Source organism: Adiantum capillus-veneris, chromosome 29, assembly GCF_014529385.1.
Source record: "Adiantum capillus-veneris isolate H3 chromosome 29, ASM1452938v2, whole genome shotgun sequence".
Taxonomy (NCBI): Eukaryota; Viridiplantae; Streptophyta; class Polypodiopsida; order Polypodiales; family Pteridaceae; genus Adiantum; species Adiantum capillus-veneris.
In genome coordinates this window covers 104,961,111-105,033,199 of record NC_140959.1, presented here as the reverse complement: position 1 = coordinate 105,033,199, position 72,089 = coordinate 104,961,111, and the positions used below count along the sequence as shown (strand labels likewise).

The following is a 72,089-nucleotide window of genomic DNA, read 5'->3' as shown; positions in this document are numbered from 1 at the left end:
GAAAAGGTAAATGGAATGGTTTCTAAAATTATTACCAAGCAGGTAAATAATAATGATGGGGGATTTTCACAAGCCAAGCTCCCATACCCCTCTTCTCTCGTACCCACCCCATGAAAACCCCATCTTATGGAGGGAGTGATAAAAAGCATTGCAAAAAGTAACAAAAAAATAAATTATGATTATGTAAATATATAAGAAAGGCAAAATAAGCCACCTCATGCCTGCAGGGTAGCCTATCCCCACCTTGCCTCCTTTTTCTTCACTGTTGCCCCGCCGGGTGTCCCTTTTCCTCTCCTCCACTCAAAAGGTCAACCCCCTCTCTCTTCCCCTTGTCCTTTCTTTTTTTTCTATCCCCTCAAGCTACCCCACCTCTCACCAATAATGCATTATAACTCACCAATAATGCACCCTAACTCACATGCAACTTACCCTATCTTCCAAAATAGTATACCCTACCCCCTCTTTCTCTCTCCTATCATATCCCATGACCCAAATACCCCCCTCTCTCTCTAAAGGGCTCCATGTGTCTTGTCTTGTAGCTAAATAACCTCCCACACACTCACACACACTCAGTTTCACTGAAAAAGGTACCCACAGACCCATCCCCACCCGGTGGTTACCTGATTTTTCTTGTGTTCACACACATTTGCACACAGATTCACCTCTGAACACACTCCCCTCTCTCCCCTCTTGTAATTACTTTATTCTCCATGTCACCTCTCACTTTTTTTCATCAACCCATCTCTCTCTCTTAGTCTCTCTCTCATGAGACTGCTGTTCTGGCACATATACACACAGCCAGACAAGTGGGGCCCACAGTCACATGGCCTATGTAGATAATGATTTCTTCATTTCTAAATTCTAGAATTCCTCCCCCCTCCTCCCCTATATAAAGAGGGGTCACCATCACACTAACGACACACACAACATCACCAAAGAACACACTATGCACTGTGTGTGCCTAGTGCACACACACACACACCCACACCATCAGCATCACCGCAATCACCATGCTTGTCTTGAGCATGATCTCTACACCCTTGGCTATGGAAGATGAAGGGCAACTAAATGAAGGATGATGGCCATAATCCTCGTGCGAGTCTTCGCCATCAACTCCCACCTATCCGCCATGTGCTCTACCACTCTCTCCCTTCTCATTCCCCTACCCTATGCTCCCCATTTCATCGCCTAATTCTCTAAATAAAGCTTGAGGTTTTGTGAGTATGTTTTCTTGCAATGTTTTGCCGACGTGAGGTGTGCGGAATCGCCACCTAGTCTTGTGTTTTGGACTGAGATTGTGTATGTGTGAAGGGTGTGCGGATTCGCCATCCTTTTGTGATGCCTAAGTACTAAGCCGCTATACCCCCTCCCTCACTCTCTCTCTCTCTCTCTCTCTCTCTCTCACTTGATCTCATTCCCTTTCCTTTTCATCATTACTCCCAAGCATCCATCTCTCTTGGATGAAAACTTTGTTATGGTGGTGTGTTGTTTGCGTCCTAGCCGCTGAAGCTAGGTGGTGCCCCCTGTTTGCTTTACCATGACAGGCTCGAGGCGCGCCATTCGGTCCCCGGTATTTTAGAGGCTGTTGGGGTTCGGGGTTCGCTTTGCTCCCGTCAAAAAAATTGCCAGCACGATGTATCAGGAGCAATTTTAGTGGCCAGAAATTTTTGGATACTTAGAATGACTTGTTAAGGTACAAGTACTGCTAAACAACATTATAGATGGTTGTTTTACATATAGAAAGGCTATGAGTTGTTAATGAAAAACTTTCATTGGTTGTACCTAGAAATGATCATTGTCTCACCTTCTATTATGGTTCAGACGTTTCAGAAAAGCTTGCAAATGATTGCAACTGAAAGTATTTAGTTTCTTTTTAGAACTATTTACATTCCTCTTTAATGTGTGCTAGGCGCATCACATTTTTCATAATTATTGGCAAGGATGATCATGGATATACAGGTTCGGATCTGTTTTTTGCTAAATGCATGCACACTATGTGTTATATATGGGCCCTAGTGTTTAGCAAAAATGATTTGGAATGGCATGCGTATTCTTCCAGTTGTTTCGTATGAAGCATTTTTCACTCTATGTGCAGTATCTCTATGAGATTACTTTTGAGTCTACCAATCACCAACAGTGGCTCGGTTTGGGTGCTTGTGGATTTTTCAAGTTAACCACGATGGTACATTGTTGATTCTCAATCATTTGGGATGACTGTCTGTAGATCATGGCGGAAACACACCTCAGTATTGTCAGTTATCCAAGGGGATAGGAAAATTACAAAATGTAATCTTGTGCTAAAGGAGAAACAAAGTGCGTACATTAGCACCACACAATCCAATTAATAAGCATTTATTTCTCTACTTGGAGTTTTCTTACCATCAGATAAAGCATGTTTGAGATTAGGTTTAGTCTCTTCATGTTTAAATCAGGTTCTCAACCTTGAACACTAGTTATGGTGGGGTTGTTTACTGATGAAATTTGAGAACAAGTCAAGGACTTATACTTGGCTGATGAGTTATGTCAGCAAGTTACTTTCACGGAAAGTGAAAAGCGGTACTCTTTTAGGTACATCTTTGTTGTGATAACTCGTTTAAGCATGCTCATGTGCATTCTAAATGGAGTCTACACACTAGATAGTTCCAAAAGGACAACAATGTGCAAAATCATGATGCTATTCTTGATTTCATTGAATCTCCTATTGTAGCGTGTTTTGATTAAACAAACAGCTAGATCCATGATGGATACCACTTTGGAAAACATTAGTGTTCTTATGAAGATCCTACCACTTTTGTTTTCGCGGACGAAAACGCTTCTCCAATGGAGGAGTAATGTCATGCCAAGAGTAGGACTATAAGAGGGCACGGCACTGGCCAAGGGCTAATGGACACACATGTGATACAGGGGCGGTATATAGGAGGGCCTAGAGCCCATATATAGGTATGGTTGGGTGGTTATTGGCATGCCTATCTCCCTATGTCCTTTCAAGAAAGACCTTTTGTGATGTATTATTTTTGGTCCCATATGTCATATATGACCTCCGTGGATGATATTTCAACCTCTCTCTCTCTCTCTCTCCCTCTCTCTCTCTCTCTCTCTCTCTCTCTCTCTCTCTCTCTCTCTCTCTACCTCCACAGACACAATGCACTCTTCAAAAAAGACCCTTCTTGGACCTTTTTTATCATCTCACGTTTTACTAGTCCATTTGTCCACTCGACTTAGCAATTTTTGAAGGTCGTTCCTCTTAGTGCACCATGCATCACACATGAGGCTTCCATATTATACTCAATGGCGGCCGACACTAATGCTCCACTACTTGGGTGCTTTCCCCTCAATAAAAAGGGAAGGGGGCCTTGCAAGAATCCCTTGTGTGAACACCATCAAGCAAGGTGCCACCAAACCACCATCCAGCACCCAACAACACCCATGGTCACCTACGTAGCACCCACACATGTCTGTGTAATGCACACGAGAGGGGGAGGTGAGGGAGCTCCATAGACTCTCTCTCACTCTCTCTCTCTCTCTCTCTCTCTCTCTCTCTCTCTCTCTCTCTCTCTCTCTCTCTCTCTCTCTCTCTCTCTCCCCCTCCCTCCCTCCCTTCTCCTTGTTAGCAATGACAATGCATCATTGTATTATACATATAGTGAGCCCCTGGATCCATGCTTCCCATGTGGGGGTTTTTTCTAGTTCCACGTGGTGGATTCTTGGGAGCTCTCCTCCATGAACTTAAAAAAGAGCCCATCTACTCATAAAAAATATTCTCTTGTGTGCCTCTTTGACCTTCCCTAGTTTCATGCTCAATCATCAAATGGAGCGCTTGTGAAATTCCACTAGACATCCTGATTATCGGCTTTAATTCCCATCATTTTCTTCATAGTCATACCTTTTTATGGCCTCAAATGGTGGGCCCAAACTTTGCAAAAAAATGTATGCTCCTATCTCCCCGCAAATTGCTCCCAACTTCATCTAGGCATATCTTGGTGCCAACGATCCCGATTGATGAGATGTCACTTCCTCCCAATTTGACATGCTAAATAAAACCTTGAAGAACCTTGGAAAGCCCAAAAACACTCCTCATGGAAGACCTAGGTGGTCAAATCATCTAAGAGCTACCCCCCTACAAAAATTTATCGGCTGATAACTTGGTCATCTGGTGTCCAATTGGTGATCTAAAGGACCGGCATGCACCATAATGCGAGCTCTTTAAATCTACTAACATACCCTATATCTAACTATCTATCTACACTTGCCCAATCGAACAAGGATCCGCAAAGCATGCAACCTTCAACTTGGAACATCCTGCATTCCATAGCTATATTTGAGGAGTTTTCTAGACTAGTTTGGAGAACACCTTGAACACCACATCTTTCTATATATTTCCAACTCTTGGGACATCTTGAGAAACCATACTATTAAGATTCATATAGAGGGCCCTTGGTCTATAAAACCACCATAAACATACACTTTTAGATACCCTTAGCTAACATGAACCCTCATACATGCTCTAGCATCATGGCTTGCACCTATAAATATACATAATCATGCATGTGTCCACTTCTAGCCTTGGACATCTTTGCCTGCACCAACGTTCTTCAATTTTTATTCTAAGTGCTTTTGAGCACCTCCATGTTTTGTTAAGTGATTCTCATTGAGTCTTAGTTAAAATGTTCCAAAGGCTTCAAGTACTTGGAAGTTATTCTGAATACTTTTGATTTTTTTCAAGTGCTTGTTCCTAAGTGCTTCCAAGGTCTTTTTAGTGCTTTTGAGTGCTTCCAAATACTTCAAGGTGCTTTGAAGAGCTCATGAAAAACTTAAAGTCATTTGAGTGATGTCTTGTGCTTCCATGTGCTATTGAACTCTTTTTAGTGCTTCCTAGTGTCCTTTGATGCTTTTGAGTGCTTCCAAGTGCTTCCAAATACTTCAAAGTGATTTAAAGAGCTCATGAAAGACTCCAAGTGCTTCAAAGTGAGTTCAACGTGTTGTTGAAGATAGTCTTTTCAGTGTTGGCATGTGCTTGCGAGTGCTTCTCAATGCTTTCAAGTGCTTCAATTGTTTAAAGCTCTCCTTTGATAACTTTCTTTATACTAAAGGTTTGACTTCCTTAAACTACCAAATAAAGAGGCCCTCCTAGACCCCATTCAAGAATTGTTACATTCCTCAATGCAATGCCTAGGAAACAATGTCCACAAACATGCAAGAAATTTGATTGTTTATTCTAGGTGGCCAAGCTTGGTGATGTTGACAAAGACACTAAGTGGGATTGAGGGTCTCTATCCTTTCATTGTGTCAATGGCTACAGTCAAACAAACATGCATAGCTAAGGCACATACTATTATCTTGCTTTTACTATGTGTTCATCAAAGTTCAATGGAGGAGATGTGCAAACAAAGACCACGTGGATGGGAGGAGTACTTGCAAATACAACCCATGGTTAGGGATAAAAGCGATGGACAAGCATTGAGCAAGAATGAGGGTGAATGTACCCCCATATACATTGGCCACCATGATGACTTGAGCGATGCCTTGATGGTTGGACAAATCTATAATGTGAATACAAAAGATTCAAGTGTAGACTTCTACATTCTCAAATTCGCTAAGGAAAATCACTTGACCATAAAACCCAAAAGGGATGAATGGCACAACCGTATTAAGAAAAATTTATTTGTCCTTGAGGGACTATTTTACAACAAGGTAAATGGGCAAGAGATGATACCTATGTCCTTTCAAACAACATGCCATTGCTCTTATCTACACCCACTTGGTGCAATGCATCGATTTCCAATGTGCTTGAGGGAAGGTAAGCATAATCTTTAAAGTGACTACAAAGGAGTCACGTGTAGACTTCTACATCCTCAAATGCACTAAGGTAGAGCACTTGACCATAAACTCCAAAAGGCATGAATGGCACAACCATATTAAGAAAAATTCATTTGTTCTTGTGGAACAATTTTACAAAAGGTAAATGGGTAAGAGATAATATCTTGGTCCTTTTAAACAACAAGGCCACTGCTCTTATCTACTCCCACCTAGTGCAATGCATCAGATTTCCAATGTGCCTGAGGGAAGGTGAGCCTAATCTACATGATATGTCAAATGATGTATCTGAAAAAATCTTTAATAGCTTGCCTCTAAAGAAGAGCTTGTAAGTTCTATCTATGTGACAATTCATAGCCAGTCAACAATTTACTAGTCTAGACAACTCCTCGAATGTAGCTATGGAGTGCAAGATATTCCAATTTCAAGGTTGCATGCTTTGCAGATCCTTTTCAAATTGGGCAAGTGAAAATAGATAATTAGAGCTAGGGTGTGCTAGTAGATTTGAAGTGCTTTCTTATGGTGCCTGCTGGTCCTTTCAGATCACCAATTGGAGGCCAGCTGGCCAAGTTATGAGCCGATGAAGTTCTGTAGGGAGCCAGGTCGATGTGCCATGAGGAGTCTTTTTGGGCTTTCTAAGGTTTTTAAGGGTTGTATGTAGCATTTCAGATTGGGAGGAAGTGACAAATCATCAATCAAGATTGTTGGCACCAAGATACACCCAAATGAAGTTCGGAGCAATTGCAAGGGAGATAGGAGCAGACGTTTTTTTGCAAAGTTGGGGCCAATCATTTTAGGACAAAAAAAGGTAAGACTATGGAGCAAATGATGGGAATTAAAGCCACTAACCAAACTGTCTAGTGGAATTTCACTAGCGCTCCATCGGATGACTCATCAAGAAATTGGGGAAGGTCAAAGAGGCACACAAGAGAATATTTTTTATGAGTAGATGGGATTTTCTTTTAAGTTCATGGAGGAGATCTCCTCAAAAGCCACCACGTGGAATTAAGGATAACACCACATGGGAAGCATGGATCCATGGGTTCAATATTTAAATAATACAACGATGCATTGTCATTGCTAACCAAGAGAAGGGGGGGGGGGGGATAGAGAGAGAGAGAGAGAGAGAGAGAGAGAGAGAGAGAGAGAGAGAGAGAGTCTATGGAAATCCCTCACATCCCCCTCTCATGTGCAGTATACGAACATGTGTAAGTGCTACGTAGTTGACCATGGTTGGTGTTGGGTGCTCGATGGTGGTTTGGTGGCACCTTGCTTGCTGGTGTTCACACAAGGGAAAGCCCCAAGTTGGGGGCATTAGCATCGGGTGCCATTTGGTACAATGTCGAAGACTCATGTGTGATGCATGGTGCACTAAGAGGCACATCCTTCAAAAATTGCTGAGTCGAGTGGACAAATGGACTAGTAAAACACAAAATGAAAAAAAAAGGCACCTCTATAAGAGGTTTTAGGGTCTTTTGGAAGGGCCAACGAGGGTCTTTTTTGAAGAGTGCGTTGTGCCTGTGGGGGGGAGAGAGAGAGAGAGAGAGAGAGAGAGAGAGAGAGAGAGAGAGAGAGAGAGAGAGAGAGAGAGAGAGAGAGAGAGAGAGAGAGAGAGAGAGAGAGAGATGCACCAATATCAAGTGTAGGGGGGGAGGGGGGTTGAATTATCATCCATGGAGGTCATATATGACCTATGGGACCAAAAACAAAACATCACAAAAGGCCTTTCCAAGCAAAGGGGCTTTGAGACACATCTCAGTTAAGGACTAAGGGTCCAACGAGGGGTTAAAAGAAAGGGAGAGATAAGATGAACAGAACCTATGAAAGAGGAGCTGAGGAGGGAGCCATTTTGGAAGTTTGAAACTACTGGATAATAGCTTTACCTCCTTAATAGACTGCCCATTTCCTTGTTTTGCATGCTTCTTGCATCATTTTCACTTCTTCTTTATTTTGTTTGAGCTGAGTGGACGTAAGGTCCTTTGCAAACCACATTTAGTGTCCTTGAGAAGCCTTGATTGCTAAAGGAGTTTGATTCGGTCCGCCTTGGTCTTGAAAGTGAGGATTGCATGGTTGGTGCGATGTTCTAGTGTAAGAGAGGTAATTGTTTCTAGATCCCATTGTACCATGGGAGTGTTGTTTGAATGCGGGCCAGGGACTCATGAAAATTGAGGTCCCCTTTCACCTTTCTAGTCACTTGGGAGCCCACCAATGTGAACATTGAGGGTGATATCTTCTTGTCGTTGTCGTTTGCGTAGTGTGGATGCCACACGTTGTCAGGAGTCTTTTGGAGCAAGGGATTGTGCATATGTACATACACATGCATGGTGCATCGAATAAAGAATTGCCCAATTTCCATAGCCAGGTGGTTACGTGGGGCCCACATGTGTACAGGTAGGACAACATGTACATAGTGCATCGATTTTCACTATCACCAGTACCAGTATGTTTTTTCTACAATAATGAGGAGTTTATAGCACGTAAAAATTCTCGAGGAAGCTATCCGCGGGCCGACGACATGAGGTAAGCAGGTGCGTCAGATGGCATCTAGTGGCGTCAGGAGGGCGAACGGGGTCAATATTTGCACGTGGATGAATACGGACACAAAGTGGTGTTTTCTTGTGAGAGTTATGCAGAAAGGTCATCATTAGGACCACTTTTTGGGGCCACTTCACATGGTTGCGAGATGCATTATTGAAAATAAATGAGTGCCAGGTGTGCGGATGATGTAAAAAAGGTGACAACTATGCACTGCGAGGTCAGTTTTTGGCCTGTTCGAGGTCCGTTTGAGGTCATCTAAAAGGCCAAGGGTGCCCAAGTAATAAAGCTAAGTGTGGGAACTAAAAAAACAAAGAGAAGACCAGAAAAAACGTGGAGAAGAGAGGAGGAACAGCCGCAACTGTGTTTTTGCTCATTTTGGAGCCTGTTTTGGCCGTAAACTGCTCATCCGAGGTCGGATTTGAGCACTTTGACATTGTAGACTGGGGTTTTGGGCTGTTCCGGACGCGGTGGCGCTGTCCATTTTGCCAAATTCCTCCCTCTTTTTCTGCTGTTTTGGCTGTGTAAGTTTCTCCTATGAGCGAAGTTTCTGCTCCAGTTTGTGATTGTATCTGGTATCTTTTACCCATATTGTGTGAGCTGTTTGCCCCATTGGTGTTGGCCCAAGCTCAATTGTATCTAAACATTAGAAATTATCCTCTTTTGAGCTACGTTTTTTGGGTGTGTGTGTGTGTGTGTGGAGTGGGCAAGTGGATAGTCTCTCTCCTCTCACTCCAGAGGTGTGTTCCCTATCTCAGCCAGGTGTGTTGTGTAAGCCGAGTGGTGCCCCATAGTGTGTGTGTGTGTGTGTATCTTCCCAAGAGTGTGTGTCGGGTCGTTATAGAGGCGCTGTGTGTGTTTTCATCCCGCTCACATTCTTTTGGCGTCCCCAAAAGAGGATCTTCTTCGAGTACCTTCTGCTTCGAGCTTCAAGCTTCGAGATTCGGGATTACAGGTTGTAGATTACAGGTTACAGGTTACAGGTTACAGGTTACAGGTTACAGGTTACAGGGACAGGTACAGGTACAGGTACAGGTGATTCACACAGGTACAGATATCTGGAATACAGTGATATACTAGCAGTGGTGTCACTTGCAGTTGTTTTGGGTATGCATCACTTGGCGCCTATTTGAGCGCATTGTCTGCTGGATTGTACGTTACTTGTGGAAAATTCCATTGTACGCATTTGTGGAGCCATACTTGGTTGTATTTGGCAGTCCCAGCCATTTCTGAGACTTGGTCTGGAAGATAGTCATTTCTGAGACTTGACTATACGCGATTTGCATTAGCTTTCGTGTGAGGGTCGATAGCGTGAGGTTTTTATTGAGCTGGGGGATTCTCAAATGTAGAGATCCTTTCGGTGATACAGGTAGCTGGAGCACCCTTTTTTGTGACCTCGCCATAGGCTATGTACTAGTGAGTCCTTCTTGATGCTCGGGTTCTATTGTTGACAGTTTATGCATACATATACAGTCTATATTTTGGGTTCCTACTGCTCTATTTTTGGGGAAACTCTGTCAAAATTTTTCCAAGTTATGATGCCTGGTTTTTTGGTCTTTTGAGCCATTTATGTTGTTATGCTGCTGAAATTTTGGCAAAATCAGAGGATAAGACAGGTGTGCTTTCTTGGGAGCTTCATGGTTGGCTTTAATGGATGATCAAAATGGCCCTCAGTTCACTCCTTTTCATTTAACTCAAAGAATCCAGATTAATGTTCATGTGTCCAGGAAGATCTTTTTCCAGCAGCGCATAGTCTTTATGTTTGGGCCAAGAAGATTGAGAGAGATCCTGGAATGTCCTTTGCCTGTTGTCATTCCGAGGATTAACTATGAAAACTCATTTGATGTGCATGTTTTTGTCCTTATCTAAAGCTGAGCTCCATTGAAGTTTCAGGGGATTGGGTAGTGAAAAGTTTTGGGTTCTTGCACGTGTGTTCGAAGGGGTTCTCAAAGCATCGTAATTTGGGTAGCCATGGCTTTCTCTTATCCGGAGTTTCATGGAAGAAGTGTGAAGATGTGATTTTTGGAAAAGATGGAGGTTGGCCTGATTAGAACCAGATTCATTGCAAATTAGATTTGCCTCCAAATTTTTTTGAAGAGTGATGCAATTTGGTTTAAGATTTGAAGAGGAGTTGCATGTGGCTGATCCACCTGTAAGGTTGAGTTGGGACAATCTACGACATGGGTTGGAAGTCGAGTTTCTGAAGATAGAAGATCCTAACAAAGTGTGGCAAGAAGTACAGGCTTTGGTGCAAAAGGAAGGTGAGCCAGTAGATGCGTACATACGTAATTTTTCATTGGCATGGGAGCGCGCGAATGTGCAAGGCCTTAGCACCACAGGTACCCCCGCCTGACATGATGAAGAAGAACAGGTTCTTGGCTGGTCTTTGGGAGAATATACGTTGGAGAGTGGAGCTAAAGAAGCCTAGGACATATGAAGATGCACTAGAGGTAGCAAGGAACGAAGAGTGGAAGTTGAGGAAAATGAGCCAGTTAGGGGTGGAGTCTTTGCCCATGAGGTCTGAATTTCATCCTATAGAGTCTTTACAAGGTTGCATGTCAGGGTTCATCATGAACCAGTGGTTCCTGTTACTACTCAGGTTATGCCAGCAGTGGTCACTACATCGGTGCAAGATGATGGGCTAAGGCAAGACATGAGGCAAATGGTAGATTTGATGAAGAATCTCAGCCTAAACATGCTAGGTCAAGTGGGAAATAATCGAGGTCGAGGGAGGTTTGCAAATCAGCCAGGAGGTGAAGAAAGGCCTAGGAATGGTGTTGGACAAAGCAATGGTAGGTTTTGGAGGCAGACGCCCGCATGTTATAATTGTGGAGAGTTGGGTCACATCAGCCCGCAATGTGATAAGCCACCAAGGATGGGGGGAGACATGTATCCATTGCCAAGACAGGTGCTAACTAGGTCAAATGATTATGGCATCGAAATTAAGGGAGACGAAGGAACCAGTGGACTGACCCAGGAGGAAAAGGGAAAGACAAAAGTGCTAAGTGTTGTCACTTTGGAGAAGGCATCAAAGCTAGAGGATACATTAGTGATGCCTATTGGGAAGAGGACCACAGAGGATAAGGAAGGAACAAGTGCCCCAGGTCCTAGTAAGAAGAAAGGAAAGAGCCATGAAGGCGAGGATGTCAAGGCCAAGAGGAAAAGGAGAGCTCGTCGAAAGTTTCATGTTTCAGATTTTCCACTAGGGGATGGGCAATTAAGCTATGACTTGAAGGAGGATCTGATGAGCAGGAAGGTAGATGTTACTTTTGGGCAGCTTATAGAGATGGTGCCTAAGCTAAAGCGACAATGGAAGAGGATGGTTAACCCAATGGAGAAAGAGCCAAAGAGAGGTTCAATAAAGGTGTTGGCAATGGATGAGCTACCAAACATTTGTCCAATAGTAGATGTGTGGCATAAAAGGAAAAATTTGGGACAAGGTTATGTGGATGGCGGAGCCCAAATATGCGTCATAACACACTCATGCGTTGAGAAGATGGGTCTCAAGTGGCTGGGGTGTCAGGTTTTCGGATCAGATTGGCAAACCATCAAAAAGTAAAATGCTTGGGTGTTGTAAAGAGCTTAGAAGTGGAGGCATATGATGCAAATGTAGTGGTTGATTTTCATGTGATGCCAGCAGGGTTGGGAGCATATCCTATTATACTGGGCAGACCATGGTTACGTGGAGTGGGAGCAGTTCAAGATTGGCGACATGGTACGATTAGCCTCTACGGAAAGACAGGTACCAAGAAGCTTTATAATATGGACACAAGGAAACGATTAGAGGAGCTTTATGAAGATGAGGAAGAGTGTAGTGATGAAGACTCTTCCACGGTGACAGATGAGGACAGTGATAGCACTACGAGCAGTGATGAGGATGCTGATGTTGCATTTCTTTTGATGGACAAAGAAATCTAGGAGTTTGGTTTAGTTGCATTTGCGAATGAGGTTGAAGATGAAAGTGAAGGGCCTTATGAAGTGATTGAAGGGATGATGAAAACCAAGGTTGAGTTGTCAAAGAAGCAGGAATTGATGACACAAATGATCAGTGGAGACCTCTCAGCTATGGAGAAGGATATATATTTGCACATGCTGGCTAGTTTTTCTGATTTGTTCATTACTTCATATGAAGAGATCAGAGGGTTCAAGGGTGAAGAGATGCATATAGAGCTGAAAGAAGGTGCTAAGCCAGTGCAGCAAAGGCTAAGAAGGATGGGTCAAGAGCAAATGGAAGCCTTGCGAGAAGAGGTGGACAAGTTATTGAAGGCAGGGTTCATAGTCCCTGTGGAGACCACAGAATGGGTGAGTCCAGTTGTAGTCAGTCCAAAGAAGGATCGGAAGTGGAGAATTTGTGTAGATTTTAAACCCTTAAACGCAGCCACTAAGAAGAACCCATATCCTCTTCCATTCATTGATCAAATGTTGGATTCAGTGGCAGGTTATGAGAGGTACAGTGTGTGTGATGGTTTTTCAAGCTATTTTCAATTGAAGATTGCTCTTAAAGACCGCACAAAGACAACTTTTATTACGCCATGGGGCTGCTATTGCTACACAGTATTGCCATTTGGGTTGTCAAATGGACCTTACTTCTATCAAGAGAGAGCAAATTGGGTGTTGGAACCATTCATTGGTAGTTGTGTGAAAGCTTTTATGGATGACTTCTGTGTTTATAGCAGTAGGGCTGAACACCATGAGAAGCTGCAGATGGTATTGGCTCGATATGATGAATGTGGAGGACAACTAAATCCAAAGAAATGTCATCTAGCACAGGCAAGGGTGAATTTATTGGGCCACATGGTGTCAGAAAATGGCATTGAGGCTGATCCAGACAAGGTTAAGTCTATTATTCTTCTTCCATCACCTACGAGTACGAAGCAATTGGCAACCTTTATACACAAAGTGAAGTACATGGCAAGGTTTATTCCATTGTCTTCTCAGATTCTTTATCCATTACAACAAGTGGCAAAGCATGATCCATTGCAATGGGATGACAAGTGGGAAGAAGTGTTTCAAGAGGTGTTAGGGGGTTTGTCAGCCATGCAGGCTCCTGATTGGGAGAAAGTTTTTTATGTAAATCCCTCAGTAGGGGATGATGCCATTGGAGCCATGCTATTGCAAAAGGGGAAGGTCAGTCATTATATGAGGCCAGTGTATTGTGCAAGCCGAGTGAAGTTGGTAGCGGAGAGAAAGTTCTCGGAAGTAGAGCTAGTGATGGCCAGTGTAATATTTGCTTGTCGACGATTTCGTCATTACTTGCTACCACGGCCTTTTGTTTTCTTGACGAGTTATGCCTTTTTGCCACAGTTAATTAATGGTACTAACATGTCAAATGTGGTGAAGAAATGGGTAATTGAGCTGCAAGAGTTTGAGTTCTCTTTTCTAGTGGAAGATAGTACAAGGGCTACCCTAGCTGATTTGTTGACCTACAAGGAGAATCCCCTTATTGTTAAGGAAGAGGTGGTGAGAAAGGTAGTTGAAGAAGTGCCACAGATCAGCAATGCACATGTGTTGTTCTTTGATGGTTCATACAGAAAGAGCCACGATGCAGCTTCAGGGGGTATCGCACTTTATGATCCAGAGGGGAAGCTAGTATGCAAGAGAGGGTTCAAATTGGATGCTCATAGTAACAATGAGGCTGAATATGCTACTCTGGAAGCCGGATTACACATTTAATTGAAGCATGGGGTTCGAAGGTTGAGCATAAAAGGTGATGCCTTGTTAGTGGTGAAGCAAGTGTTGGGTGTGTGGAAGAGCAAGAACACCTCATTGAAGGAAATGTGCTTCAGAATTAAAGGCCTGTTAAAAAAGTTTGAAGCATGGAGCATCAAACACATTGAACGTGCTCTAAATGGAGAGGCACATGAAGCAGCTTAAGGCATGATTGGGTAGCTATTTGTGTTGAGGACCACTTTACCTCTTTATCATGGCCGGGAAAGTTTGGCTCAAGAAGAGGAGTTTTTGCTAACAGGAATCATTTCAAAGGAGATTCAGAAGTCTAAGAAGTATGGCTTTGTGCGTAGAGCATACAAGTACAAATTGATTGGTGATGTCTTATACATGAAAGGGGCTGATCTCGTGTTGAGACATGTACCTTGGCGGGAGGAGCTTTACAGAGTGTTGGAAGAGAATCATGAAGGCGCATGTGGTGGCCATTTTTCTCTAAAGATCACCTTGCATAAGATTTTGCAAGAGGGGTATGTATGGCCTAGTTTTCACAAGGATGTTCACCATTGGTGTAGGTCTTGCAATAGGTGTCAAGCATTTGGGAAGAGAGTGTTGAAGCCAGAGCTACGAAAAACCATTATGGCGTTTGATGTGTTTGAAAAGTGGGGGATTGATGCAATAGGCCCGTTACCTATCACAAGCAGGGGCAAAAGCTATATCTTGACGACAGTGGACTATCTCTCTAGATGGGTAGAGGCTATAGTAGTAAAACAGATCACTGCAAAGGATGTGGCAAAATTTGTGTATGATGAAATATGTGGCAAGTTTGGGGTGCCATTAGAGCTACTTTCAGATAAGGGGCCAGGATTTAGAGCTAAACTGCTAGACTTCTTGTGCACAAAGATGAAGATTAGGCACCAGCATACCACTCCTTATTACCCGCAGTGTAATGGCTTAAATGAAAGATTCAATGGTGAGTTGGTACAAATTCTTTCTAAAGTGACAGAGCACCAAGGAAAGAATTGGGATTTGGAATTGCCTAGTGCATTATGGGCTTACCGTACTTCGGTGAAGATAGGTACAAGGTTTACTCCATTTCATTTGGTGTATGGAAAGGAAGCACTATTGCCTGTGGAGGTAGAGTTGCCTGCGGTCAAGATGTTAGAGAAGTTGCTTGGGCCGCCTAGTGATGCATTCAAAGAGAGGCTCTTGCAGTTACAAGAGGTCCAGTTGGATAGGATGAGCGCATTGGAGCATTATGGGCAGATGCAGGATAAGTCTTTGGCAAAGATAAATGAAAAGGTCAAAAGTAAGGGTATCAAGAAACATGACTTGGTTTTGCGCTACAACAGTAAGCTAGACAACACCTTCCAAAAGAAGTTTCAAATCAAGTGGGAAGGCCCTTTCAAGGTGGTGGAGTGTTTTCCAAATGGCACATATCAGCTGGCTAATCTGGATGGTGTTCTACATAAGTCGAGGGTAAATGGATTGCGTCTTAAATTGTATCATGCTAGATTGATGATGGTGGAGCAAGATGAGCTGTCTGTGGATAAAGCAGTGTTGGTTAGGGATGAGGAGACCTGTGATGCGGCGAGTCTCATATCTCTCTTTGCTGCTGCTGATCATGAATGATCTAGCAGGCTAGGGGAGGGAAAAATTATGTCAGGAGTTTTTTGGAGCAAGGGATTGTGCATATGTACATACACATGCATGGTGTATCGAATAAAGGATTGCCCAATTTCCATAGTCAGGTGGTTACGTGGGGCCCACATGTGTACAGGTAGGACAACATGTACATAGTGCATCGATTTTCACTATCACCAGTACCAATATGTTTTTTCTACAATAATGAGGAGTTTATAGCGCATAAAACTTCTCGAGGAAGCTATCCACGGGCCGACGACATGAGGTAAGCAGGTGCGTCAGATGGCATCTAGTGGCGTCAGGAGGGCGAACGGGGTCAATATTTGCACGTGGATGAATACGGACACAAAGTGGTGTTTTCTTGTGAGAGTTATGCAGAAAGGTCATCATTAGGACCACTTTCTGGGGCCACTTCACGTGGTTGCGAGACGCATTATTGAAAATAAATGAGTGCCAGGTGTGCGGATGATGCAAAAAAGGTGACAACTATGCACTGCGAGGTCAGTTTTTGGCCTGTTCGGGGTCCGTTTGAGGTCATCTAAAAGGCCAAGGGTGCCCAAGTAATAAAGCTAAGTGTGGGAACTAAAAAAACAAAGAGAAGACAAGAAAAAACGTGGAGAAGAGAGGAGGAACAGCCGCAACTGTGTTTTTGCTCATTTTGGAGCCTGTTTTGGCCGTAAACTGCTCATCCGAGGTCGGATTTGAGCACTTTGACATTGTAGACTGGGGTTTTGGGCTGTTCCGGACGCGGTGGCGCTGTCCATTTTGCCAAATTCCTCCCTCTTTTTCTGCTGTTTTGGTTGTGTAAGTTTCTCCTATGAGCGAAGTTTCTGCTTCATTTTGTGATTGTATCTAGTATCTTTTACCCATAATATTGTGTGAGCTGTTTGCCCCATTGGTGTTGGCCCAAGCTCAATTGTATCTAAACATCAGAAATTCTCCTCTTTTGAGCCGAGTTTTTTGGGTGTGTGTGTGTGTGTGTGTGTGTGTGTCTGTGTGGAGTGGGCAAGTGGATAGTCTCTCTCCTCTCACTCCAGAGGTGTGTTCCCTGTCTCGGCCAGGTGTGTTGTGTAAGCCGCGTGGTGCCCCATAGTGTGTGTGTGTGTATCTTCCCAAGAGTGTGTGTCGGGTCGTTATAGAGGCGCTGTGTGTGTTTTCATCCCGCTCACAACGCTTTTCAACCTTCTGAGGGATCACCTCTTGCATCTTACACAGTACACAGTACGCAGGGAATTTCTGTTTGAAAGGTTATCTCCCAAAACCTTATTATGCACAAAACTATATGTGAGTATATACAAAGAGTTAGTGATAAGTGAGTTAGGCGAGCGGCCGGCCATATCCATATAAGAGGCCACTTGGGCTTTAATCCCAACAAAAGGGCCATAAGGGTAAGGGTGAAAAAGCTACATTTAACTTTGCGAAAGGTGTACCCACTACCCAAACAGTGGGTAAAGCACTACAACAATGGTTTCAAGGTATCCTCAGTTGTAACCAGAGTGTTCCCCCCTAATTGATACGTGGACGATCCAAATTGGGATCCTATCCTATCGATTGCTCTGATAAATGTGGATGTATGTACTCTTCATCCCCGTCGACGAATTCTTGACAAGTTGCTTATGCTCCATATTAACTATTCTTGGAATATGGAGCCGGCAAAAAGAAGGAAAGAGTGTATCAAAGAACTCAAATCTATTCTATCAAGTGTTGGCCTACATGGGGGTGCAGTAGAGTTATTAAAGGCCAAGAAGGAGTTTAGAAGTACAAGGATCGTCCTAATAAAATATGTATGGGTGGTAGTAAAGCTAGGCATATGCTTTGAGACTATTTTGACTCCCAAAGACCTAATGAGTTTCTGTGAAGCCCTGGGACTACCTTGCCTTGATCCTCCGCCCAACCTCCCTTTATAGACCTCGCCCCTAGGATCCCATCTCCATTAGCAATCAGTCCTTGGCCCGGTCCTTGACCTCCAGGGTGTCCCTTGGCCTGACATTACTTCCCCCATGGAGAAGAGTTTTCATTCTCGAAAACAAGAGTGATGATACACTAATGTTTTCCACAGTGGCATCCTTCATGGATCCAACTGTTTGCTTGATCGGAATACAGTTCAGTACAAGGTTCAATGAAACCAAGAGTAACATCTTGATTTTCGACATTGTCGTCCATTTGCAACCATCTTATGTTATCGGTTCATATCCAATCATAGTGTGTAGACTCCAATAAGCATGCTAAACGAGTTATCACAACAAAGATGTACCCAAAAGAGTACCTCTTTTCACTTTCCATGAAGTTACTTACTGACAGAACTCATCATCCAGGTTTAAGTCCTTGACTTGTTCTCAAATTTCATCAGTAAACAACCCCACCATAACTAGTGTTCAAGGTTGAGAACCTCACTAAACTGAGTCACAAGCATGCTTTACCTTATTGTAAGCAACGCCAACTAGAGTGATACAATCTTGCTGATTGAATTTCTTGGTGCTAACGTATTCATTTTTTATATTCTTCAGCACAAGAGTACACTTGTAACTTGTAATTTGCCTATCCTCTTTGGATTCATGTAGTATTGAGATGTGTTTTTCTCTACAGTTTACAGTTGTCCTAGATGATTGGTAAACGGGGATCACAACATCATACAACATTTTTGAGCAAACAACAATGCCTTTAATAACCATCTTGGTCAACTTGAAAGATCCACAAGCATCCAAACCGAGCCATGACCTCTATTGGTGATTAGTAGACTTAAAGTAATCTCATAGAGATACTACACATAGAGTGCAAAATGCTTCATAGCACTAATGTGTAAATATGCATGCCACTCCAAATTATCCATTGCTAAACACATAGGACCCATAACACCTAGTGTGCATGTATTTAGCAAAAATAGATCTGAACATGTATATCCATTATCAGCTTTTCCATTACTTATGGCGAATGTGATGCTCCTAGCACACATTAAAGAGGAATGTAAATAGTTCTGAAAAGAAACTAAATATTTTATGTTGCAATCATTTGGAAGACTTGTTGAAACGTCTGAACCATAATAGAAGGTGAAACATTAGCACTTCTAGGGACAAACAATGAAACTTTGTCATTAACAACTCATAGCCTTGCTATATATATAAACAACCATCTGTAATGTTGTTTAAAAGCACTTGTACCTTAACAAGTCATTCTAACTATCCGATAATTTTTGGCAACCAAAACCTAAGGAATTTGTTGTGACACACACTTGAAATAGTGGGCGCCAGTGTCAGTCCCAGAGACTCATATTCTCCACATGTGGAATATGCCTCATGTAAGGATGTATAAAAAAAGAACATCCTTGAAGTACAAGATGTACTTGTGCGTGGAGGTAACTGCAAACGCTCTACGACGAGAGTAAGAGGGACCCTCATTAGCCTTGCTCCACACTGGATAAACCAAACTCTGTGAGTTTTTAGACCATGTTACATCCCATCTGACAACATGTACCAAATAAACCCTACAAGTGGGTCTATAGCTGCATAATGTAGAAACTGATTTTGGACACCACAACCCAAAATGCTTGGCTCTTACATGACCTAGTCATTTCTTGGGAGAGCAAACATAGTGTATGCATCCTAAGTAAAAAAACAAAACCAAAATAGATGCGTACCCATAGGTTAAACAGTGTCCACTTATCCAGAGTGAAAATCACCTACCCAAATTTCCCGCCGCCAAAGGCCTAGGAACACTAGTTGAAAATTAGTGAAATGCAAGTAGTATTGCACATTTAACCTTGGGTGTTGCCTTTGCAAACCAGACTCCTTGGGTAAAATAAGCATTGTCAAACCCTTGGTTAAAATTTGCAAGAAAACTGTTTAACTAGTAGCCGATAGTATCTTAATTCAACTTTGGAAGTTGAAATTATCCACAAGCCCTTGGAAGCGTATGGACTTCTTCCTTGAAAGTGCAAGTGTGAAGAATTGACCATCCATTAGGAGATTTCGGAGGTCTTTTGGAGGGCCTTTTAGAAGAGAGAGGAAAAAGCGCTCCGGTTACGTAGAAAAATAGATTGATATTAAGAAAAATATAAAAAAGGTGTTAGTGGTCCTTGAAAACGTGCGCCTTTTCATTCAATGCGAATGTCTTTTTCATGAGGTAGGTGACGCTCATTTGATATGGCTTTCCTCATCATTGAAATTTAAAAAGATTCGCAAAATTATCAATTGATGTTGGAATTTGAAGCTTTTGACACTGTTAATGCGTCCAAAACATCCAAAAACCTAAAAAATGCCTATCTACTTGCCTCAATCTGACACTCGGAGAGAGAAATCGCCAAAAAAATCCTAAAAAGGGGATTTTTGGATCATGGCGTGCGAGGGACCGTCTGGAGAATTGTAGATGACTCTCTACGCGCCGTGATCCAACTTTTTTATTATTTGCCTCACGACGCATAGAGGGCCATTTGGAATTTTCCAGATGGTCCCCGCGCGTCGTGAGGCAAAATCTCCTTTTTAGGGATATTTTGACAATTTCTCTCTCTCTAGCTGTCAGATTGAGGCAAGTAAATAAACGTTTTTTAAGTTTTTGGCCATTTTGGACGCATTGGCGGTATCAAAAACTTTAAATTCTAACACCAACTGATAATTTTGTCATTTTTGTAATTCCAAAGATGACGAAAACTATATTGAATGAGCGTCGTGTACTTCATGAAAACAACACACGCATTGAATGAAAAAGTGACCGTTCACTTTTCAAAGTGTTCAGTTGTCCTTTTAGACGTACGCAACAAGTGCAAGTATATTTTAAGGACATTTTCTAGAGAGAGAAATAGAATTTCTTAGAAGGCCCTCCATATGACCTCCGAAATCTCCTAATGACAGTTAATAAGTGATTTAGTAATTACGAACTGGGTCTTACCCCAAAACTGGACTCATATAGACACTCGTGCTAGAGATAAGATACGAGATCCACTAAAGTTGGAATCGTCTTTATAACTATATCTTTTCCGGACCCAAATATCCATAATCTTGGGTTCTTGTGAACAACCCTGCTATCTAAAATGTTGGCACCATCTATACACCTTCGTAGAGATAAGCCCTTACGAGTTTAAGACGTTCAAAAACTCAACTTGATTTTCAAACTCAAAGTGTGTAGTGCTAAAATAACACCCAAAAAAATCGCTAATGGTGGCAAGACTCTTGCTTGTCCATTAGAAATAAGGGGTACTCAATTGAATAGAATTGTTTGACCTTGAAAGCAATCACAGATGGATTACAAATTGATGTCTCTAAGCCGTTCCAAAATAGGTGGCAATAGATGGCACTTATCCCTTCCTATTGACTCGTAGCCCTTCATGTTACTATATGGACATAGAAAGATTTCAATAAAATAAAACAATGCCTAGTTTTACCTTTCCCGCATAGAAGTTGGAAAGAGAGCGAGAGAGAGTGCTCAGTTGAGGAAAAACCCTTAGTCAAATGTGTTGTATGTCCCTTTCATATTATCCCGTGCAGGCCACGTCTGTGTCTTAGCTTATCCTATAAGCATACAACTACACGCCCTCGTAGAAAGAGGGTTAGCTTATCCTATAAGCGTACAACTGTGTAAGTGTACCACACCCTAGTATAGAGAGGTACCAAAAGTCACATCGTGACCCACTTACCTTGTATGTGATCATGATTGTATCATGGTGCAAACGTATGGCATGTTGCCTATGAATAAACCTAAAAACAAAATGTTTGAAAACATCAATAATTGAGCTCGTCCTTGACAGAGAAGGTAGTGCTATAGAGGAAGCGTATGCAGTAATGGGTGTTGTACGGCCACCATACTAGTATGCCATGCATACCAAGAAAAAAATAGAAGAATAATCCCTTGCTTCAATGACAGTCTCGACCATGTAAGCCTTTGGTATACGTGCCTTCCACGATTACACAGGCATGATACACCACAGTGCATATGAAGCTTCACATAAAGTCCGTCAAAGCACTTTGCTTTGTACAACGGCTTCTTATGGAGTCTGCCCAAGCACTTTGCTTTGCACAATAGAGAGAGATTTTCCAAAATGAAAAGTAAAACATAGATAAGAACAAACATAACTTTAAATGTACTAACCTTGTGGCCCACTTGATGAGGTTTATGGTAGTTTGCTCGAATCCGGCTCATAGCCATATGTACTCCATGAGTGAGGTAGCATATGTATCATATACAAGCTCTCATGTGAGTTAAAAAACCTACAGACAACGTGGCAAGTTTTCCCAAGCTCGTATGCTATTAGCATATTCCAAACGTTGGAAACCGCTATGCCAAATGTGGTAAGGAAATCCATTCTCCACATAAGTATGCGTGCACTGTATGATGCTCATAGCTAACACATATTCTTGCCAATTTACAATGGTATAACAAGAGAAAGTCGACCTGCCTGACTTGATTATGTAGACAAAGCCTTGCTCCACTAATGTCTTGAAAAACTCATCGGATCACTCTTGCCAACTATAGGTGGATCCTGTCGTTGTCTGATTGCTTTAATGGCATACAAGTGGCCTACAAGGAAAACCCAAGAAACTTGCTTGATAGCTTCTTGGACTTGCAGTTAATGATCAGCCTTGCCAAGTACTTTGACCATACACGCATAGGGTTAACGTTGAAGCCACACCCCTTGCCTCTACATGCATGCACTGTTAAACAACATTGTTTGCACTTAGTGTTGGTCATACTTACACCTTAATTTTTGTCCTTGATAAACATCTCTTGGAGCAAGCTCCCCGTCCACCATAACCAATGGTCTCGAAGCTTGTGTTGCCAAATGCAGAAACTTCTACAAAATTGAAATGAATAAAAAACATCACCTTCAAGTTTATTGTACCTATCAACCATCGAAAACGTCTATATCATCATATCTATCAGAAGCAGTCATTAAATTGATAACGGCTACATACATCATATGCATGAAAGGTTTGCAATTGCAAATGTGTTTCTACAATTTGCGGCATGCCTTGCATGTGACACACTTGCCAAAAATTTATTGCCCTTCATAGTCTCTTTTGATGCCTTTCTCCCTTGGATTGATGTTTCATGGGTTTCAATGGCATCAAGCCTAGCTGCTGTGAAGAATTTATGCATGCTACTGTAAAAGTGTTGAATGCGAATTCTGATGGTCGTTGACACCATGCACCCTACATGTGTTCCATGTCGGCACCTTGCAAGTGTTCCATGTTCGACTGCTATGGCTGTTGGATAGGCCCCTTAAGGCCTTTGAATAGTGGCCACCTTTTGACTGTGAGCGGCCCTCAAAATGTAAAACAAAAAAAACACTCAACAGCGTAGCGATGGCTGGTAGCAAGATCTGTGTGAGGGGAGAAGGTGTACGAGCCTCGCACTCTATTGCAAATTGAGGCTTGTCCCTGTGTCAAGAAAACACCAACGGTGCCCTATAACCCTAACAAGCCACTCTGCAAGTGATATAGAGATGGGCAACCTTGCCTCGCCTTCCCCTCCCAGGGGAGATTGCCCACGGTCCTCATCCTTTGACCTTCGACCTCGTTTGCTAAAGCGGCCATGCCCACGCAATCAAGTTGTGGTTTCTTCTTCTCCCCCATGCAAGGAATGCAAAAGCCCCCCAAGCTTGAGGACCACGCCCTCCATAACGAGAGAGAGAGAGAGAGAGAGAGAGAGAGAGAGAGAGAGAGAGAGAGAGAGAGAGAGAGAGGTGTGCAAGAATCCATCTTCCTCTTTCCTCCATAGTTCCCTTCTCCACCGAGCTCTGATACCAATGTAAAGCCCTGGGACTACCTTCCCTTAATCCTCTGTCCAAGCCAGATCCCATCTCCATTAGCAGCCAGCCCGTAGCCCGCGGTCCTTGACCTTCAGGGTGGCCCTTAGCGTGACAGTTTTAATTGTGGAGAAAGGTGTGTGGCATTACCACCCACAGAGGTAATGAAGCAACCCTAAGAATTAAGAGTGCACGTGTGTGACAGTTTATAGATGATATTTTTCGTTTGCTTGAAAAGGCAAAGCTAAATTGTGCAAAGATATCCAACTTAAGGTTTGTAATCAATAGTTTCACAGCACAAATAGTGGATGACTGGGGGGGGATGCACATAACACATTACATGATGAGTTGAACACTTTGTCTTTGCAATAAAAAAAATCATTGTTTGAACTAAAGTTTTATTATTTTTGTAGCACATTGTTTTTGTTCATAGCTCATTTTTTCTCAACACATTCTGTTCATTGGGCATCTGGAGTAGCCAAGGAATGGAGCGCTCACACTATCAAGCAAAGGCAGTGTATTTTAAAAAAAGAGGGCATGAGGTGGGAGGAAAAATAGCAATGCCCTGCACGAAATGTTCAATTGGCTCTACAGAGTTTTAGCGGGGAGAGAAAGGAAGAAAACTAGAGTGCAAAGAAGTTTGAGATCGGCAAAAGATCGATGCCAATGATGGTTGGAGACAAGGCGACGAAATGGTAGGGGTTGGGTGGAAAACCAATAAATTTTGGCACTAACCACTTATATCGTAAACATACATTGTAATGTCACGTGATTTATTGACGCCCTAATCAATGGTTCCATGGATCAAATTTCACCAATTTTGGAGTTTCTTTTATTTTTATTAGTATTATTGAGTTCTTAAGTTTTTTTTTTTTAAAATATTAGTACTATATAAGTCAACACTCACAGCTTGAAGTTCATTTCTTGTTTGCACATTCTAGAAGATCCTCTCGAGCACAAACGTGCATGCACTCATATCTTGCATCACATGGACGATTCACATGAGCAGATTGTCACTACGCACAATAATACACCACAACGACTCACACCACAGAAAATCTGCATCCAGAAACCTATGAAGAATCTACGGCTTCAAATCCACATTCCCAACCACAAGTGGATAACCTAGCACCCCAACCCGCTCCAGACACCCAAAAGCCTCCCCAACCATTGAATCCAGATGATTTAACCACCATGCAAAATATGTTTGGAGATCTCGAAGAATTAAACCATGCCAATCGCATACCTCTTCTAGATCCCAGAGTAATTTCATCTCTACACAAAGTCGTGCAAGAAACAAGAGCAATAGAAGAAGAATACCGAGGTCTGTTTCAAAATCCGGCGCCCTCGCCTGCTGCTATCACAGCAACTAGTGCCCAGGCCATCGTGGAAACCATGTTGCAAAAGTTTTCACAGCAAATCAAACAAAGAGTAATCAAGGTAATACAAGGCGACCCGGGTTCTAAATCACGAGAGGCCAAGAGGAGGAAAATAATGAGGGAGATGGAAAAGAAAGAGGCAGCTAAGAAGGAATCACAAAGTGTGCAAGAAGAGAAAAGAAGACAGAGAGATCAAGAGGAATGGTAGAGAGTCGAGGCCGAGAGAGCTCATTTGCAAACTTACAAGTACGAGTAGAGGAAGAGAGAAAGACGACAGAGGATAGAGCTCAAGCCACCTAACAAGCAAAGGGTGGGAGCTAAAGGCCTTCAAAAATACCTGAAGAACAAACAAGCCCAAGAGGAGAGGAGGAAAAAGTATAAAGATGGGTGTCTAGTGTGTAAGATGTAAAACCCTGGGACTACGCGCCTAGCCTTGATCCTCTATCGAACCATTTTTTATAGGCCTTGCCCCTAGGATCCCGTCTCCTTTAGCAGTGGGCCCTTGGCCCTGGTCCTTGGCTTCTAGGGTGACCCTTGGCTTGACATTACTTCCCCCTTGGAGAAGCGTTTTCATTCTCGAAAACAAGAGTGATGATACACTAATGTTTTCCAAGTGGCCTGATCCTTCATGGATTCAATTGTTTGCTTGACCAAACATGGTTCAGTAGGAGGTTCAATGAAACCAAGAGTAACATCTTGATTTTCCAATTGTTTTCCATTTGCAACTATCTGATTGTATTGGTTCCTATCTAATCATAGTGTGTAGACTCCATAGTGTGTAGACTCCATATAGAACGCACATGAGCATGCTAAACGAGTTATCACAACAAAGATGTACCCAAAAGAGTACCACTTTCCATGAAAAGTAACTTGTCGACATAACTCATCAACCAAGTTTAAGTCCTTGACTTGTCCTCAAATTTTATCAGTAAACAACCCCACCATAACTAGTATTCAAGGTTGAGAACCAAACTTAAAAATGAAGGGACTAAACTGAGTCGCAAACATGCTTTACATTATTGTAAGCAACACCAACTAGAGCGATACATTCTTGCTAATTGGATTGCTTGGTGCTAACGTACGCGCTTTGCATATTCTTCAGCACAAGAGTACACTTGTAAGTTGTAATCTCCCTATCGTCTTTGGATTCTGACAGTACTGAAATGTGTTTTCCCCCACGGTTTACAGACAGTCATCCCAGAGGACTGGTAAACGGGGGTCACAATATCACACAACATTGCTGAGGAATCAGCAATGTCCTGAATAACCATTGTAGTTAACTAGGAAGATCCACAACACCCAAACCAAGTCATGACCTCTATTGTTGATTGGTAGATCCCAAAGTAAGCTCATAGAGATTTTGCACATAGAGTGCAAAATGCTTCATAAGCAACAACTTGATGAATACACATGCCGTTCCACATCAGCCTTTGCTAAACACTAGGGCCCATAACACCTAGTGTGCATGCATTTAGCAAAAATCAGATCCGAACCTGTCTATCCATAATCGTTCTTACCAATACTAATGGCGGATGTGATGCTCCAAGCACACATTGAAGAAGAGTGTAATTAATTGCAAAAAGAAACTAAATACTTTATAGTGCAATCGTTTGCAAGCCTTGCTCAAACGTTTGAACCATAATAGAAGGTGAAATCGTAATCACTTCTAGGTACAAACAATGAAACCTTTTCATTAATAACTCATAGCCTTGCTATATGCATAAACAACCATCTGTAATGTTCTTTAGCTGCACTTGTACCACAACAAGTCATTCTAAGTATCCGAAAATTTTTGGCCATTGAAATTTCTCTTGATACGTCGTGTTGAAAATGGTCTAGAAAATAGATTTGACCAGCACCTAGGGACTTTGTCGTTACACATACTTGAAATAGTGGGCACCAGTGTCAGTTCCAGAGACTCATATTCGCCACATGTCGAATATGTCTCAACTAAGGATGTCTGAAAAAAGAACATCCTACAAGTATAAGATGTACTTGTGTGTGGAGGTAATTGCAAACACTCTACGAGACGGGAGTGAGAGGGACCCTCATTAGCCTTGCTCCAGACTGGCTAAACCAAACTCCTTGAGTCCCTAGACCATGTTTTATCCGATGTGACAACATGTGCCAAATAAAACCCTACAAATAGGTCTATAACTGCATAGTGCAAAAACTTAATTTGGACACTACAGCCCAAATTTCTTGGCTCCTCGTACATGACGTTGTAATTTCTCTTAAGAGCAAAAATGGATGAAAACATAGTTCATGCATTCTATATAGAAAAGCAATAAAAAAGAAACAAAATTATATCAGGTGCGTATCTGGAGGTTGAACATAGTGTTCACTTATCCGTAGCGAAAAGCACCTGCCCAAATTTTCTACCTACCAAGGCCTGGGAGTGCTAACAGAAAATTAATGGGGTGCAAGTAGTATTGCACATGTAACCGTGGGTGTTGCATTTGCCATCCTAACCTCTCGGTTAAAATCCACATTGTCAAACCACGTGGTTAGACTTTTGTAGGGAAACTGCCCAATAGTATCTGGATCCAATTATGGAAGTTGAAATTATCCACTACCCGTGGCATCTTATGGACTTCTTTTTCTTAAAAGTGCAAGTGTGATGGGTCCAAGAATTGATAATCAACGCTTTAGTAACTGATTGAGTGATCACAAGATGGGTCTTACTGCAAAACGGTATTCATATAGACACTCTTAGTGCTATAGAAGATCCACTCGAGTTAGAATCGTACTCACAACTAGATCTTATCCGGATCCAAGCGTGGGGTTTTATGAACAGTCGTGCTGTCTGAATGCTGGCTTCATCTATACACCTTGGTAGAGATAAGCCATGACGAGTTTAGGACGTTCAAAAACACAACTTGATTTTCACATTCAAAGTGTGGAGTGCTAAAAGAACACCCAAAAAATCGCTAATGGCAAGACTCTTGCTTGTCCATTAGAATTGAAAGGTGCTCAGTTGAATAGAATTGTTCGATCTTAAAAGCAATCACTAATGGATTACAAACTGATGGCTCTTAGCCATTTCAAAATAGGTGGCAATAGATGGCTCTTAGCCCTTCCTGTATAAAATCATGCTTAATTTCACCTTTCCCTTATAGAAGTTGGAAAGAGAGAGAGAGAGAATGTTGGGCTGAGGAAATCCCCTTATTTGAATGTCTCATGCATACCATGTCTGTGTCGTAGCTTATCCTATAAGCGTACAACGACACGCCCTTATAGAGAGAGGTGTAGTGTATCCTATAAGCGTATACATGTGTACTTGTACCGCGCCCTCGTAGAGAGAGGTACCAAAAGTCACATAACATAAAAACTTTTTGAAGATACCAGTTACTTACCTTGTCCTTGATAGAGTAGTTAGTGTTATAGCGGAAGCGTATGCAATGATGGATGTTGTACAGTCATGCATACATAGCAAAAAATAGAATAAGATACCCTTGACTTCCATGATACCCTCAACCATGTGAGTTGTTGTGATATGTGCCGTGCACAATGACATTGGAATGGATACATCACAGTGCAGCGTTGCCTGTGAGCTTATATCCACAGAGTGCTAAAGATGTGTGACATTATCATTGACCTATAGTCAACCGATTATACCAAGCACGTTGCTGCACAAAAGCTTCGTATGGAGTCTGCACAAACACTTTGCTTTGCAGAGCAGAGAGATCTTTTCAAAAATGAAAAGTAAAACATAGACAAAAACAAACATAACTTGAAATGGACTAACCTTGTCGCCCACTTGTGGGCAGGTTTCTGGTAATGCGAATCCGGCTCATAGCCATATATGCGAATAACTTGAGAGATGTCGGATGTGCCAGACATGTCGTCTTGACTCCTAAGTTTGTATGCTGATAGCGTATTTCGACGGCAAAAATTGCTATGCCGTATGTCTTAGAGTGAAGCCTTGCTTCCTAGAAGTATAGGAGTAAGATGACACAGAACTGATACTGAATGCTCATAGCAAATAGATACTCTTGCCAATGTACAATTCATAGCAAAAGAAAGGCGACCTTGTCAAGCATTGAGAGAAAAGCAGCCTTGCTAAAGCGTACAGCTTATTGAAACTCCAGAGAGTACCCAATACTAAAAGAGACAGCTAAAGAAGGGTAGTTATCGTATTGCACCAAAGCGACCGCTGCTAAGCAAGTTGGCATGATGAAAACTTCTGCAAGATTAGTTCAAAATTGTAAATTATAACGTGATTACTGATGGACTGAATTAACCTGTGAGAGAGCCATGCTTTTTGCAGATTGTGGTAGAAATGCCCAATTGGAATTCATCTGACTCATAGCCATGGATTCCACAAGCAATGAAACCCCTTGGTCGATGCTCATGACTCAATGCAAGACTTGCTTTCCATAAATGTTCTGCAAATGGAAAAAAAAACAATGCATTTGTGCATGTAGAACCCCAAATTTGCCAATCTATGCAAAGTGAAGCCTTGCTTGACTAGTCGTTGTAAACACTTAAATTGCACAATCAGATAAGAAACTGGTATGGCATGCTATAGAGAACAAGCACATGCTTAACATGAAGGAAACTTCATACCTCATTCAGTACTTCTGTCAAATGCCCTGCTTTCCGCTCGCATGCCTTGCATGGTGTGGTATATATTCGACTGTTTGTATGGCTGACAGCGCAAGTGCATGTGGCCTTACTGTTTGTATGACTGACATGACAAGTGCATGTGGCCTTGATGGTCATCGTACTTGGACTCGAATGGTGGGTCCCAACCACGATGGCTGCTAACCAGCGAGGTGTAGCCATACCATCCCAAAAACCTTAAGAGTGCAGTTTTCGGCAATCCAAAACCGCCACTTGAATTTCCCAAGTTCCCATGTGCCTGTGGGAATTTATGAACCTGATCGCTGAAAATCGATATTGTTTGCAGATTTTCTCTACGTGCTTTGTCGATCAATCAAGAAGAGGGTAGGGGCCGATTGTAGGCACTGCCTCTTAACGGTAAGGTAGTCTAACTGTGTGATGTGCAGCCGAAGTGGGAAAACAAGGAAAAGAAAATAAAAAATAAAAACCTTGAGTTGAAGCGATGGCAGCGAGCAGCAGTTATCGCAAGGGAAGGGGGCTCCGACTCCGGCTTTGAGGTGCTCACACGCTTTGGTAGCAGAAACGGGAAACGTCCTCCGTGCTTGCGCGCTTCGCTGGAGCCAATCCATACTGAGTTCTGTGCAGGTCGACATTCTTGCTTTTGTTATGCAGGAGGTCGCTCCCACGGGCATACCCAGCCGGCTCGATTATGCAGGAGGTCGCGTTCTCCCTTTAGGGTTGCTTGCACACAAGTAGAGCTCCGCCTTGATCTCCCCGCATAGCAAGAGATCTTCTCCACCCACGGCTCTCCATGAACTACCAAGAGAGAGAGAGAGAGAGAGAGAGAGAGAGAGAGAGAGATTCACAAGCCATGCAAGGCCCCCTTCCTCCATATCTCTCCCCCTGCGCTCTGATACCAGTGTAAAACCCTGGGACTGCCTAGCCTTGATCCTCCGCCCAACCTCCCTTTATAGGCCTTGCCCCTATGATCCCATCTCCTTTAGCAAGGGCCGCGGCACTTGACCTCCAGGGTGGCCCTTGGCCTGACATAAGACCCCCTGCCCATACAAAAAGGGCATGAGTAGCCACAAGGGCATTCTATAAACACCCTTTGATTGAGAGGAGAGGGGGTTCAAGGGTTTCTTGGTTGCTCTATGTCTCGCATGTTAGCTCACCCTCTCCCTCACAAATAGGGGGGCTCATAAGAGGAGACATGTGCGAGAGAAATTGAGATCACCAATGGTAGGTCTTCCAGGCGTGGTGGGTGATGAGTCGCTAGCCCTCGGTGTGGGATCCCGATTGCCCCGACCTCCACCCTTGGGATTCCTCTTTGCCAGGTACTCATTTTTTGGACACGATGGAGGGCTCTCCTCTCGCTTTGTCAAAACGATACCGAGATACTCCTTGGGGGTTGCAATCTTGATTAGACTTTCTATTGTGTAGATGGATTTCACTACTGGTTCATTGTGCTTATGCGAAAGATCTTGGGCTACTATGTGGGGATGGTGGACAAACTAGGGACATGTGGGAGTTGCCCACCAGCTTTGATGGTAGTAGCCATCTTCCTCCTCCTTTGTCCATTGGGATTGTTGTCTAGTCTCATACTCGTCTCCTTTTTGGCTTTCTAAGGTTTATGCTATTGGTCTGGATGAACACAGTTCTCCTATGTGCGTGGGTCATCTATGATGGCACCATGTCTAGCTCGTTTGTGTTTAGTCGATGTTGTGGGTTATAGGCTTTCTTGTAAATAGTCTACCTTTATGGACTACCTAATGGCTTCAAAATAAATAAAAGGTGCTCCTAATTCAAAGATTCCACTCAAAAACAAGAAAAAAGATGCTTTAATCTATAGCATGTAATGACAGGCAATGACGAAGCACATAGATTTGCAACAATATTACCTAAGAAAGATGAATACAACATTGCCATCGGCTCCTGTCAAGCATGGCTTGCTATGTAACTTTTTGTTTTTAATACAATCCACTCACATATTGTGAGTTTTGTAAAAAAAAAGATGTTTTAAAAGGCTTGAAGTGGGAGATTTATCAAGCAAGGATGCCCCCTGGACCCTCTTCTCTTTTTCATTGGGTCTCATCCACTAATAAATATGCTCAAAGCTGTTGTTGCGCAAGGTGAAATTCAAGGTTTAACTTTGCTCGGCAACGACCAGCTCCTGGCCAAGATGTTGGAAGATGACTCCCTCCTCTTCTTGAAAGCCTTCCCTCAGGTACTTAGGAAGTCACAAGAGATTGTGCGGACATTTTCTATGGCTTTGGGGTCAAAGTGCAATATTGAGAAGTCTAGACTGATCTCCCTCATGAAAAACAACATCTAGGCGTCCCCTTGGGGGTGAACATTACACGTAAGCAAGGGTTCCAACGGGTCCTGGAGAAGATCCATAGAAAAATGAGAAGGTGGGAGTATGTGTTGTTTCCCTTATGGAGGCAGGTCAAAGTGATCAATTCATTTATACTCTACGTCTCGCATGTTAGCTCACCCTCTCCCTCACAGATAGGGGGGCTCATAAGAGGAGACATGTGCCACCAGCCCGCTCCTCAAAATAGACAAATGTAAGTGGAAGGAGTTTTTGAAACCTGTTAAAAGATTCTTACGGAGGAACAACACTAAAGCCTTGTCACCATGGCAATGGGCCAAGTGGGAAGTTATTGCTTGATCGGTGGTCCAAGGTGGCCTCGAAATTCTCAACCTTGTTATTCATGTTGAGGCCCTATGTGCCAAGTTTGTGGTCTCAATTGCAAAACAAGACTAGTCTTTGGCAATCACTACCAAGGATTTGATGGACAAGGCAAAACTTTGCTCTGAAGGTGGTCACTGGTCAGTGGAAAGGGATCGAGTTGCATGATAAACTATTAGCCCCAAGGTGGTCCTAGCTTGAGATTGGGTGGCATCACGGGAGAGCTGGTGCAAAAGTGCAATAGAGCAACATGGGTACTGGAATGAGAGGAATTGACCACATACTTTCATAACTCCATCTCGCAATGGTCCCCTTGCTTGTCTAAAGCTGCTAGTGAAATTATGAACCCTTATTAAGGAGAAATTCCAAGAAGGATAAACAATAAAGGATGAATCCAGCAGTTGATCCACTTCTGAGATGGAAACAAATGTGGAAAAGCCTTTGATTAGTTGGCTGCCCAGTTTCAACTCAATGGCTGAGAAACTACTTGTGAACAGAGCTGTAGAAGACCCGGACAATTTTCTTATGCGGATTTGGGAGGAAAGCTTGGAAATGGCTCATGAGTAGCCAATTCTTTAAACCTCATACCAAGGGCATCTACCAAGCATTAATGCATGAGGATGATTGGTTTGCCCATTTGAACAAACAATGGAAGAAACAATTGTCGGAAGCTCGATGGGTTGAGGTCACAAAGAATAGTTGGAATCCACAGTGGCCTCATTTTATGAAGGTATTTCTGTGGAAGGTGCTGTGGGGGGCTTTGCCGACATGCGTCAAGATTCAGACATGTGGTATCGGGTCCGATAGATGTTCAGGGTGCATATTGGCTAGCGAAGACATCACCCACCTTTTCATGGAATGCTCGACTATTAGAGGCGTGGGAGGAGAGGTGTGCGAATGGATACAAAGAATGTGGAAGACTAGGTTTTTCAAGGAGGATCGGTGCCTTGGTGGGAAACAGTTTCAAAGTTATGCACTTATAATCTGTACTCAAATTGTCAAATATTGTTTCTTCAGTAATATCTAGAGCTTTGCTTGTAATTCTTTTTGGGTGTTAATATAATCTCACTCACTTTTTGTGAGTATTTCTATTAAAAAAAAAAACATGCCAACAAGGTGAAGACTCATGCTCTCATTCTAAAAGATAAAAATGAAAAGGAAATGTCAGTTTTTTATTTACGAGGACCCACTTTGCAGTGCGCATGTACAAGCAGGTCCACAAGAATAAAAATAATTAAGCAATTAAATTTTCGACAAGTGGAGTTTTAGAAAGCCAATTAAGTTTTGACAAGAGGAGTTTGAGGATAAAGGAACTAGTAGAAGATAACTTCATCCACCTGAAATACATCTCTACCAGAGAGAATGTCGCAAATTTCCTTACAAAGGTAGTTCCTCCTTAGAAACATATTCTTTGCTCAGCAAAAGCCGGTTTGGAAGCTCTATAGCTTCATCTTCAACAACATTGCTTGTATTTTAGCATGGTTTTATTTTTGTATTCGCATTTGAGGGGGTTTTTTTTTGTAAATGCTCTATGATGTCTGTTATGGTTTCGATTTGAGGGGGGATGTGGAAAGTGCATTGCACTTTACACCTAAGCAATGGAGTTCAAACCTCACCAATGAAACCTTATCCCTACAACGGCTATATGCCTTATCCATGCCTATAAAAGGGATTCCCATTGTATTGTAAGTGCAATTGAGTGTGTAATTCAAATTCAAATTTCCCCCCTCTACTTGGTGTCAGCTCCCCCTTCCCTTCTCTTATACACTTCTCTCCCTTCTCTATCTCCATCTCTCTCTCTCTACTACTCTCTCTTCCGCTCATTCCTCACTCTATCTTCACTATAGCACTCAAGTTCACAACTCATCCCAAGATGGAGCATAAATCCAAGTATGACAAGGCCCCAATATGGCAGGTGAGTGCTTGCCACATCATTCTTGTCCTTCTCCTTGCTGTGAAGCTGCCACTCGCATTGGCCGGCATCTTCCTTGAATGGTTCCTCAACTTCTACCACGCCAACGATGGAGTCATTGGTCTTTTCTCAAAGCTTATTACTCTCAATCTAAAAGGTAATCAAGAAGCTTGCAAATGCATTAATCCAAATAAGGTATCATTAATAAAGCACTAAAGCACTAATCCACATTAAGCATCATCAATAAAGCACTAAAGCACTAATCCACATTAAGCATCATTACAGATGCATTAATCCACATTACGCATCATTACAAATGCAGTAATCTACATTAGGCACTCATAATTAGGAATCATATCAAATGCATTTATCCACATTAAGGCTCGTTACAAATAAACTAATCCACATTAGGCATCATTAGTTTATTAAGAATTAGATCAACCAACATTAGGCATTATTAATACTACTCATTCAAAGGGCTAAATATAATGCAGAAAGACTTTGTAGAAGTAATTTCCTCTGCTTTGTATCCAAATTATACAGCGAGTCAGCTATCTCAACTCATAAGTAATCATGATTTGTGATTTCCCATATACTTAATCCTTTGTCCATTCCAAATTATCTCTGGTGCTTGATTAAAACATCTAGCTTTCAGTTTTTTCTACATGCCAAATAACTTGCAGTATCTTATTCTTGATTGAAGGCATTACTTTCTTTCCAAGGGAAAAAGATCCATCAGCGTACTATTCCGTGGTAGGATGGTTGGATCGAAGGATGGACTTGATCTATCCGTATTCCTCGTAGCTGAAGATTGATCCAAACATAGGAAAGTTTCATTACAGTTCCAAGATTTTTGCAGACCTATGTATGATGGCATCCAAGCTTGCGTACGAGTCACGCCATGTACAAGAACCTATGGTGAACAAGCAATGGAATGTGAGAAATATAACTCTCTCTACTTCTGTGAATTTTTACTTGAGTGCGTGCATAGTAAAGGTCTGCATACATTGGGAGATAGCTTTAATTAATATATGTGAGAATATGAGAGCTCAACAATAGTAGGTCATACTTAAACTATCATCTTGTATGCTCTGCATTTATGTCTTCGTACACTACGCTAGGCACCCAAAATATTTTGGTCACCGAGCTGTGATACCGATGCTTATATTGCTTGTGATAATGACATGTACACCGATGTTTTGGTGCTGACACTAGTACTGAAGCTTCCATAGGAGTATAAATAGCAGTTCAACCACGTCGGTAAAAGTGTCTATACTTACAAGGATCCCTTCTAGTGGTAGTTAGTTGGAAATTGAGTCACTCCTGACATTGTCATATCTTTCTCATCTTTGTTGACCAGTTTCATTGCATTTGCAGATGCGTTTTCAACAATTCTACGAGTTTTAAAATGGTAGGTCAGATCTCTCGGCCATATGGTTGCATATCTTTCAAGTATATTGCATAATGATTCATATCTCTAAAATAAAGTGGCCTTGCATTTCTAGTGGTAATGAGCTGTGATTCTTTACACATTTGCAGCTCATGATAAGCCCATGGGCATTCTGCAGAGCTTAATACATGGGACTATTGTATTAGCTGAGACCTGTTCCTTGGACCTGTTCTTGATACTTTAAAGTCATCAACAATACTCCGTCCCACTACACAGGCCTTCACATTCACTGACACTATAAGAGACTACAAACCTGATGGTACTTGCATTCCTAGGAATAGAGCCATTCGATGCCGATGACTGGTCGACAGACCTTGACTTCTCATTTGTGGATCTAGATGATGTGACTGGTAGGCTCCATCTTAGATTTTTAGAGGCGCTTGGCCTTGTCAATAGAGACGATCTTGAAGACTCCGGAAGAAGGCTCAAAGAGAACTTGAACGATCCTAACAAAGAGCTCACAACAGGACTCTCTCTACATACAATACAATCCATGGCAGCGAAAAGTTCGGGAACGAAGTCGATGGATTTTCACAAGCATTCAGATATGATGCAGACAGATGACATTGAGAGAATAAAAAACGAGCTCGCTTACAGAGTTCTAGGATTTGAAAGGATCAGTGCCGACCTAATCCAACTTTTGAAAGAGAACCCAAAGGCTCAACTCGTATCACCGGGCATAGCTTGGGAGGAGCCCTAGCCGTATTGTTTGCAGCCCTTGTCTTGTACAACAATGTGGAGGGGAATGAAAAGAAGCTGCTTGTGGAGCACCTGGCGGCGGTTTTCACAATGCTACAAGGCTTAAATATCTTAACAATCACCTCCTTGACGTCTGTTGCAATCTTAGTCTAGACAAAATGACAACTTTCTTACACCACATCTAGGGTACTCTCCAAGCAAGCAAGCATCTCTTTGCATGATATTCATGATCCTTACAAAAAGGGCACAATATGGAATTTAGCAAGTTACTTCTGTGCTAAAAAATTACCTGGTTTGTAGAACATTGACATGTTTCACTATGTGTACCACAAATGGAGCATGTACATGGATGTTCTTTTGTGTGATGCCCAAACTTGTTCTAGTGCATTTGATTGAAAGCATCACGCATTTGATTGAAAGAATCCTTGAAGTATACCATCTGGATATCACTACAACAAAAAAGGGGACCTTCGACGCAGGTATCGACGCATTCCGTCAAAAAGCCTGTCGATATACGCGTCCCTACGAAACCGTCGCTATACGCGTCGATATACACGTGGAAAGGTAACATTATCAACGCGTATTTCGATGCGCTTAGCGACGCACATAGCGACGACCATAACAGAAAAAAAATTCTTGGGCAGAGGACAGGTAGCTTGGCCTGTGCCCAATGAAAAGATGGCCACAGGCACAGCCAGACTGCCTGTCCTCTGCCTAAGAAAGCGAGCAGCACCAAAATCAACCGTGCTCCCGCAAAAATTTCGGCAGAGTTCCCTTCGTTTTTACATAAACTTTTCAAAAAAAACCATATCATGTATACGCCTCCTACATGCTATCCATGTAGGATCTCACATAGATTTAAAGCCAATGAAAGAAATGAAATGAACTTTGTGCAAAACGATAACCGTACCAACTTAAAAGCATAACCATAACGAACTTAATTTGTACAAATCCATAACCAAATTAAAACCATAACCGGCCATAACAACTTTGATCAAAACCATAATGCAGATAACCATAACCATAAACAAAATTAACAATAACCATAAGCATAACCAAAAAGTTAAACATAACCATAAACAAAACAGTGTCGGGTCGTTATAGAGGCGCTGTGTGTGTTTTCATCCCGCTCACAACGTGAGTGTCCACAAGCGGTTTTTGTTTCATGCTTGGCAATTCATGTATATCATGGTTGAGCAAGAAGCAACCTACTGTGGCCACTTCGTGTTGTGAGGCTGAGTACAGGGCAGTCTTCACAGCTACGGTTGAGTGTGTATGGCTCAGACGTCTTATGGCTAATTTGGGTGTTGGACAAGACATTGCCAACACTATCTACACTGACAGTCAGAGTGCATTGGCAGTTGCGAGGAACCCATTTTTTCATGCTCGCACAAAGCACATTGAGGTGCAGTACCACTATGTCAGGGAGAGGCTCTCACTAGGAGAGATCAGCTTGGCTTATGTGCCAACATAGGACAACCATGCAGACCTTTTCACAAAGGCATTGTCTCGTGAGAAGCTGGAAGCTTTCCGCAAAGCTTTGGGCTTAATCCCCTTTGTGGAATGATCATGTCCTTAGGTCATGGCACTTCCCTTTACTCATGTGCCAGCTCTTGTTCACCGCATTACTCTAGGGGGGGTTTGTTACCATATACATGTGGTAGTGATGTGTGTGAACACACTAGGACCGTTGGGGCGTTTTCTCTTTAGGAGGTTTTCCCCCCCGTGCATTATATATACACCCATCACTCTAGGGATATCCATCTTTCCATCGCATACCAAGTAACACACTCTCTATTGTGTGCCTTGAGATTCCTTCTTTTTCTCCAAGCTGTGTGTGTTTCTCTACAACCCTAATTCCAACAAACTCTAGTTCGGCAATGTCAAAATTGATATGGGTCTTTGAAATGATGAAAATCTAGGCTCTGAATAGTCTAATCTGCAATCCACCGTGATTTGTGCCCTTGTTCCTAGAAGCTTAATTTGCAATGCAATTATTGCACTAGCCAATTTTAGCACAATAACTTTAGTCCCTGGCGTTCTTTGTCTGGACTGTGTTTGACTGTGCAGAACTCGGCTAGAACTGTGATGAGCTCGGCTCGTATGATCACCAACTCTTTTCGGACTTCTCAATTTTCTTTTGGTGATTTTCTGTTGTTTCTGGCTCGCTTTGCGGTGTGTAATTTTTCTGGCTTTTCTTTTTTTTCGACTTGCTCGCTCTTGTGTTGTTTGCTCCGCGTGTGGCTCTTTCAGTTTTTTTTTTGCTTTTTTGCCTCTTTCTGGCTCTTTCGACGATTTCCTTTTTAATTTTATTAAATTTTTTGTGAAATTTTGAATTTTTTGTTTTTTTGATATTTTTATGATTTTTCTTTGGGAAAGTTTTGATTTTACTGATTTTTTTTTGGTAATCTTCTAATTGTTTTGTGAATTTTTGAAATTTTTTGAAATTTTTAAAGGTTTTACAAAAAAATTTATGATTTTTTCGATCACTTTTTGATTTTTTATGGATTTGATTTGAGTTTTAATGAAATTTTTACAAAATTTTCCTATTTATCAATGATTTTATATATTTATATATATATATTTTTGTAATGTTTTAATCTCAGTTTTTAATTTTTATGAGTTTTTTATTCTTTATAAATTTTTTGGCGTATTTTTCTTTCTTTCTTTTTTTAAAAATTTTCTAAACTTTTTGTGTTTTTTTTAAATTTTTGTATTTTTAATTGTTTTTATGTTTTTTGTTTATTTTTTTGATTTTTTCTAATAAATTGATTAAAAAAGAAAAAAGCTTACCTTCTTACCTGGCAGCAGCGTTGACCTCTACCTCTGACAGCAGCATGCATTGTGCGGTGTTGACAGCGAGCAAGCAGCGAACTCAGCGAAGGCGATGGCAGGATTCAAGGCTTGCATGCAGCACGACAGAGGGAGGGAGTGCATTGGTGGGCTGACGTGGAGGCCGAGACAGAGGGTGTGTGTGTGTGTGTGTGCGCGCGCACGCGTGGGCTACAGATAAAGACAAAGGGGATTGTCCCGGACCAACGTAGGATAGAGAGAGAAAGAGAGAGACGTTGATGGCGGGCCTGGAGGGAGTACGAGAAGAGAGAGAGGGTGAGAGAGAGTAAGCTTGAGCGCGTAAGGGACCTGAGCGCGCAGTAGAGAGAAACGAGAAAGACGAAAGGGGCGTCGTCAGTGCTGATGTGGCAGTTGAGAGAGAGAGAGAGAGAGAGAGAGAGAGAGAGAGAGAGAGAGAGAGAGAGAGAGCGGGTGAGTGGGAGTGAGTTAGAGAGAGAGTTAGGGGGACTTAGAGAGAGAGAGTTAGGGGGACTTAGAGAGAGAGAGTGAGATGGGAAGGTGAGAGAATGTAAATGAGCGTGCTTTTAGTGAGAGAAAGAGAAAGTTAGAGAAGAGAGAGTGATAGGGGGAGGTGAGAAAATGTAAATGATCGTGAGTTGGGAGGGGGGAGGAGAGAGAGTGGAAGTGTGTGTTGGGGTCGGTCCACACGGAGAGAGAGAAGAAGAGTATTTTAATGGCGACGAAAACTATCCCAACATACCGTAAAGATCTATCCACCGACGAGGAATTTTTATGCGCCGCAAGTGGCAAGGGTGTTGAGCTCAAAAATTATTTACCTTTATTTTCAATTGTCCAAAAATGCCAAAAATAGATCGAAAATTAGCCAAATCCAAAAAATGGCCAGAAAAATCCCAAAAAATCCCAAAAAATCCAAAAAATTCTAGAAATATTAGAATATTACTGAAAATCACAATCAAACACTTTTGACAGTCAAAAGCACACCAAAAATAGTAGTTTTTACCAAAAATGCTAGGTTCGATAAAATCATCAACCGGACCCTCGGACAACCGGACCCTCGGAAGCTCAAAATTTGACGAATGAAAACACAAATGCCCTCGAAATCGAGCCATAAATACACATTCAAAACATCTCGTAAAGATCACAAGTTATCAAATTTTTATGGGAATTAAGCAAAAATTAATGTAGAAATTAGCAAAAAATTACCAAATTTACAAAAATTATCCGAAAAATACCCTTTTTTAAAAAAATTCTCCACACATAGGGGATTAGTGCAGTCAAATAAAATCACAAATAGAACATCAATTCAATTTCCAAATGATTTCATGAATAAAATCCAAACTAGGCAATTAAATCAATAAAATTAACCACAAGATTAGGTCAAAATTTGACGCGTTTGGAGTGTAAATCCCTGTTTTGAGCTAAAAATCATAGCAATTAACCATTAAACACATCAAATATGCAATCAAAAATTGAATCAATCATGCACATTAAGCCCTTTTTAGGCGCACACATACTAATAATTGGCAGTTTTTACCCAATCTTTAGGTGCGCACAAAAAAGGGTAAACTTTATCAAAATTGCAATGGGATTTCATAGATCTCTAGTTGGGCATGATCACGACACAAATCAATCATCACAATTGAAAAATCATTAAGCACACATTGTTTTTTAGGTGCACAATCAAGGGCAAAATAGTACACATACACCTAAAATTAGGCATACACACACTCAATTAGAACGCGCACACACTTGATTTTAGTGCACATACACTTGCAATTGACCATTCAAGTATGCAATTAACTCAATAAGGCACCCAATTAGCAATCTACAATCAGCAATTAATAATTTAACTTGTCAAATTCGTACGCCACCAAATCTGGAAAAATTTGGCATTACGACGGCATGAAAACAAACAATACAAAAATTTCATAGCATCATAGCATCACCATTGCATTGCAACAACATGGCATTGACATTACATTGCATCATGGTTGAGTTTCTACACAATTCTATACATGTTTATGTTCTAGGGAGGTTGAGAATATATACCACTTTGACTACCTTTCCATTGAAGATCGATTGAACAGTTGAAAGCTCCAATCCTTCGTAGCAAATTAGTACGTAAGTTATGAAAATTGGTCAAATTAGCAATGGGTTAGTGTGAAATTAGAGTGTGTAAACACACAATTGGCAAGATACGGTGACAAATTAGGGAATAATGAATACATTGCTTCATGCACACACATCCAAAATCCACAAAACATAAACACACAAGTGAAATTAGTGAGGAAACACATCCGATTATGCCACAATTACACTAGTGTAGGCCATCGTCCCTGGTAACAACACCAAATGTTGGGGGTCCCATCGTTGCATAACTCCAATGACCAACAAAATTATCAATCCGGAGGGATGAGCTACCTGGCTAGGACATGGAAACACTCACATAATTAGTGAGCTAATCATGGCAACACGAATGGTGACTCTACAAGGTGAGCTTCTCGGCCTATGGAGAAGCTAAGCCACAATGATGGGCAATCTCCACATCCACTTCTCTTCACCTCTAATCAACCCAATCACACACATTAACGATTGCAAGATGCACACAACACTAATCCTATCACGCAACACACTAATTGCAAGCACACACACATAGATCTATCGAGCACCACACTCCAATCAAACCTACATGCACACACAAGAAAAAAAGGGAAATCACACAAGATTAGAGAGAGATTAACCACTAATTAGTTAAGATCTAGCTAATCTAAGCATCATAGGCAATCATAAGAAGCATGAGAGAGGCATAGTGAAAGAGAATTAAGCATTGATTAGTGTTAACCAAGTCACATGAGCAAGGAGAAGCTCAAGAACTCCATAGCCACACACCTCAAGAGCTCTCACCAAAGAGTGCTAGCACTCAACAAATGAGCTTGAGAACTCTAATTTCTTTTACACACTGCCTTATATACCTAGGGTAAAAATATGCAATATCCGGGTGTCAAGGCCTTTAGGGCTCCACCATTTACTGAATCTGCAACCTAGGTACACTAACTGACCTGTTCTTTATATCTTGGAACTCCCATTGAGCCCGTAACACACTAAAATATGACAATGGCTTGAAATACATCGGGAATTTATGATACATGATTATTTTGGAAAAATGTGGAAAATGTGTAACTCCAATCTTTACTGCTTCTTCATGTTGATCTTCGATGTGCGTCTGTAAGTCTTCAATCTTTAGCAGCTTTTGTTAGCTGACATTGACTCAGTTAACAATTTACCTTTGGTGGAATTCGCCTACAATACTACGATCTACTCTTTGACAGAGAAGGTGCCATTTGATGTTACCATATACATGTGGTAGTGATGTGTGTGAACACACTAGGATCGTTGGGAGATTTTTTCCCTCTTTAGGAGGTTTTTTCCCCCGAGCATTGTATATACGCCCATCACTCTAGGGCTATCTATCTTTCCATTGCACACTAAGTAGCATACTCTCTATTGTGTGCCTTGAGCTTCCTTCGTCTTCTCCAAGTTGTGTGTGTTTCTCTGCAACCCTAATTCCAAAAATTGGTATTAGAGCAGGTTACGTCCTCCGGGTCTTAGTCGCCAGCTGCTCCAACACACGCCTGCTCCCTTTCTCCGTTTACGTTTACGTTTACGCGGGCTCATTTCGGCCTCCGTTTCCACTATAGGCAGGTCTACACATGCAATTTTGTCATTTTGTGCAGAATTTCTGTCAGTGCTGTTCTCTGCATAAGAGGTGCCTTACAGTCTTCTACGGTTTGTGCTACATAGCACGTGTTGTTCCCGCTTCGTTTCTCCTCTTTTCGGGCAGTTTTCACATCGGATGCAGCGTTTACCATGGCTAACAACAACACAGATGTGTTCAAGATGTTTGCTGCTGAGGACAGGTTGGATGTGGACAATTACCCTATGTGGGCTTACATGATGCAACATGTTCTTGTGTCAAAGGGCGTCTGGAATATTGTGCAGGGCATTGATGTACGTCCTGGTTCTGAGGATGTAGGCGATGTTGAGGATGTGCCAGGTCTTGCTGCAAGGATTGCTGCTATTAGATTTGTTTTGCCTATGGCAGAACAAGATCGTTGGGATGTAAAGGATGTGCAGGCTCATGCATTGATTGCATTGTCTAGGAAGCACACCATTGTTCCTCACATTGGTTCAACAAAATCTGCAGAACAGGCTTGGGATATATTGGCTGGTCTTTATGCAAGTTGCAATGAGGCTAAAATTTCTTTGCTGTATAAAGAGTTGGACTCAAAGATTATGCATGAGAAAGATGATATGGAAACTTTCCTTCCTGGTGTCAAGGATATCAATGAGCAGCTTATTTCCGCAGGTGAAGTCATTTTAGACAGTTCCCTTGTGCACACTGTTCTTGATGCCTTACCATGTTCTTACCATACTTTTGCTAGTACTTGGAGACTTATGACCCAAGGAAATCGTGAAGTTGTCAAGTTTAATGCATCATGCACATTGCTGTTGCAAGAGTCACTTTCCAAAAAAAACAGGACTAGGTAGCGTGCAGTTGAATAGGCTTTTACTATTTCTTAAAGAAAGGGTGGTAACAGCAATACAACCACTTCTTATGGTTCTGTTGCGAGTGGAAAAACTTCTATTCCTAATGCTTCTGCTGGCAGCAGTTTGTGTGGAAATTCTGGTCATAAGGGCAAAAAGAAGATGCGTTGCCATTACTATAAAGCTAATGATCACTTGATCAAGCAGTGTCCTAATTTGAAGGCCAAAGAGGCTAAGAAGAAAGAGGGTGGTTCCAATGCAAATGCTGGTTTCACTACAAATGCAGCCATTGTTGAGTCTTCTGTGAAAGGAGACTGTGTTGCTGATGTGGATGCACAATGGGCTTTTAGCACAGAGTGCACTTACAATCTTGTTGTCTATGATGCATGCTTGTAAGTTGCTGCAGATTCACATGTATGGTATTTCGATAGTGGTGCTACAAAGCACATTACCTCACATCGTGAATTGTTCACCTCTCTCGAGTCTGTCCCTCATGGGAATTCAGTCACTTGTTCCAACAATGCCTCTTATTTGGTTCAGGGAGTTGGAAAGATTGTGCTTACTGCTACAAATGGAAATTCCTTCACACTTGTTGATGCACTTTATGTACCTGGGATCAAGAAGAATCTCTTGTCTGTATCCTCACTTGCTAGACTAGGACTTGTAGTCAAATTTGTGGATGACATATGTACAGTTCATGATCTCAATTTTGGTGAGAAAATTGTTGCATCTAGCCTTTTGTGCCGTGGGCTGTATAAGCTCACTTTGTATGACAGTGTGGATAAAATTTTGCAACTTTTGTTGCAGATTTAAGGGCTATTTGAGATGCAAAACTTTTGCATGCACGTTTTGGTCATCTGAATTTTGCCAGTTTGCCGCGTTTGCAGAAATCAAATATGGTTGCTTCTTTGCCACCTCTTGAAGCACCTCTCAAACATGTTTGTGAAGGCTGTATTTTGGGTAAGACGCAACATGTTAAGTTTCCAAAAGATGGTTCAATTCGGGCCACATGCAGGTTGCAGCTTGTGCATAGTGATGTTTGTGGGCCCATGCAAACTCTGTCCTTGGAAAATTACCTTTACTTCATGACTTCTATTGATGATTACTCCAGGCATGCATGGGTATTTCCTCTTAAAGCGAAGTACAAAGTTTTTATATGCTTCAAACAATTTCTGGCTATGGCTGAAAATGTGTAGATATGTACTATGGGCACCCTCCATTCCGATTGAGGGTGGGAGTATATGTCTCATGAATTCAATGCATTTATGGCTAGTCATGGGATAAAACACCAATGTATAGTGCCTTATATACCTCGGCAAAATGGTGTTGCTGAGAGGAAAAACAAATCACTTACAGAAATGGCACGACGTATGGTAAAAAGTCAAGCTTTGCCGCATTCTTTTTGGCTTTAGGCCATCATGTGTGCCACTTATGTACTAAACAGGTGTCCTACGAAAGCTTTACAGTCTATTACTCCATATGAAGCATGGCATGATAGAAAGCCTTCTATTGAGCACATGAGTGTTTTTGGCTATTTGGCATATGCTTTGGTGCCACAAACGCAGCACAGAAAATTGGATGATAAGGTTGTCAAATGTATTTTTGTTGGTTATAGTGCTGAAAGCAAAGGTTACAGGTTGTATCATTCGTAAAAAAACATATTCTGGTTTCACGAGATGTAGTGTTTGTGAAAGATTCTATTCAGCCCTTGTTGTCATGTACTAGAGACAGTAATATAAGCTCAAAGGACATTTATGACACTTAGTTGCCTCTTTTCAGTGGTGGAAATACGAATGTAAGTTCCAATGAGGCAAATGTATAGCCTATGGGGGTTTTTGAAAATGTTACAGATCAGCCTATTACTGATGCAGATGTACATGATATAGTTGATGAGTAAAGGGCTTAAAATGAGCAGGCTAGAGGTATGCCTAAATGGCTGGTGCACACTTTGCGTGACAGTAAATTGGATGCACCTTTGTCTAGTCGTACTCGTTCAGGCTCTTGTCATGAATCTTATGCATCAGATTTTTATGCTTTGGCTGTGTCTAGCTTAGATGATGTTAAGGAGCCTCTGTCTTTTGATGAAGCATAGAATTTAGAAAATTGGATGGCTGCCATGCAATCAGAATATGATGCACTTATAGAAAATGACACATGGACTTTATGTGATTTGCCTCTTGGCAAAAGGGCCATTCGTACGAAGTGGGTTTACAAGTTGAAACGCAAGCCGGATGGTGAGATCGATCGCCATAAGGCTCGACTTGTTGCAAAGGGTTATGCACAACAAAAAGGCATAGAATATGAAGAGACTTTTGCTCCCACTTGTCGTATGACTACTGTGCATTTTCTATGTGGATTGGCAGCTCATTTTGGTTGGGATGTACATCAATCAGACATTGTTACTTCTTTCTTGAATGGTGACATGTTTGAGGAAGTTTATGTAACGCAACCTCGCGGTTTTGTCATAAAAGGACAAGAGGACAAAGTGTGAAGATGTAAGAAGGCTTTGTATGGGTTGAAGCAGTCTCCTCGTGCTTGTTATGAGAAAGCTAACACTCATTTGGTCAAACGAGGCTTTTGTAACAGTCAACAGAATGTGCATTGTATGTAAAGCATGAGGGTGATGTATTTATCATTGTGGTTCTTTATGTCGATGATTTGCTGATCACTGGACCAAATGAGAGACATATTACTAAATTTAAGACTGATTTGAATGCTACTTTCAAGATGAAAGATTTGGGGCTATTGCATCATTACTTGGGTGGCTAAAAGCACGCTTTGGTGGTACAAAAAGGACTGTCCTTGACAGCACCTTTGACAAATCTTCGAGCTACAATTTCTACATGTCACATGAAAAACTACCTATCATACTATATATCAGTGGATAGATCTTCAAAAGGAGAATCTAAAAACACAAGGTCCGAAAAGTTTTGACCTAAACTACAAAAATTTTACCAGTCCCCACTTTTTCATTGGTAGAAGTAAAATAGGTCCTTTTTTTGTACCACCAAACCACGCTTTCACCCGGGTATAGAGTTTAACCAGTGTGATGGTGGTATTGCCTTGTGTCAGAAAAGTTACATAGAGACATAGATATGTAAGTTTGGACTTGAGGATTTTAAACCTATTGCCACTCCCATGGAAACAGGTTTGAAGTTGAGTCTACATGATGCTGGCGATCCTGTTGATGTCACTCTTTATCAAATTGTTGTTGGCTGCCTCATTTATGTATGCAACACGAGACCGGATATTCCGTTTGCAGTCTCACAGGTCAGCAGATTTATGCATAGCCCAGGGTATAAGCATTGGCAGGCTGTCAAGAGGATTTTCCACTACCTTAGTGGCACTTTTGCATCTTGGTGCATTTTATCCCAAGGAGGGATCATTGCCACCAGACTTACATGCTTTTTCGAACTCAGATTGGGCTGGTTGTTTTGACACGTGACAAGTGGTTTTTGTTTCATGCTTGGTAGTTCATGTATATCATTGTTGAGCAAGAAGCAACCTACTATGGCCACTTCGAGTTGTGAGGCTAAGTACAAGGCAGTCTTCACAGCTACGGTTGAGTGTGTATGGCTCAGACGCCTTATGGTTGATTTCAGTGTTGGACAGGATGCTACCAACACTATCTACACTGACAGTCAAAGAAAATTGGTAATTGCAAGGAACCTAGTTTTTCATGCTCGCACAAAGCACATGGAGGTGCATTACCACTATGTCAGGGAGAGGCTCTTAGCAGGAGAGATCAACTTGGCTTATGTGCCAACACAGGACAACCTTGCATATCTTTTCACAAAGGCATTGTCTTGTGAGAAGCTCGAAGCTTTCCGCAAAGCTTTGGGCTTACTCCCCTTTGTGGACTGATCATGTCCTCAGGGCATGGCACTTCCCTTTACTCATGTGCCGGCTCTCGTTCACCGCATCACTCTAGGGGGGATTTATAACCATATACATGTGGTAGTGGTGTGTGTGAACACACTAGGACCGCCGGGGCATTTTTGCCCTCTTTAGGAGGTCTTTTCCTCCGAGCATTGTATATACGCCCATCACTCTAGGGCTATCTATCTTTCCATTGCACACTATGTAACATACTCTCTATTGTGTGCCTTGAGCTTCCTTTGTCTTATCCAAGCTGTGTGCGTTTCTCTGCAACCCTAATTCCAACATTTCAGATCATTGGAGGTGCTTCAAAGGTTCAACCCTTTCTTAGCACTAAAGATAATGTTTTTGAAGCTGACCAGTACGCGAGGGACTTGGATACTGCTTTTGCCAAGGTCCGAGAGGCTTTAGAAAAATCTCAAGAGCGACATAATAAGGCAAAGGAAGACCATTGGGTTCTCTTAAGTTTTGAGAAGGCACGCCTAAGAAAGAAAAAGGGAAAGGAGTGGCTTTTCCCAAAGCTCAGCATGAGGTTTTAGGGTCCTTTTTAGATAAAAGAAAAGATAAATGACGTCTTTTTTAGACTCAATTTACCCGATACTTAGAAGATTAACAATGTATTTCATGTCAGTCTATTGAATCCTTTTAAAGGCAATGTGCCAATTGATGGAAAGCCTGATGAGCAACCCGAAGTGGAGAAAAGCAAGGAGATACTTGTTCCAGAATAGGTTTTGACACAGAAGGACATAAAGGTAAAAGGTAAAGTGATTAGGTGGTTCTTGATTAATTTAAGAACTATCCTGTATTGGATACAAAGTGGATTGCGGAGGAGGACCTAACAGATACTCCTCAGATTTTGGAACTTTACCTTGAAGAGTTTGGTTTAGCATAGTCCTCTGATAGAATCCCAAATTTAGCGAGGGTGAATCTAATGTAGCAGGTTTGCACAAGAGGGGAGTTACTTTGATCCTTTGTCAACGGATTACCCCAAATTTGAATAAAGTCACTGATGTCTCCTTTGGGTTTTAGGGATACTAACGGGCTCAACAATATTCTATTGTATGACTTTATGACATGAATTCTTGAAAATGAATATGATTTATTTGTACTTGACTTGTTTGAGTGCACAAACTGAAAGACAAAATGAATCTCATAGACATGATCGCAATAAGCATTAATTAATTACGGATCAGTGAGTTCTTGAATGAATCTAGATACAATTACTAAATACGTTGCCGATGGTCATGTTCTGAGATTTGGAATGAATTTGTCTATGATTTGTCATGTGATGTTCTGTGATGTGTCTGTCATTTTGTACAAGTGCTAGATGTGTCATGTCTAGTGCATTGATAATATAGTCAGTGTCTACTAAGACAATTTATGGCATCTTTCTGTTTTGCAGGCGTAATCAAGGGCGATTAAAATTCTTTCAAGACGAAGATATGTCACAAACTAGTGACGTGCCAAAGCCACCCGGCCACACATACTCTAATAAAGTTGTCCCAACTTATGGCCAAGGGACAATGGATCCCAAGAACATTAAAATAAAGCAAAGAGGCTGCTAACATGGCAGGACGTATGGATTTCTGTGAATTGTGTTGGTTGTACAGACGTCCTCACATCATGTTGTCTGTACGGACGTTCTCTTTTTGCATTGATAGCAGCGTACAAACCTCCTCAAATTACGCTGACAACTTTTGGAGATTATGGATTTTGAATTACCTACTTTTGGGGATCTGCAAGCCTTTGTAGATTATTTATAAGTGGCCTTAGGGGCTCACTCCTCAGAGCATCTGGAGGTAGAGTCTGGGAGCGAACAACAGCGCGCTCAGTTGTACTTTTCTAAAAAACATTAATATAGAAATAAATACCAAAAGGGATGCCAGTCTTGTAAGGTCTTTGCCACCCTTGGAGAGAGGATTCCCATGTAAAGGAATACATATCAGGTCATTCTAGCCATATACAAAAGTTACTATTTTTGGCAGTTTTTTCACCTTTGATGAGCTAATGATAAATATATTGTTGTAAGATTTTCAAAAAATGAAATTTTAACTTTTTTGTCATTTTCGTCCAAAAATAGAAAGTTTTGAGGTGCTTACACCCACCTAGATGCGACCGTCTCGTCAAAATCTACCCCTTCCTGAATTTCCATGAAAATAGCTGTCTGTCCTAAAAATTGCTAAATATAGCAGGTGTGTGCATCTGACACCTTAGTCTATAGTCCTCGAGTTCTTCTCTTAATAGAAAGTTTCAGAATTAAATTCTCATAAGCCAAGGTCACTTTAGACAATTAAATCTCATCCTAATGTTAATAAATTAATTCCTAAGTCTAAGGTATGCATATGTATGCAAGTGCATGGGCATGTATGTGCATGTGTATGTATGTCCATGTATGCCCATAAATGACCCATATCCATGGACCCATCTCTTATAGAATAATTGACTATGAGCATGGGGGCACTACATGAGGTGTATCACTCAAAAGGGTAAAGAGGGACACCTCTAATGGCTAAGTAGGAACTTGTGACACCTTTACTCATTCTTTTAGCAAGAGGGGGTTGAATTGGGCAACAAGGAACCTCCAAACCCTATATAAAAGGCATTTACACTCAATTTTAGACACACACACTACCCCAAGATCTCTACAACGAAGTGCTGCTTCCGGAGCTAGTCCTTGGAGGAGCGTATCTACGTCACCTAGCACAAGGAGGCTTAATCAAAGGGTAATTAATTTCAAGTTATGTTAATCTTATTGCTACATAGCCTCTTTTCTCTAGAGGTCTTATGTCGAGCCTATCCTCCTACTACTCTATGCTAGCTGGTTACAACAATTTATATTCCATAATGTCTCTCAATGTGTGTGTGAATGTCAATAGCCTCCCATCTATTGATCACACCCTCCCTTGTTGGATTAAGGAGCATTATGAAACCTTAATATCTCAAGGAGATTCAATTCTCTTGATTTATGCATAATAATGCATAGTAAAGTTAAATTGCTCTCTTGATTGATGCGTATAAATATATATCGGTGATGAACTGTTTCTTTTTCACTCATGCATATTATTTCATAGTAATGAAGGAATTGTTCTTCTCTCCTTTATGAACTTAATTGTAGCATAATCAAGGTGAAATTAACCCCTTGGTTTGCATAGAATTTAGTGCATATTTTTGAGAGATTGATCTACTTTTGTGCATTAATTTGATGCATAATAAGGGAGAAATCAATCTCTTTTGCACTAAAATTGATGCACGATTGTAATATTCTTTGTACATTAAAGTGATGCATGATTAGGGTCTCCTATTGCACTAATCAATTTGCACATAATATATGCATAGTAAAGTCGAATTTGATTCTCTTTTTGCCATAGTCTATGCATGTTTATAATCTTTCTTTGTACATTAAATTGATGTACCTAATTGATGCAAGAATGTGACCTCTTATTGCATATGGTAGATGGTAACCTTATGATGAGTTTACAAGAATATTATGCATGTTTGGTTATGGTAATCCTATAAAATATTTATAAGGAGATTATAGTCTTTTCTTTCACTCATAATTAAGTGTCTAGATTAAGAAGAATCAACCTCTTCTTGTGTATCATTAGATACATAAATAGGGGAAGAATTCTCCTTCTCTAATTCACTTATGCCTAATTAGCATACTGATTGATCTGCTCTAACCTTAGTTATGTGAAGTTATTTTTCCTCTTTTCAATGAAAGCTTTCTACAAGTGTGTGTGTGGTTATCCATAATGGTTATCCATAATGGTTATCCATAACCGAAGTCAAGTCTCTACTTGAGGGAGGCTATGTCATGAATCACCATTTTAAGTTCTTGAGAGCTTGCACTTCCCTAGATGTAGAAGTTGTCTCAAGTAGCTCATCATTATGTGTACGATTAGGTTTACTCCTTCTCATAATACTTGTGAATGTTACTCATTATTGGTGTGGAAAATGGTTCATCACACATAGTCTTTTGTTTCTTTGAAGTTTCCTAACCCAAGTAGTGAGACATGGCCCCCAAGAGAACTGCTTTGGTGGCGCTAATGACCACGAGGTGGGTAGTAGCAACGCGGCTCCCAATGGCAAGGCACCCATGAGGGACGAGGATTTGACCATCTCACGAAGCGAGGGAGCAAGGATTGATGAGGTAGGCTCAAAGTCATTTTGTTGATTTAATTAAGAATTGCATTATGTTAGCTAGTGGATGATTGAACCTTCCCAAAATGTGTTGGAAAAACCAATCGAAACTATGGCATGATCATCTTAATTTTCTTGTTAAATTTGAACCTGAATAAAGTAGGAAAAAAATGTTTGACAAGTAATTGATTGATCTAGGAAAGATTGTTTGCCTAGGGAAAATAGTGCAACATAACTTCATTCTATCCCAATATTTGCTCATATCATGTAGAAGCAATTTTTATCCCATGGCCCTTTGGAAGAGTCTCTTAAAAGGAGTTTGAATAAGAAATGGAAACTGCTTTGGAGTAGCAAGCAATAGTCATATAGATTCAAAAGCATATCGGTCTTTTCTCAAACATCAAATCATTGTACAATAATATGGCTGATTCTTCATCAAGGAGTTTGGACAAAAGGCTAAAAAGACTGATGAAGTGGTTACTTATGTCCCAGATGCACAAAATAAATGGAAACCTTATCCCACCCCTTTTTCTCTTGCTTGCAACTCTGTCCATATAGACGAGTTTACAACCCTAGAAGTACTACTCGGAGTCTATTAACATATGGACATTATATTATGGAATGTATGGAGAAGTATATACCTATGGCATATATGGATGTATAGGAACAATTTTTTCTTTAACCAACCTTCCCCAAACCCCACTCAATTATGAACTAAAAAGAGTTGCCCAAAGGCTAACCCATACACAATAAAAAATACATGAGTGTATGTGAGCTTTGCTCTAATTGCACTATAATTGCTATCACTAATTAGAGGAATCTAGCAAATTGGTGACCTCAATCGGCAAATAATAGTGATCGGAGGAGGATTGAAAGAGGCTTTGGGAAAAGCCTCATTAAGGGAGAGGCTTTGGGCAAAGCCTCTCCCTTAATGATTTATGTAAACCGAGGAAGGAGAACACATATGATCATCTTAGGCCTCTTGATTAAGCCAATTTACTAAGCACCCTCTAGTGGTGCTAACCAAATATAAGCCTTTTCATGCGGTGACATAAACATGCCCTCCAATGGTATCTAATTATGGTGCATTAACAAATAATTTTTGTATGGATGACAAGTGGGAAGCAACTTACATCATTGAATTATGTAATGTTGGATATCAGATGCTCATGAACTCTCTCTCTCTCTCTCTCTCTCTCTCTCTCTCTCTCTCTCTCTCTCTCTCTCTCTCTCTTCTTGTGATACTTCTAAAATTTACAAATAGGCTCACATGGGTTCATTGACGACCCATGTGGAGGGAGTAGCCTTTGACTGTGTCTTGTGTTTCCTACGACGTTAAATTCTATTCTTCTTCTGCTTCCCCTTCCCTCTCATGTCCATGTGTGGCACTATGTTTTAGGTGGTGAACATGTATGTGCTCACATGCTCCTCTCTCTCTCTCTCTCTCTCTCTCTCTCTCTCTCTCTCTCACACACACACACACACACACACACACAAACTATGGCAATGTTATAAACTTCCGGTTACACATCAATGATAGGTATAGAACCATCATGGTTGTGGGGAACCTCGACAATAAAAATTTCCTTCATTAAGGGTGTTGTTTATTTCCTCCATTATCGGGGATGGTCCCTTCTTTGAAGAGTGAAGATAGCAAATGGTGTTAGTGTGTAGATAACATAGCTTACATAGCATTCAACAAGAAGAAGTAGAGGAATTTTAACACGACACAAAAATCTCAATCGACCATGAAGACCTTAAAAGTAGAGAGAACAAAAAGAAGAAGAAGTAATCGGAGACTAGATGACATAGTAGTTTGTGTAAACTAGGCTACTTACACATCAAGCACGATGCTCGCCATATCCTTGCATGCATCCAATCATCTGTAGAGAGTAGGCTTTTTGGGCACAGGTATCGATACACACCTCCATTTCCCCCCCTTTGTCATATCCTTGCTAGCAGCCACGTATGCACCAAAAGGGGGAGAGATTTGGACGGGGGTAGTAGCTACCCATATATGGCATTAACTTGGCCATTCTTCCTGAACAATCATAATAAACCCTATATTTTAAAAATAAATAGCTATGTATAAAGCTCAAGTTCATTGCCTGCCCACCACACAAAAACTTACCTGCCATAAGTTAGACGGCCGCCCGTTTTGAAATGGCGCTGTGTAAACACCCTTGGTTGTGAAATGAGAAATAATCAAACATCATGTTTAGGAGCAAAGATTAGATGATAGAAGACTTTGCCATGTGTATTGTGAAATGCAAGACTCGAGCACAACCTGCCTCAGAAGCTGAGGCTATTCTCATTTATAGCTGAACTGTTATAAGCGGGTCAAGAAGCTGTACGACCAAGAATTCATTCTCAAACTACCTAAACTACCTGTGGGCACGACATCTTCCCCCAAAGACGAAAGTGAGGTTTCTAAAGATCTGAAAGCAGGAGGAGACTGCATGGTATGGCTTTATTCGTATGACATGAGCACAGGTTGTCGATAAGTTGGAGTCGCGTTGCATCATCCTGTATGTATTTGCACGCAATTTGTTGAGCACCGTGTAGGGGCCAATCCATTTGTGTACGAGGGACTCGCTTAGGCCGGGGCGCTGTCGTGGATAGTAGAGGAGCACTTTACTTCCTTCAGCATATTCAACCGATTTGCGTCCCTCATCATAGCAGCATTTTTGGCGTGCCTGAGCCTGATGTACATTGTATAAAAGAGTGCCACGAAGTAGGGGCTGAACTTGCTGCATGTGATGCAGCCATTCTACGGCATCAATTTTGGTGGGCTTTATAGAGAGATCTTTCATGTCGGGAGGGAGTTGGGGATCCCTACCATAAAGAGCACGAAATGGACTCGCTTTGGTTGAGGCTTGCACTGATGTATTGTAAGCATGAATGGCGTATGGAAGAATTTGATCCCATTCTTGGTGTAATGGGTCGACAAAAGCACAAATGACCTATTTGATAGTCCTGTTAAGCCGCTCAGTTAAGCCATTATTTTGAGGGTGATAAGGTGATCTAAAAAGTTGGTGGATACCCAGGACCTTTGACAAAACCTGTAAGATTTCATTTTTAAACTGCGTGCCTTGGTCGAAGAGCAATTGGATAGGGCAGCCATGATTGAATATTACCTTTTGAAGCAGTGCCTTGGCGATGGTGTTAGCCGTGATATCGGGCAGGGAAATTGCTTCACACCAGTGTGTCAAATCATCAATAGCAACTAGAATGTAGAGATTACCTTGAACTGAAGTTGGAAAAGGACCCATGAAATCCCAGCCAACTAATTCAAATGGTTCTTGGAGAGTGATTGGCTGTAGAAATCCGACCTTTTGTGAGGGTGTCTTGATTTCTTGGCATGTTGGGCATTGTTGCAGGAACTCAGATACTGTGTGGCGTAGGTTTGGCCAATAATAATGTTTCCTGATCTTCCCCGAGACCTTATGGAAGCCTAAATGGCTTGACACCGGATGGCCATGATAGTGTTGTAGGTACTCAGGTCGTAATGTTGCGGGTACATAGATGTGTGGTTGTTGACCTGCAGTTGTGTAAAATACCACATTATCTCCGATAATGAAACGCCTGTGTGGAGGAGAAAAAGGGGTAGATCATAGATATCAGATGAGGGACTGTAGTTTTGGATCCTTTTGTTGTAGATCAGCTACCTGGTGTAAGTGAACTTGGATATCTAAAGCAGGGGGTAAAAATTGAGTGTTCTGGAGTTCTACCCGGGATAATCCATCAGCGATATAATTGGTATCACCTCTCCGGTATTTGATTGCGAAGGTATACTCCTGTAAAGCCAGGATCCAACGTAGCACACTACCTGGGGGATGATGCTTATGTAAGAGGGGGACGATTGGCTGATGATCCGTTTCAACTAGAACATGTGAGCCATGTAGGTATGGGTGGAATTTAGCGAATGCCCAAACCACAGCTAGGAGTTCCTTCTCTATGGTTGAATAATTATGTTCAGCAGTGGTAAGAGATTGGCAAATGAAAGAAATCGATCGCCAAAAACCTGTTTCATCTCTTTGTTGAAGAACTGCTCCTAAACCCTTATTAGATGCATCAGTCTCTAACAAAAAAGGCTTCTGAAAGTTGGGGTGAGCAAGCACTGCTGCTTCTAAAATAAGTCATTTACCTTTATCAAAACTTTGCTGACACCCAGAATTCCAGTGATACTGGCTAATCCCTTTCTTGAGTAAGTGCGAAGAGGATAGGTGATTGTGGCGAGCTGAGCCACAAATCTCAAGGAGAAGTTAGCCATGCCAAGAAAACTCTGAAGGTTTTTCTGAGTAGAAGGAGGGGGGTAATCCTGGATGGCTTTGACTTTAGAAAAATCCATCTACGGATACAACAAAGCCTAAAAGTTTGAGCTTCGTGGTTCCCCACTTGCATTTTTTCAACTGGAGCTGTGCATTTGGATGAGGGTCAGAACTTCCTGATTTGAAGGACCTTTAGGTGTTGGTGCCACGTGGGAGTATGTATCAGGATATCATCTAGATAGACTACAAGGACACCTTACCTCCGGCATCTGATAGCCCAAAAGGCACTCTGATAAACTCGTAGAGCCCGCTTGGTGTCCGAAAAGCAGTGTTATGGGCTTCAGCCTGATCAAGAGGAATCTGCCAATAGCCAGATGCTAGATCTAAGGAAGTGAAGTAACATGGCCTGCCTAACTAATCTCAATGTGAGGTAAGGGGTACAAGTCGTGGATAGTGATTGAGCGGCCTGGAGTCGACACAAAATCGGTAAGAACCATCATCCTTGCAGACTAGGTGGGGCTCTGAGGCCCATTCACTATTTGAAGGATTAATCACTTCCTCCCCAAGCATCTCTTGAACGGCTTTGTTGAGTTGCTGATTAGCGGCAGGAGAGCATCGTCCTGTGGCCATTTTAATGGGGGCTGAGTCACCAGTGCGAATAGAGTGGCGTATAGGAAGGCTAATCTGAGCTGTGGTTTTTCTAAGCATAAATAGCGAAGGAAAATGTCGAAGTAAAGCACGAACATTGTTGGTGCGGGTGTGAACATCTACGAGGGTGTGTTGTACATGAACAAAATTCAGACCACTGTGTGAATAAATAAATGGGATTGGGAGGGACTGTGGGAGTACCAAATGAAGTGTATCAAACTGAAGACGAGCTTTCATTTTCAAAAACCAATCACAACCAATTGTAATTGGGAACAACTGACGAGGGAGTACATAAAAATCATTGAAAAGAGTGTGATGACCAATTTGAAAAGTGCAATGGGCAATTGTGTGACAGCGATACAAGTGTTTGTTATCTCCAAATAAAATGGATATAGGATCTGTGATGCTAGTAGGTAATCCTAGGTGCTAGACTAAAGATTCACTAATGGAGGAAATGGTGCTACGTGTGTCAAGTAATGCTTCATGAAGTGCACCCTCGAGATGGACTGATGTAGAGCACACATGCGATCGGAAGAGGTGACGGCTTGAACGTGCGGGGGAGGCCCTTCCATCAACCACCCGCTTAGATGTTTTTCGGTAAGGAGGCCAAAGTTGCAGCATCCGCAACATGAATCTATGCATTTTGAACCTGCTGTTATTGTTGCTGTTGACTAGCACGAAATCTTCTGCAGTGTTGCTTCACATGCCCATAAAGATTACAATAAAACACTTTGGTCTTCCCTGAGCATCTCTATCTGGTAAAGAGCGATGAGAGCTGTATTGCAGATTCTCGACGTCAATGTCCATAGGTGTGGGAGGTTGGTGAGCTGAGATGTGTTGATGAGTGGATGGTGTATATACCTGAGTTGTGTCCTGCTCATTAGTTCCTTCAATACGCTACACTATCTGGATGGCGACATGAAAAGTCGTGGGACCCTGATCACGTACTCGCCAGAGATGTCATGCCGAAGTCGAGGCCAAAGAAAGAAGAGTTTCATCTCTTCAGACATTGAGGCATCTGCACGGAGTAAAAGTTGGTTTAGCTTTACAGCAAACTGTGTTACTGGCTCATGCTGCTACTAACGAAGAAGCTTAAGGCCCGTGTCACACTGGGGCAGGCAACGGTTGGCCAATCCGAGGTGGCGACCAACCATTCGTAGATGAAAAAGAAAAGTTGGCTTGCAGAGCTTGTCAGAGGGACGGCCTTGCACCCTCGGCCAAGTTCACTTAGCAGCGGCCATTTGCGAAAAGTGCACGCGGGAAGCAATATCACAAGCTTTGAATCCTGTCTGCCAGCGTGAAATGCGGGCGTCGAACCACTTGCGCTGCTCTAATTCGTTGTCAACTCGGCACAGCATTTTTAAAAAGGCTCAGTGTGACAGCAACGTCAAGGACCAACTTCAAAAAAAGGGTGGGGCGGGCGTCATAGTGTGACACGGGCCTAAGTAGTTGAAGAGCCGTTTATGTGATGTTATGATGAGCAAAATTCTGTATAAGCAAGGTCTTCAGAAGATGCCAATTGCCCTTGACTCCGACTGGTTGTTGCACAACCACGTTGCCGCTACCCCGTCAAAAAGTGTTCGAGCTTCCATAGCTCGCCTCTCATCGGACCATTGATGATAATCTGCAACATTACAAAAATGGTCCAACCACGTTAAGAGATCTTCTATGGGCAAACCTGAGAAAGGTTTGGGACGGATTTTGGCATCTGTTCTGTGTGTGACTGTGTCGTGATGTAACTGAGTAAATTCTGATTGGTGTGATTCACTTGAAGAAGCAGGTCGGACATGGCTTGAAAAATGTGTTCATGTGGAGTAGGCTGCACGCCAAAATCCGTGTGCATAGAGGTACCTTCATAGTGTGGTGAAGTGGGCTGAGGATGTGGGGATGTGGGATGGTTCATGGTGTTATTAGTTGAGAATAGCGCCTGGGGGAAACGAAGGGCTGAGGTTGTGCAAAAAACCTAAAACTGCTATATACCCGTCACCTCCACCAATGTGAAATGCAAGACTCAGGCGCAACCTGCCTCAGAAGCTGAGGCTATTCTCATTAATTATAGCTGAACTGATCTTATAAGCGGGTCAAGAAGCTGTAAACTACCTGCTACCAACTAGGATAATTCAGTCGTGACCTGTAGGCTCGACAGTATCAATTGTTGATAACACGTGGATAACTGAGGTACTCTCCAAGGTGCCATAGTGACGTCCCACAATCAATAAAGCCCGGCCCCATTGCAACAATGGGAAAAAGCTCAAATGTCACCGTCCCCTCTTTGTGCAAACTCAGCTCTCGGGGCTTGCTCCTCTTCCCTGCAGCCTTACCACCTCCCTGCTCATGGTGTTCATGGTGTCCACAGTTGAGAGTAGCGCCTGGGGAAAACGAAGGGCTGAGGTTGTGCAAAAAACTTAAAACTGCTATATGCCCGTCATCTCCACCAATGTGAAATGCAAGACTCAGGCACAACCTGAGGCTATTCTCATTTATAGATGAACTCTTATAAGCGGGTCAAGAAGTCGTGACTTGTAGGCGCAACAGTATCAATTGTTGATAACAAGTGGATAGAAATACTCTCAAAGGTGCCATAGTGACGTCCCACAATCAGTAAAGCCCGGCCCCATTGCAACAATAGAAAGCTCAAATGTCGCCGTCCCCTCTTTGTGCAAACTCAGCTCCCGGGGCTTGCTCCTCTTCCCTGCAGCCCTACCACCTCCCTGCTGATCATGGGCTCCCAGAGCCTAGGTCGCCCTCTTCTTGCTCCCAGGCTCACCGAGCCGTCTCCAACATGCAGTGCACCCTCTTGTGTTGGGCGATTAATAATCCATGTCATCACACAGTCAGCACAACGGTTCGCATCCCAATTCACGTGACTTGTAACTACCTCATCCTTGTGTATATAACAACCTCTCTGGTAGTTAATGTATCATCGCCTTCTTGCCCACGCCTCTGCGTTCTCTCTCTCTCTCTCTCTCTCTCTCTCTCTCTCTCTCTCTCCCTTTCTCTCACATGATATCATCGCAGCAGGCGACCCTGGCTGCCCTGTACCAAACCCCACCATGCCTCATGCGCATACCTTGCAGCTTTGGCGAAGAGCCTCATGGCTGGCTCTCCTCGCTGCCCTGCGGCAAGCACGCCATGCCTCCTGCTTCGCAACCCCTGCTGTGGCAAAGCGCAGCACTTCCTTGCATCTGGTACTGCTCAGATCACATCCATTCTCCGTCAACTTTGCACGATGCATGGACCACTTCGTCAAGCTTCTCTTGCCCCACTCAATGGTCATGCACCTGCTGACAGTAATCAGTACTTCCAACATTTCTCTTTTGAGGGCCTCTACCAAAGCAACACTCAACTCAATTCTACAGGCTTGATTCAACTTCCCTCGCCAAGACCTTCACCTTCAACCCCCTTTGACCCTGGCGGTAATGTTGACCCTACTCCGCTACCTCTCGTCGAGATCCATCTCCTCAATTTGGTAGCAAACGAGGCAACAACTTTCCAAGCATGCTACACTCAGCTCAATTTACAATTCATTCTCTTACGGGGGCGCAAATCCAACAACCATGAAGCAGTCTACTTTTTTCACTTGCGGGGGCGATATGATGGTGTTCAAGTTTCAAGAACTAAAACTCTTCATGCTGATTTCAAAGCTGACTTTCCTGGTATTCTAGCTTCATTGATTCACAAGAAGTGGGACCTCAACAATCTAATGAAGGAGAATCTTGATCCAAGTTAAAGACCTTGGTAGTCACACCAAGATGCTATAAGGAAATTGCATAATTGCATAAGCATATTGTATCTACCCAAAGCATGTAGATTGAATCTCACACTTTACACATGCATGCCCTTTCTATGACGACATGTCTTACGGGGGCGTGTTGGACGATTAATAATCCATGTCATCACACAGTCATCACCTGAGTCAGCACATTAATGTATCATCGCCTTCTTGCCCACGCCTCTGCGTGCTCTCTCTCTCTCTCTCTCTCTCTCTCTCTCTCATCTTGTTCGTGCAGTTCACCCTGTGGGCAGCCCTTCATATGGTGCCCTCCTCCTCCTGTGGCATTCCGCACACGTGGAGACCCCCCTCCAGCATTCGGTTGAAGTCCCGCTCCTCCATCTTTGCATTTGCCATGCAAATCACCTTTTTCAACTTTGGGTAGCACTCCCACTCAAAGCAATGTTCGGCGGCGGCCTTGTATACCGTAGGATCATTAAAAAAACTCCCTTGCGAAGACTTCAGTGTTATTGGTGAGCATAGCCCTCTCTGCAAAGATGGTTTTAGGGCAACAAGATCTCCACCAAGAAAATAAAAAATGCTATGAATTACCTACAAAGTGTCCCCTTTAGCATAACCGCGATACGTTCAGACCCGAAACATTTCAACCTACGCTAAGGCCTCACTAAAACGTCTGACTCAAACGTCAATTTTGTGTATATATAGAGTTATGTATTGACAAAATAGGTGTTCATAGTGCAATGAGTGAAGATACATGCTATGTTACCCTTGAAATAGCATATACATAATAAATAAATAAAAATTAATGGTCAAATTCTCTAAAGAAATTTTTCTATTTTAGGCGTTTTACAACAGGCATTTCACCTGTTTCAATCGTTTCACCCGTTTCGTGTTTCAAGCCTGCTGAAACGCGTTTCGCGGTTACGTTGGTCCCCTTTGGCATACACATCCCAACTGCACCTGCTACAATCTGCTTCTAGCATATGCTCAAGCCTTCCACAATTATCCTTCTTAGTTATGTATATCTGCTTCTGGCTTCTCAGTGGGTAGACAGTGTTTGGTTGCACCAACGTTCTCTTCCCACAATAGTGTAGCACGAAAGGCGTGTGCCAAACCCTTGAACTCTGGAAGACACTCTCGAAATAGACACCCCTCCTTTTCGAGTTGGAAATGGCTGCAACCACATGATGTATCTAACCACTCTGAACTATAACCTTAAAAAAACTATATTGGATAACTCCCTCCTTTCCAAAATAAATTACATAAATAAATAAACAATAAATAAATAAAAATGGATTGTTGCTTTTGAGTTTCCATTGACATCCCTCCCCACTCTCTCTAACACTGCACCTTTGTTCTCTACATCATTCTCTTTATTGTGCATAAAAAATAAAGGAGCATCCCTCCCCACTCTCTCTAACATTGCAAGTTTGTTCTTTGCATCGTTCTCTTTACCCTAGCATGCACACATGGAAATGGAAAAAAGTTTTCAGCACTTGGTCAACAAAAACATAAGCTTGAGAGTCTCCACAATAGTGAGTTTCTACCCGATGTTTGACTCAATACCGACAACACCAATAAAAGCAATCATATGAGTGCTAGAAAGAAGTTGTGTAGTATAGCATACACCACTAAATCAACATTGTCTAATTGTCAATCCAACAAGTAGTAGACTTAGTTAGGGCATGAAAAATCTTATTGTCAATCCAACAAGTAGTAGACTTGGTTAGGGCATGAGAAATCTAACAAATTGTGAGAGAGCTCTAGTTAAGAAGGAGATGGAGACGACTCTAATGGGAATGAAGCATGAGAGAAGCCATGGTAGGGCTACCCTCTCTACCTCTTCAATTTATCGCAACTAAAGCCTATCATCCATGAAAATTTTTGTTACAAAAAAGTTGCCTAGGATATTAGATTACTAGTGCAATCATTTTGTTTTAATTTCTTTGAAAGACGCAGGCTTTGGAGAATTATGAAGATTGACTTAGGCAAGTGTATTAACCATAAGTACTCATCCATTGAAGATTTTAGTACTTCTTAATGGTGACCACTAGATCATCCTTGTTGGGAGCCTAATGCCCCCATCAAGTAGTTCTTGTATGTGTTCTAGTGTGGGAAGGATCATGGGACACCTCTTCCTACATGGGATCACACTGTTAATAATAGAAACACTACAAGAGGTCACTTGAATTCCGGTGTCACTGGTGGGCGTCAGTATATGTGTGTGTATTTATGGAGGGAGCTAAGGTTTTTTTAAATTTCATTTTCAAATTTCCGACGCCTCTTCCGGCACGTCTTTTGACGGCAGCGCGAATGCGCATTGATCCGACGCCCCTTCCGATGACTGTTCCAACGGTTGTACCGATAGTTGTACCGTCGGTACCTACAAAAATCAAAACCGTAGGCTTTCTCTGCGCATTTCTCGTAATTCTTGTGCCACTTATCAAGCTCTCCTCTTCACCCTCTCTCACAGATCTACTGCGATACACGCCGTCGGAGGTGCTAATCTTGCTTGTGGGTTAGCGCATAACACTAAGGTAAGATTGTTTTCATGTTTACTTGTAGATTTAGGGTTTAGGGTTTAACTTTCTATTTGTGTGTGCGTTTTGTAGGTTCCAGGACTTTTACAACAACTTTCATTGCTCAAATAGGACTAATGTGAGTGTTCAAGACTTTAAATGCATATTAAGTTTATTTAAATTACTTTGTATTAAGAAAAGAAAATTTCATGCTTTAAACTTTGAATACTTTAAACTTTGAATGATTTAAAAGAAATCAGGATTTGTTATGTGAAATTTCATTTTAAATTATGGAAAAAATTTGTTTAAGTTTATGAAAACATCTTGTTTTGAAGAAAATTTTTATTGAATTATGTCGTTTTTCAAATTATGTAGTTGATGGGTTTATGTTTTAGGTTAAGTTTAGGTTCGGTTACTTAAGTTAAGCTACATTGTTATGTTATGTTATACATTAGGTTAGGTTAGGTTAAGCTAGGTTATCTTATACGCTAGGTTAGATTAAGTTAAGCTATGTTAGGTTAAGCTATATTAGGTTAGGTTATCTTAGAAGTTAGGTTAGGTAAAGTTAATCTACGTTAGGTTTAGTTACGTTAGGTTATGTTATGTTAAGTTAGGTAAAGCTACATTAGGTTAAGTTAAGTTAAGCTATGTTCGACAATACGGCAAGCTATAGAACTTACCCACAGCGCATATTAAAAACAACACAATGGCGATCTGTTCCTCAATACAACAAGCCATAACCACAACACATATGCATTGTGGGCAAGCTCTATGGATTTCGGCAAGCTCTATGGCTTTCCATATTGCCAACGACTCGCCATTGTGTTGTTTATATGTCCGCGAGCGGATTTCAAATCCTAAAATAGCACCATGGCGAGCCGTTTGGCAATACGGCAAGCCATAGATCTTGTTTAAAATGCATATGCATTGTGGGCAAGCTTTATGGCTTGCCCTATTGCCAAACGGCTCTCCATGGTGTTGTCTATATATTTGCAAGAGATTTTCAAGCGCTAAAATTACCTATGCCCCTAAAAACAACACAATGGCGATCAGTTTGACAATACAGCAAGCCATAAAGCTTGCCCACAAGGCGTATGCATTGTGGGCAAGCTCTATGGCTTTCCATATTGCTAACGGATCCTTCAAGGCATATAGGATCTTCCTTGCTCTGTGCATGAAGAGTTGATGGACTTTTGGGAATAATGACCATGTGCCCCAAGGCTTCCTCTTTTGTGCAAGGCCTTTTCATGATGCCATCATTTCTCATGATATGAAGGTATTGAAAGGGATGACAATTGTGACACACTACCTTCAAATCAACTCGATCTACTAAAAATTTCCACACATTTAGATGATTGGTTTATCCAAATAAAATCTGAATTTGCACTATAACTCAATTACCAATTAATTTACAATGCAACTCACATAGGCATGTTCAAGGAGTATGTAGACTGTACTTGTTGAATTTGGTGAAAAATGGTGGCCCTAATGGCTCGTAGCAAGCAAAAAACTTGCACGTACTCTAGGTTTCCAAGAAGCCTAGCTCTCTCTCTCTCTCTCTCTCTCTCTCTCTCTCTCTCTCACACACACACACACACACACACACACACACACACACACACACACACTCACACAAAATGCAAATGAGGCCTACTTTGCCTTACTTTTGCTATATGTATCCGACTTACTAAGAACCTCAAGCATACTCTTACCTTATTGCCTGTATTGCTCATGTCATATCATCTACCACTCAAATAGCTCACTATTTGGATATCTTATTGATGTTTGCCCTTGCTTCTATGAAATTGATCAATTGTGTGTTGACAAAGAATTTGATTTGTATCAAATCTTTCAAAACTCGCCCTCTATCCATAACACTTAAACAAAGCTCTTGCATCTGCTCAATCAAATCCTGAACATTACCTACCCAATGTTGAGGAATGGTTGCGATTCCATAATTTTCTTGGTTCTCCACTTGGGCTTCTTCTGTCGGAACTTAGAGCGACGGGCTGGGAGTTGTAGCTTCATACCCTATTGCACCCTGATTGATCTTCTTCTTGATTTTCCTGCTCTTTGCTTATGCAATCGCAACCAAACCATTCTAATTCTTTGGACTCTTCAAATCTACCTTCTCTCAAACTTTGGGATGAAAACACACCATGATCTCTCCAATTTGAAGTACTTGCCATTGGCCAACTATATAGCGGTTACAAACTCTAACCCAACCTGTTCAAAATGGTTAAGAAAAACAACAAATTCTTCATTTACATATTTCCTTAAAGTTTTCAACCTTGCATACAAATCAAGCGGAGACACCTATTTACAAAAATCCTATAGGAAGCGAGCCCGCAGGGCCGGCCATATCAATTACTAGGTTCTCCCTCCAAATCATCAAACCATACCTTTTCTTTGCCTGAGATCAACAGTGGAATCATCTACATCTTGCTATCTTTATTTGGCATATGAAACGACAGCTTGCCGCTGAAAATCCTCCAGATCCTCCTTGCCGCTAAAAATCAGCACGTAACTTTGTGTTTTCATCACTTCTTTGTGAAAGAAAACACCTTTCTTGATCAAATTAATGAGCAATCAGATGCTCCTCACTAGAGGCACCAGAAGATGGACAGGGGAATGTAAGCATATCCAAAAGAAACACTTACAGATTTCCTCTATAAAGCCCAGGATAGTCACAACACTCAAATCCACTCAATAACACCTCTAAATTGACAAAAATTTCACAACGCACACCTTATGTTGCACACAAACAAGCGTATACACACTTTGAGAGACTTATTCTTTAATGATACCCACAACACTTCAATCAAATACACCACGATAACAACACAATTCTCTCCCTCTCTACACCACTACACACAATCCGGAACCACACACGCATTAGCACCCAACACAAGGCACATAAACAATGAAGAAAAGAAAGAGGGACCGGTAGATTGAGAATAGGGGGTAATCGGCCATTGATTACTCAACCAAAAAGATGTGTACAATGCTTCTTCTCTCCTCCTTCGAGCTTGTACAGCTGTTGTCCAAAACAGCAAAAAGGGGAGGCCCTTTATGAGACACAACTTTCCTTTTTTAGCACTTCTCATTTTCTTTGAACACGCGTCATATGAACCTCTACTTTTAGACCCCAACTTTTCTAATTGCGACATGCGAGTAAGGCCCCATATTTTGTGAGGGCAGTTATGACCACTTGGGACCCATGTAAGCGCTCCCTTACCTCCAACAAAAGGGGAGGGGCCCGTGGGTGCCCTTGCGGGAACCGCTGAACTACCGCCTAGGACCACTGCCAATTGGCAAAAGGGTCAATGTGCCACTGACAGATGCCACCGAGCCCAAGCAGAGCACCACCACACACAACCAGTAGTGCCACAACGTTGACCACACGCAATGCCGATGTGAGGGGTGAGGGAGCTCCATGAGAGCTCTCTCTCTGTCCCTTTGTTGACACAATGTGAGGTTTCAACTTGGTATATATACCCCACACTATAGGGATTACTCTTTGCATGTGGAATCTTCCCTTGTCCACGTGGCACTTCCTAGTGCCTTGTACTCTGTGACCTTAGAAACTCCCTTGATAAAGTTCAAAAAGACCCCTTTTTACACAAAAACTAGGGTACCCCTATTTTTTGCTCATTGGTCTAATGCCCAAGCAGTAAAGTGCTACAAAAAGTTGGCAACCCAAACTACAACTCCGCCCGCTTGCTTTGCATTTCAACTTTTTCACAACCCCCGACAAAACTTCCACTACCCCTAACTTGGCCTCTTGAACTCCAATTTTTTATCAAAAATGACCGACATGCACCATGAGTCAAGCACTTTAGGACCATCCACTCCCATCTCCTCTAACCATCAGTCTACAACTATCCAATCTGGCAAGAATGGGCAAACCACTCTTACCATATCATGCCATAATTTGTACCCCGTAGCTTTGATTGATGAGCCATCTAGACTAGCTCGGAGAACACTTTGAGGGCCACCTTTGGAAATTCTATTTTTTCACTTTAAGCACTCTGGCCAGCCACCTTTGATAGGAACCTTGACAAGGTACATTGGCCCAAAAAACCATCTAAAGCATACACATCCGCTATCCTTTGCATGCACTTGACTTTCACAATTGCTTTTTCACTTTAGCATGCACTTGAACACACATATATCTACCTTGCACACTCTATAGCATCAACCAACTTTGGTTTCACTAGCGTATATACAATGCATTGGGGGAAAACCTCCTAATGAGGGAAAAAATGCCTCGGCATTCCTAAGACTGTGTGTTCACAAACATCACTACCTCGCATATGGAAACAAATCGCCCTTGGGAGTGATGCGGTGAACAAGATCTAGCACATAGTGTATAGCAAAGTTCCATGCCTTGAGGACATGATCAATCCACAAAGGGAAGCAAGCCCAAAGCTTTGCAAAAAGATTCAAACTTCTCAAGAGGCAATGCCTTTGTGAAAAGATATGCAAGGTTGTCTTATGTTGCCACATAATCCAACATGATATCTAACTTAGTGATAATGCACCTCAATGTGCTTTGTGCAAGCATGAAAAACTAGTTTCCTCGCAACAACTGCAAATGCGCTCTAGCTGTCCATGTAGATGATGTTGGTAGTGTCCTTTCCAACACTCAAAACAGCCATAAGGCATTTGATCCATACATACTCGATCGTACTATGAAGGCTACCTTATACTTAGCATCGTATAAGTGGCCACAATAGGTTACTTCTTGCTCAACCATGATATGCATGAACTGGCGAGCATAAAACAAAAATCACATGTGGACACTCACATGTCATAACAAGCATCCCAATTTGAGTCTAAAAAAGCATATAAATCTGGTTGCAATGAACCCTTGGGATAAAACAACCGAAGATTTAAGGTGCCACTCAAGTAGCGAAAGATCTTCTTTGTGTATTGCATACATAAATAAGGCATCCATTGATAAACAGTGGCATTGAAAGGATCACCATCCTCATGAAGAATTAATCTTAAAACTATTTCTATTGGAGATGCAATAGGTTTGCAGTCCTCAAGGCCAAACTTGCACAGTAATGTCTCGATGTAGCCTGTTTGACACAAGGCACTACCACTATCACACTTCTTAAATTGTATGCCCACATAATGATGCAAAATACCCAAGTCTTCCATCTTGAAAGTAGCATTAAAATCAGCTTTGAGTTTAGCAATGTGTGTCTCATTCGGATCGGTAATCAACAAATCAACAATATATAGAACAACGATGAGAATGCATCACCTCATGCTTTACATACAAAGTCCTTTCTATTGTGCTATTATGAAAGCCTAGCTTAGCCAAATATGTGTCAGCTTTCTCATACCAAGAACAAGGAGCTTGCTTCAACCCATACAAAGATATCTTACATTTTCACACTTTATGTTCGTCCTTTCTTGAAAAAATCATGAGGTTGTCTTAAACTTCCTCAACTATATCACCATTCAAGAAAGTAGTAAGAATGTTTGATTGAAGTACATCCCATCAAAATTCAGTTGTTAATGCACATAGAACACGAATAATAGTCATACGCTTTGTGTGGCAAAGGTAAATGAGAGGACAGGTGAGAAAATTTATCTATAACCATTGATAATGGTCCAAGATTTAGGAGGGTTTTGCTCACATCATCACAATACACCCTACTATCCACAATCAAATGGTTTGGTAGAGAAAGCTAATGGTGTCATTGCAGGCATCATAAAAAAGATGGTGAAAAACAAGACAAAATTATGGGATGACTTTTTGATGGGTCATTGTGGGCATATCAAACCACATATAGGGAGGCCACATAGTTCACGCCTTTTCACTTGGTCTATTGTCAAGAGGCCTTGCAGCCTATCAAGCTCAACATCCCAACAATGTGGCTTCACAGCAAAGGGGAACAAGATGATCAAGAAGCATGGATGGATTGACTTCTTACCTTAGTCAAACTTGAGTGGACGAGAGAAGCAGCTTATGAGTGCTATAAGAGGAAAGCTACACAAGAAAAAGAAAAGCTCAACAAGAAAGTGAAGGACAAAGGCATCAAGGAAGGAGATCTTGTGCTAAGGTATAACAATTAACTAGACAATCGTTTTGATGCCAAGTTTGAAACTAGATGGCAAGGACCATACATAGTCAAGAAGGTTTTCAATTCAAGTTACTACCAACTCATGGACTTGAATGGTAAATAGCACTCTAAGAAGATAAACGGGTATCATCTAAATCTCTGCTTAAGTCGCCTTCTACCAAAGGATCTACAAAAGAATTGTCAAAGACCTACTATCTCATGTACGTTTTGCTGCATGATGCATGTGTGTAACTCGAGCCAAAGTGACAAGGAGCTACATAATGAAAATCCTATTGAGATACCAAATATCCTAGAGGACTCAAAAATACTCTCATTGGAAAAGATGCCTTTTGAAGGTACATGAATGTACTCTCATCTTGGGAGAGGGTTAATGATAGCCGTTTTTTGGCTATCCGTACTTGCCATAGTGAGCTACCTCATCCTACCAAAATCACCCAAGCAGTGTGGCTATCCTCATCTTTTTGTTGTACATAGGCGTATGTGAGTTAGGGGACTTTTCCCAGCTAGCTAGTCAATGGGCTAGTTGAGCCAAAAATAAATACATAAAAGCAAAACAAAAATATATTATGGTCCATTTGTGTGTAGATATCACTACAAGAGGCTATTCATATTAGCGACGCTCAAAAAAAAAATCCCGGCGTCGCTATGAGCGTCGCAAATTTACTCGTAAATTTGCAATGCTCATAGCGACGCCGGCTGGGCTAAAAAAATTACAGAGAGCGCCCAAAAACTCAGATCTCAGATCTGAGTTTTTCGGCATCCTCAAGCAAGAGCAGGTAACGCTCTCTCTCTCTCTCTCTCTCTCTCTCTCTCTCTCTCTTCTCCACACACACACACACGAAGAGAGGAAGGAGAGCCAGGTATGCTCCTTCCCTCTCCTCACTCTCATGTTCCTTTCCCCTCTTTCTCTCTCCCTCTCTCTCTCTCTCTCTCTCTCTCTCTCTCTCTCTCTCTCTCTCTCTCACACACACACACACACACACACATAGTGTTTTTGAGAGAGAGAGAGAGAGAGAGAGAGAGAGAGAGAGAGAGAGAGAGAGAGAGAGTACAAACATAAACAAAAACGCACACACACATACATAAACAAAGAATGCACACACACATTGAGAGAGGAAAAGAGAGAGAGAGCATGCATAAACAAAAAACGCACACATTGAGAGAGGAAAAGAGAGAGAGAACATGCATAAACAAAAAACGCACACATTGAGAGAGGAAAAGAGAGAGAAAACATGCATAAACAAAAAAACGCACACACATTGAGAGAGAAAGAGAGAGAAACTAATTTAACGTCGTAGGAAACTAATTAAAATTAAAAGACCTAAAGATCTAGCCGACGAGGAGTTGAACTCAAGACCTATTATTCAAGAGGGAAATGGCATAACCAATCTATTATACTTGGCATGGGTGATAGAAAGGTTATACCATTTATCTCTTTTTATTGGCACACACATCCACACACGCGCACACACACAAGAAGAAGAGAGTTATAACGTCGTAGGAAACTATCCTAAAAGACGTTAAAGATTAGGTTAGATGTAGACTTACGTTAAATTAGATTTAGGTTTATTTAAGTTAAATTAGATTAGATTTAGGTTTATTTTTAATTAGATTTACGTTTATTTACGCTAGATTTAGATTTACGTTATATTAGATTAGATTTAGGTCTCCATAGACTGCGATGCCTGCATGAAGCGGGTGAAGAAAGCCCTCAATCGAATATAGGGTATTGCTGCCTTCACTCATGGTGGGCTCCGTCGATCCAAAAGTACTGGTGAAATGTCTTCAGAAGATAGGGAAGAAGGTGGATCTTCAGGGCGGCAAGAGTCACTACATCCCCGATACAATGACCATCTAGACAACCTCTAGTCATTCAACAGCAACTTCAAAGTTAGTAACAAGAGCAAGAACGGTCTAAAGGGTCAATTGCTGTCGTCAGATATGGATGGAGATGAGGCAGCGTCACCGCCGGAAGTTAACTCTCACATCTTTAGTGATGAGAATGCCAACTCTTGCCGAGTTATGTGAAAAATTATGTGTTAAATCAGTTTTAAGGTTCTTATAATCCCTGTTAGTTTAGTTCTTTGTTTTTAATATAACATAATTTACGTTAGATTTAGATTTATGTTATATTAGATTAGACTTAGGTTTATTTAGGTTTACCCACCCACACACACACACACACACACACACACAAGAAGAAGAGAGTTTTAACGTCCTAGGAAACTATCCCAAAAGACGTTAAAGATTAGGTTAGATGTAGACTTACGTTAAATTAGATTTAGGTTTATTTTTAGTTAGATTTACACTTATTTAGATTTACGCTTATTTACGTTAGATCGAGTCCACGCAAGAATTACTTACGGTTTAGGGTTTAGAGTTAGACGAACAGTGAAAAGATCTACTGTCAAAAGATGTTAAGATGCTGTGAAGTGCTACAGCTAGAGAAGAGGCAAAGGGGTTTTGTCCACTACATGCAGTATCATGTAGACGTGGGTCTGTAGATTTCTTGTACCCACAAATATAGGTATTGACCAATAAAGACAAGATTATAACCCGGTGTTTCTGATCTCCGTGCACGTTCGCGAATTTGGCGAGTTCGATCCATCTATTATAGATCGAGTTGTTGCCAATTATAACTCGTCGGACTCTGACGCTGGCCAACAAGCAGCAATCTTGCAACCCAATAGACGTGTTCGCAGGCGCTTTGGTCAAGCAGCATATGTGAGGCCACAAGATGTAGCCTCTGACAGCTCGGGGGATGATCATGCAGAGCACATTCCCAACGAGGCAATGTTTGAGCCCGAGATTGATGAAATGATCGAGACGATCATGGATTCAGAAAGGCTTATCTATGATGATATGAAAAGTGAAGCCGATACGCCATTGTATAATGGAGCACGTATGTCTAGATTGAAAGCACTCCTGGTTCTTCTCAACATGCAAGCAAAGTTTGGATGGAGTGACACTAGCATCACAGTGCTTTTCAGGTGATCTATTACAATTAGTTTACTTTAATAAAACTCTAAATGTCTAATGATCTGATAGATTTTTACACGACTGTATCGTATTTTTATGTTGTGTAGATTGCTTAAAGAGCACATACTACCAGCTGACAATGTGATGCCAGATTCCCGAGATGAAGCAAGAAAGATTTTGCAAAACTTGGGGATGGATTACAATTCTATCCATGCTTGTCCTAATGACTGCATTCTTTTCAGAGGGGAATACATAGACATGGAGAAGTGTCCAAAATGTGATTCCGAAAGATATCGAGTAGATCTCCACGGGACAAAAATTCCACAAAAGGTTTTGCGACATTTTCCTTTGCTTCCTCGCATCAAGC

General features: G+C 41.7%; 1 protein-coding gene and 2 pseudogenes across 1 annotated transcript; 2 read left to right on the top strand and 1 right to left on the bottom strand.

Moving 5' to 3' along the window:
- Positions 1-28,523: 28,523 nt before the first annotated feature.
- Positions 28,524-30,267, bottom strand: LOC147419704 (uncharacterized). Its single transcript, XM_086506141.1, has 3 exons — positions 29,826-30,267; positions 29,502-29,635; positions 28,524-29,422 (listed from the first exon to the last, which is right to left on the bottom strand). The coding sequence occupies exons 1-3, from the start codon at positions 30,027-30,029 to the stop codon at positions 29,335-29,337; spliced, it is 426 nt and encodes a 141-aa protein (XP_086362267.1). The 5' UTR covers positions 30,030-30,267; the 3' UTR covers positions 28,524-29,334.
- A 1,177-nt stretch (positions 30,268-31,444) lies between these two features.
- On the top strand, positions 31,445-36,246 carry LOC147419703 (triacylglycerol lipase OBL1-like; annotated as a pseudogene).
- A 23,016-nt stretch (positions 36,247-59,262) lies between these two features.
- Positions 59,263-60,760, top strand: LOC147419702 (uncharacterized; annotated as a pseudogene).
- The last annotated feature ends 11,329 nt before the right edge of the window (positions 60,761-72,089 follow it).

What these genes read in the sequence shown, in the direction of transcription:
- LOC147419704 (XM_086506141.1), bottom strand. Translation starts at nt 30,029, where the DNA reads ATGCCCGTGGGAGCGACCTCCTGCATAACAAAAGCAAGAATGTCGACC. An exon ending in TGCCATCGCTTCAACTCAAG is followed by an intron (nt 29,636 to 29,825) that starts GTTTTTATTTTT and finishes AAATTCCCACAG; the next exon opens with GCACATGGGAACTTGGGAAA. An exon ending in GACCCACCATTCGAGTCCAA is followed by an intron (nt 29,423 to 29,501) that starts GTACGATGACCA and finishes TTGCGCTGTCAG; the next exon opens with CCATACAAACAGTCGAATAT.